This window comes from Scleropages formosus, chromosome 1, assembly GCF_900964775.1.
Source record: "Scleropages formosus chromosome 1, fSclFor1.1, whole genome shotgun sequence".
Lineage (NCBI taxonomy): Eukaryota > Metazoa > Chordata > Actinopteri > Osteoglossiformes > Osteoglossidae > Scleropages > Scleropages formosus.
In genome coordinates, this window is record NC_041806.1 from 29,069,454 (window position 1) to 29,141,542 (window position 72,089).

At 40.5% G+C, this 72,089-nt stretch overlaps 1 protein-coding gene across 2 annotated transcripts; it reads right to left on the bottom strand.

The window, feature by feature from the left end:
• Positions 1–13,426: 13,426 nt before the first annotated feature.
• si:dkey-87k14.1 (leucine-rich repeat transmembrane protein FLRT2) lies at positions 13,427–49,761 on the bottom strand. Of its 2 annotated transcripts, XM_018735051.2 has the most exons (3): positions 49,366–49,761; positions 18,314–18,610; positions 13,427–15,878 (listed from the first exon to the last, which is right to left on the bottom strand). In XM_018735051.2, the coding sequence occupies exon 3, from the start codon at positions 15,510–15,512 to the stop codon at positions 13,521–13,523; it is 1,992 nt and encodes a 663-aa protein (XP_018590567.2). In that variant the 5' UTR covers positions 15,513–15,878; positions 18,314–18,610; positions 49,366–49,761; the 3' UTR covers positions 13,427–13,520. The 2 variants fall into 2 exon arrangements, with proteins under 2 accessions (XP_018590567.2, XP_029114204.1); XM_029258371.1 differs by lacking the exon at positions 49,366–49,761 and having other exon boundaries at positions 18,314–18,884.
• Between the last annotated feature and the right edge of the window lie 22,328 nt (positions 49,762–72,089).

Consider the following 72,089-nt stretch of genomic DNA (forward strand, 5'->3'; position numbering starts at 1 on the left):
CAGCACATTGAAGCCACCATTCGGACCTGCAGATACATCCTGTATAACATCCGTAGGATCCGTCCTTATCTCACAACAGACTCCGCACAACTAATTGTCCAGGCCATGGTGACATCCTGTTTGGACTACTGCAACTCTCTCCTGTCTGGCCTTCCTGCTACTGCCATCAAACCTCTACAGCTGATACAGAACGCTATTGCATGTGTTGTGTTTGACTTGCCTAAGCGTTACTATGTATTTCCCCTCCTTGTCTCTCTGAATTAGCTTCCTATAACCGCCCAGATCAAATTCAAGACTGTGGTTATGGCCTACAAAAGCATCAGCATAACTGCTCCCAGATATCTAGAAGACCTGATCATCAGCTACACCCCAACCAGACCGCTATGCTCCTCCACATCTGCCTGCCTGGTCGTGCCACGCACAAAATGTTCAAAAACAAAAATACAAAATTTCTTGGTTCTGGCAGAGGTCTGGTGGAGCAACCTCCCTCTCTCACTCAGAACTGCTGAATCTCTGTCTACATTTAAAAAGGGTTTCTCTCACTTCCCCCAAGATCTCCTACATTCATGTAATGTGTAAATGAGATCATAATTGTTGAATAACGGATGAACTTTCACGCAGCTACTCCTGTAATGTTAACTTTTGTTCAAAAAAAAAAATGTGATTGGGAATTGTTGATTATTTGGATAAACCTTCATGCAACTCTCAACAAACTATCTGTGCTTTAGAATGACGTGTCTGCATCTAAGTCTCTCTCTCTCTGCTAATATAATTCACACATTGTATTTTCTTTGACATGTACATTGCTTTGGAGAAAAGTGTCTGCTAAATAAAAAAATGTAAATGTAAACTAAATGCAGTAATATTTTGAGACGAGGAATGATGATAAGATACCTAAATCTATGTGTAAAGATAAGGGCTTGTTGAAATTATTAATTTAGCTGACACTTTTCTCTAAAGTCAATTACATATTAGTTAACCTATACTCTTTTACCCATTTGAACAGTGGAGTAATTTTACCAAGGCAATTTAGGCTAAGTACCTTGCTCACAGGTAATACAGCCAGAGGGAAGATTTGAACCTGCAACCAGTGGGTCAAAAGGCAGCAGCTCAAACTACTGCGCAACCAGCCACACCTGTGCTACTCATACTACTTTTTCATTATTAAGAAATTTGCTATTAAGACTGCAGTGTTGGTGGGCAACAAAAGTATCAGTCCCATCAGAGATAAAAAAAAGTCCAGTTTTGCAATGTTCACTACTCCCTGTATGTTCGTTTTTAAAAGAACATTACAAATCTTTCTTTCGCTGCCTGTATACCAGGTTCCCAAATGTCTAAGACCACTTGCGTATTAAAGTTTTGAATGTCTGAAGGTTATGTCCTTATTCCTGAATAGACAAACTGCATTATTAATACAATATCACTGATGCTGTTTTCAGACACCCAGTTGAAACAACCATCTGTCATTATCATGCTTTCATGTGCATGTCTGCAACATCTGCATCATAACTTTACCCAGATCACACTGCCTTGAGTTTGGTAAATAACAATTTCTTTTCCGCTTTAGAACAATAATGAGTTGACTTTTTTTTTTTAAAAAAAAAAAATGTACAGTAGTTATGGGGGGGCACGGTGGCGCAGTGGGTTGGACCGGGTCCTGCTCTCCAGCGGGTCTGGGGCTCGAGTCCCGCTTGGGGTGCCTTGCGACGGACTGGCGTCCCGTCCTGGGTGTGTCCCCTCCCTCTCTGGCCTTATGCCCTGTGTTGCCGGGTTAGGCTCGGGTTCCCTGCGAACCCGTATGGGACAAGCGGGTCAGAAACTCTGTGTGTGTGTGTGTGTGTGTACAGTAGTTAAAACCAATTAAAAATAGGACATGAACATACAAAAACTGAACTCTTTATGAAAGTGTCAGTGGTCTGAAAAAGTACTGTGTAACAAATGAAGATAACAGTTTGGGTAAAAAATAAATAGATTAGAAATTTAAAAAAAAAGTTTTTTTATTTCTTTCTTCAGAAGAGGAGTCCAGTAAACATGCTCCAAGAGATAGGAGTCATTGTAACTGAGCAACAAGGTGTAGTTTTCTAACACCAGTCCTTAATTTTAAATTTGTACATCTGGTGCATTGTTCAAATTCCAGGTAATTACCATGTTATTTGCCACTTGAACTGAAAGCCTCTTCATGTTCTTGCTCTGATTAACTGTATATCTATTTTAAACCATGTAGCCTTCCCAGTTATTTGAAAGAAACTGGCTGTTTTCTGGATGGATACTTCCAAAAAAAACTTGGTATTCTGCCACTTTGCAGTGCAGCAGCTCTTGGGCCCAAAGAGGAATGCTTGCTTGTGACGTCAATTCACCAGAGACAAAAAAAAATCTACCTAGGCAATTGTTTTATGCATGATAAAGGAAAATCTATTATATCAAGTACTTGTTGGGAACAGACGGCTGTGATATTCTCAAAACTGCTTATGCCACTTAGAATGGTGTAATCAGAAATACTTGGAAGGACAACTCATATTTCATCTATCTTCCTGTTTCACTCAGAGCTGGGACTTATTAGGATTTATGGCAAATCATTGTTGGCACTACAGAAGCAGTATCCTGCTCAAAAGAGCCAACGATGTGAAAGTCAGACCCGTGATTAGCCGTCAGAACAACTAGCATTCTGAACTTGGCTGCTTCCTTGTCCTGAAGATGCTGTTAAAAATTTAATCCTGTAAACGATCTAGGAATCTGGCTTAAATTCCTTGACAGGTGGCATTTTAATAATTTAAATTGTGGATTCACATTGGGTTTTAGAGAGAACAACTTTGCAAGTTGTTGAGACAAGAAGACTATAGAACAAATAAACTATAAAAGTACATTTTCTTTTTTATCATTGTGGAAACTGACATCATTTATTTTTTTGTTTCTGTGTTGGGTCTACTTTGTAAGGCCTGGCTGCATCAAATGCAACTGAGGAAAAAACAACAAACTTTCATAATATCTCAGAAAATGCATATCAATTTTTTTTTTTTTTTAAAAAAACATTATTATTATCTCTTGTGAGGTAAAAAAAAGGTACACCCTGGACAGGGTGTCACTCAGGGTATAACACAGGGTAGCCACACACACACACACACACACACACACACACACACACACACACACACACACACACATTTGAAAAAGCATAGAAACATGAAAGAATCAGTAGTATTTTCTCAGTGTTATAAATCATAAAGTAGTTTATAGAATAAAACAATCAGTCGTATATTCAGTTACAATGAAACCATTGAAATGAGGTGTGTGACTATAATGGATTCTGCTTCCGATGAAATCACATTGGTGTACAGTATTAAGACACACTTGGGCTTGATTACCTGGTGCTGAATACTCCTCTTTTATAAAGGAGCTTAGCTATTGTAACTGTCTAAACTGATAGTTAAGAGGAACATCATCTGAATCAGCCTCTGATTCACAGGTGCAATATAGTTCACATGCAAAATCCATACAGAACTGTGCTATTATACATGTCTTCGCCTTTTCTCAGAACCTTCTGATCAACTGAAAAAATACTCATGCTTGTGCACTTTCTAAGGTGGAATTTTTCTAACTAGACTGAGTCACAATGCTGTTTAAATTTATTTCAAATTGTGTTTTATTATTGTTGTTGTTGTTGCTGCTGCTACTATTGTCTGTATGGGTTTTCTCTGGGTGTTCTGGTTTACTCACAGTAAATAGTACATAATACTTGATAATGATAATAAACACTTATGTTACTGGTTTCTGTATTTACTATACTGTACTTTTTAATCATTATTTTAGTGTACTCTTTCTACTTATAAACAAGGTTTGCTGTAAAACAGTATGCTGTGTTACGCCAGCAGCAGTGTCATAAATTTCGTGTTTATTCCGTCTCTTGACTGCATCAAAGCTATACTATCTAGGTTTGTATAAGAACACTGTATGATGTTCCCACAACAACGAAATTGCCTAATGATGCATTTCTCAGAATGTATCCCCATCGTTAAACAATGCATGTCCGTACACACACCACACCACTCACACTTCACAGCCCGCTATGGTTACGACTAATAGCTAACAAATAACACTGACATGGCCACCGATCATTGGCTATGATTGTTTAGCAGTATGTTACCATGACTCCCCTATTCAAGCCCCTTCTGCCCGCAGTGAGGTGCCCTATAGACACTACACCTACAGCGAGGAGCTGAGGAACCCAGTTTGAGAGCATGGAGCACAGAATAATAATCACTCACTTCCAGTAACTGCTTGTCTGTGCCCATCCTGAAATCACTGAGTGCTTGGACAGGTGAGGTACACTCTTGACAGGTCACCAGTTTATTGCAGAGTAGCTACACATGCACACACAAGCACACTATTGGCCATTCAGCACTGCCAATGAACCTGAACTGTATATTGACCGTGGTAGCAAACCCACTTAGATGCAGGGAGACCATGCGTACTTCAGACTAAGGTAAATGCCCAACATATGCCCAAACAGTCCACTGTAAGGCAGTAGAGCTATCCACAGCACCACCATGCCACTTTATTAATAATAATAATAATAATAATAATAATAATAAGAAGAAGAAGAAGAAGAAGAAGAAGAAGAAGAAGAAGAAGAAGAAGAAGAAGAATGACACTATGACCTAGCACAGGAAAAGCAAAGATAGAACTGAACAGAAATAGCTCACTCAAAAATAATAACAAACTCAACATCAAAATGTTGCGTCCCAAAAAAAAAAAAAGAAAAAAACCTTACTACACTTAGTTTTACATTTTCATTTTTTTTGTATGTTTTCCACTGTTCAGACATGTAAGCACTAAGGCTATATTTGTTCTACGATCTGATTTACAATACGTTTTTTAGGTGTATGTGCTTGTAAAAATAATATTCAGACGTGAATGGGCCCGCAGAGGTTACTGTGTCTATTTGTTTCAGACTGTGTTAAACAACAAATAGCTTCATTGTTGCAGAGTGCGCTCAAAGTACTAAACGGAGCGCTCAGACTTGGGATTTTTTTCTTGGTTGTTATTTTGCTGCAGCAGTGCTCTCTGGGAATGCACTGCATGGTAATCAGATGCTGTTGTCCTGATTCCAGATTATTGTGACAGGTGAGAGACTGAATGCCTTGGTTTTGAGAAGAGGAGGTGGTCTCCACTCTCTCCAGCAACAAGAGGACAGCCTAGTAGTGTAGCGGTTAAAAAGACTTCCATTGGACTCAAAGGTGGTAAGTTTGAATCTCAGGTGTAGCTGCAGTATCCTTGAGTGCAGTAGCAGCTCCAGTAAAGTTACATAGCTCTTATTAAAAAAAAAAAAAAAACTGACAGACTGTTAAGTTTTCAATGTTTTCACTTCTCTGACTTTTTTTGTAATTTGAAGGAGTGGACCTACAATCAGTGTGGACATGCTTGTATTTCTTCCTTGGGATTGGAGAAGCAGGTAGCTGGCGATCTAGCAACTTGGTACACATCTCAAATTACTTCTGAATTCAGAAAGACAAGGAAAGCTTCTGTACAATACAACTTTGCAATGATATAATCTTCCAGGGCGTTTTCAGCTGATATCCAGTTAATTTGTCCCTGCTTGAATTCCTGTACATGACTGTGTATTGCTCACTTGTTGCTGTTTATTCTTCATTCTTTGCCATGTCATGTATGTAACTGCAGACAAAGGTGAACTGAAGTTAAGAAGCTCCACTGGATTGGTGATGAGGAATTATGCAGGACCCTGCAGGTTAATATGGATTCAGGGTGTATACACAGAGGAAGCTTAGAAAAAAACATCTGAAGAGCTTCCATACAGCACAAGGATTAAAGAGAGAAGGCTGCTACTCGAAACTTGATGGTTTACACTTTGCATATAACATTAATTAATAGCTAGCAGGCATATTTTAGCGAATGCAAGAAAAAACCACTTCTACCACTATGCAGCGAAGTTCGTATTTTGAATCACCTATGAATTGCATTAATTAATTAATTAATTAATTAATTAAGGAGATTTTTATGTCTAAAGCAATTTGTTTACATGTTTTCCAAAGCACCATGTCAATAACATACAGGTCAGATAAGTGAATACTGTTAAGATAATATAGTATATAGCAGATCTGCATATAATTTGTAACATTTAAAAGCATACCGTACAGAGAGAATGAGATCCTGTATTGTTTGAGCCCATTTACACTCCCTGCCTATGAACTCCTGACATGCATGTGGACACTTCACATACATAGCCCAAGTTCATTCCTCTTTTTTCATGTGAACTTTTTTTCTGTGTTCTTTGCATTAAGATTTGCTCATTAGATCAATCATTTGTGTATATGTTTAGAAATGCAAAGGGAGAGCAATTACAATTAGTCATCCAATATCCAAACATTTTTTTCTGGAAACAGGGAAATTTTCAGTGAAGAAAATAATGGCACTGAAATGACTTGAGTCCAACATCTCAGGTAGATCTTACCAGGTGGCCTGGTCTGTAGCTCCTTGTCTTCCCCTTAGCCTCTGTCTACTGGTGTACCGCAGGGCTTGGAGCTGGGTCCATGCTTCCTCATCTGTACCTCTTCCTTTAGCTATGTTGTTGCCTGAAATGGATTCTACTACTACTGCTATGCTGATAATACCCAGCTCTTCCTCTTGTTTCCACTGGAGATAAAGGCATTTCCTCATATATCGCCACTTGGCTCTCAAGAAAAAATAAAGGAAAGACATAACTGCCATCACTCATTGGATGTCTGATTACTACCTGCAACTAAACCTCTCCAAAACAAAGATCTTTCAGTCCATCCACTTATTGATAACTGTCTGTCAAATGGGAAAACATTAATTTTTCTTGCTTCAACAGTTAAGATTCTGGGAGTTTAACAGTGCTTCTCTCAACACATCGAAGCCATAATCCAGTACTGCAGATACACAAATAGGTCCTGCATTAAATCCACAGGATCCATTCTTATCTCACAACAGACTCTGTGCAGCATCTAATGCAGCCCATACATGCAGCTACCCATTTAATGTATGCTAGTGTAAACAGTGGCATCAGACCAAGAATCACATGATTTAAGAATCATGTGTCTGCATCTATGGCTCTTCATCTGTAGGGGAATGCCATTTTATGCAAGATTGACATCAATGAAACACACTGCCAACATACTGTGTTTACTAGAATATAACTCGGCCCTGTGTATATCTCACGCCTCTAATTTTACTTTATGAAAAAAGATATTAAAAAGTTTTGCATATACCTCGCACACGAAAAAAAAAATTTAAACTGTAAAAAACATAATCAATGTTGTTACGGCAGTTTGAAGATATTTTGGAATTCGGTTAAAGAGAATCAGCATTTCAACAATCTTTGGCTTGCCTTTGTTGTTGATGTGCGATCTTTTGTTAAAAGCCCACCAATTATATGCATACTGGGTCTATCGTTGTCTGTTTCTCTTTCCCCTTTCTCATAAGTCATTTATGAAACATTGTTCATAACGTATCTCAAGACTTGTAAATTACCAGTAATATAGAGAAATGTTCAAGTTACAGCTCTAATTTTAAACTCAAAGTTACTGAATAGAAAAATATGATAATCGAACAGCAGAGCGTAAGTTTACAGTGACTTGAGTTTAATGTGCGATATTGACATAAACAGAAACTTGCATTACAAAACACCAAGAAAAAGCATTCTGAGGACCTAATTCTGGAAATTTTCCTGCATTGGAGGATGAGTTATTTGAATAGGTGTTAGTCATGAGGTTTGCATAAAAATGGTTGCTGCGTTTTGCACAAAATGTTACATTTCAAAGCACGTGAGTTAGCTACAAAACGAGGCATAAGTTGTACAGATCTAAAAGTGAGTTAAGGTTGAATCATGAGATTCATGGAGAGGAAAAGTCTTTCCCTTCGTCAAAGGACATCCCTTTGCCAAAGAATGCCGAAAGATTTTTGAGGATAAAGTGATGGATTTTCATCGCCATGTGATTCAATTTAGGAAGAGCATTAACTATGTTATTGCAAATAGCCAATGCCAATCAAACACCCCTAATTTTGACATGCCACACCAAATAATGTTAAGTTAATTTTTTCCTGAAAAACTTGAGTTTCAGAAAATTCCTGCATATATCTTATACCCTGAATTTTTAACTTGAATTTTGGGGGAAACGGTGCGAGATATGTTTGAGTAAATATGGTAGCTGATCTTATGCACAGATCACCATTTGAGAGGGTTAACTGACAAGTGTTAAAGGGAAGTTGTCACTACTGACAACATAATCAATATCCCAAAACAAGGCAGAGGGGATTGTGCAAGATGGACAATCAAGTATTATATAATACACACAGATAAGACTTAATGGTATTCTGATATTTCAAAGTATTGATTTTATATTCAGGGGGGTACAGTGGCGCAGTGGGTTGGACCGGGTCCTGTTCTCCAGCGGGTCTGGGGTTCGAGTCCCGCTTGGGGTGCCTTGCGATGGACTGGTGTCCCGTCCTGGGTGCGTCCCCTCCCTCTCTGGCCTTACGCCCTGTGTTGCTGGGTTAGGCCCCGGTTCCCCGCAACCCTGTATGGGACTAGTGGTTCAGAAAATGTGTGTGTGTGAGAGAGAGAGAGAGAGAGAGAGAGGGAGGGAGAGAGGGAGAGAGAGAGAGAGAGAGAGATTTTATATTCATATTCATGAAGCACAAGTTTACTGCATTCTAGGTAGTGTTTTAAGCATAAGCAGGATTTAATGCTGGAGTTTTTAGACTTCAGTGGCTATGGGGAGGTAGAAAGTTCAGGAATAATAAAAATAATAATAATAATAATAATAATAATAATAAATCATTGACTAATTGTTAGAAGAAAAAATGCAAAGGAGTGTTTTCATAAAACCGTAAATAGCTTGCAGTTGTTGACGAGGTTTAAATATTTTTGGAAGCATCACACCTAGCCATCATGACTACAATGTTTAAATATGAAATATGTCAGCCAGCGGGGAAAGTTCACTAGCTTGTGTGTCTCTGTGTTTAGACAGTTTTACTGTAGAAAAAAAATAAGCATAAATGAATTTAAAAAATGTATGGAAAAAATGCTATGGGTTGGCAGTTGCTCAAATCATGATGTACCTGTACATACCTTCAATACTGACATCGCTGAGCTACAAAGGAGCATTTTGTGAGGCACACTGGCTTAAATGATCCCTGTTTATGCAGCAATTCACAACCACTAAAGTGACAATGGTTCTTAGCAGAAATTTCCATAATTAGCATTTAACTTTCTAGCTTTGTCCACCGCAACAAGTCAGTGACATTCACAAATGGCTGTGGAAAACCAGTTTGACCTTATTTATGTCTGCGTGGCTTCTCGCTTAATGAGATGTCGGGTTGCAGCTAACCATAGGCAGACTCTAATACAGCCCAATTTAGGTGTCCATAATAGAACTCACCAGTGCTGTCTGTCCCCTGACAAGGATTTGTGAAAATGGAAAGGACCCATTGATTCCAGGATGTAATCTCATACACTGATGATTTAGTAAACAAGTCCCAGTGAAACCCAGCAGATCAGACCATAAGACCCTAAGGGCTGACAGAATAAATGTAGTTAAATCATTATCATGAGAACTAAATCTTCATATGGCTAGGGGGGGTCGAGCAGTTCGGCACTGCACTGATGTCCCTTTGAAGACATGCCCTTAAAACATAGTGGCGTCTTGGTTCCAAATCTAGGGAGAAAAAAAAAAAAAAGACAGAAATAATTAAAGCTGTAGGAGTAAAAGCATTCAAAAAATATATTTATCTATTTTATGTAACAAACTGGAAAGTTCATTTTTCTTTTTCAGGAAACAACACCAACTGGTGCAAGTGAAAGGCAGTGGCCATCAGTATCAAGGTTTTGGGACACTTTCTTTTAACAGTGGTTGTATGGACTCTAAGATGACAGCAGGCAAGGGAAGAAGCTTGGCAGTACAGACTCTTAAAATCAAATCCCATGTGTTCCAACTACATAATTGTTCTGTAATTCAGGCCAGACTGAATGAGACCAACAAGAATAATTACATTTGGACAATTTCAGTTATCTAACAATAAATGCCAAAACCACGGCACATTCAGAGAAAATAAATGCATTTATTTACTGGACAAGAGCATTGGGAAGAAAGAAAGAAGAAAAAAATTTGTAGACAGTTGTTTTAATATATGAATTTCATTCTTCCCCACACAAGTTACTTGGATTTAGCGACTTTTGCTTGTTTACTTTGTGTCCCCCGTGGTGTCCAGTGAGTGACGGTGGAAGCTTCTCTTTCCCCTGGAGCGCTCTTTGCACATTTGTTCCCTAATATCGGTTTATCTATTGTGCAAAGCCCCATGTAAATTACACATGCTGCTGTATTCCCCCCTGAGAGTCGAGTGTGGATAATGCAGGGTCACACTGAAATGGTTCACATATTCAAATGGCTCCAAGCAACACAGCTCATATAAACAGAAGTAATTCATTCGCTCACAATGAAGTTAAAAATGGATGTTGACCCTGCATGTTGTAAACATCTATTCTAAATCTGAATCGTCACAGCTTCGCAAAATTGAGTCAGTACAATCGTAACAATAAAACCACCTGAAAACATGTAATTCAAACACTGCTGCTATATAAAACAAATGCAATCATTTTAAAAATTGGTCAAATTCAAGGATGACAGATAGATAAATCTGGAAAAAAAAAGTTTTTGAGAGTGAAATATGATGGGGCATTTTGGGGTTAAACATAAAATAAGTAAAATTAAGCCATGGCTTTTTTTTTTCCAAAAGCTCCACTTTTGCCTTTACATTTTGTGCAAAAAAAGAAAAGAAAAAAAACCATTTAAGGTTTTAAAAATTTTACATTGTAAGTTAAATTCAAGGCACATACATAATACAATAACAATATTTTCTAAGAGAGTAAAAAGAAAACTTTGGTTCCTAAGGAGTATAATAGGTTCAGGTATTTTCTGAAAATGAAGAAATGAGAAGCTGTGTAACTGGTAAGAATACCAATGGTAAAAATAAAAGGTAGTAGTTTCTGTCATAATATGCAGAATATTACTACTTTTGTTATTGTTTAGAAAATGGCTAGATAAAATAAGAAACGGATGACTGCTTTTCTGTGCAGGTAAACTTAAAAAAACCCCAAATCAATATAAATCCACTAATTATGACATAATAATAATAATAATAATAATAATAATAATAATAATAATAATAACTGTATGGACTCTTACATAAAGACATTCAGACAGTATTAACAAAATCTAAAGCTAAAAGAAAACGTGACCAAGTCACACCACTTTCTCATGTTCATATGGATGTTTTTTCTTTGACTAATCCACTCAATCCACAAAATGGTTTACATTTTACCATTACTACCTTTTTTTGTTATTTTGATATACAGTAGTTGTGAATTACCATGTGCTTATCATACTGTATTTTGTTATACCAGTTAAAGCAAAAATTTTACTTACAAGTTTATAATAATAATAATAAAAATAATAATAATTGATACTAACACTATGTACTAGCATAACAAAATAAACATTCTGTCGATAAAAAAATTCTTACTTTTGACAAAACCATAAGGGGCAGAGGTTTTAGAAGACATTTCTCCTTTAACTCTTTCAGGCATTGCCTCAGCATATGCTGTTAATGGTAAAAAGAAAAGAACAGACCTGTTAACACAGAAATTTTGATCCTCCTGTGGTGGATTACAAAAAAGTTTATTCAGATTTTAACCTGATGGTACTCAGTAATATTTTGCTATGTATTAGTGCTGTTGTTACTGATGATCATAATTAAAACACCTTGATCCCCACAAAAATAGTGGTTTGCTTAGGTTACAGTGAATACATATACTGTGTTCTTCGAATGAAATCAGGGAAAATAAATATTCAGCCAGGCAGAGATTTTGCGCAAATATGTTCTTCAGCCACGGAAAATGGTCTCTTTCTTTCATTCGCACTGACTCCGACTGCCAAGTGGAAAACAGTATTAGTACTTTCTTCCTTTTTTGGAAAATAAAAAGCCTGGTGAAAGGGGTAGGAATGGGACTAGGATGTATTCTTGGGGGGGAAGTTTCCCAAGGCATATTAACTCTTTGCATTAATTACTCTTTTGAGTAATTGCACATTCAATAAATTAGTTAGGGATTATAAGATATTGATTGTTTTAGGAACCACACCTGGGGTATTATAGGTACCCTGCTTTCAGACTTAACTTATTATATTGCCCAACAAATATTTCTTTGCCTTCACAGATCAATAATATTTTCTTTAAGCAATACTCTGAAGCACATAGCCATACTTTAATAAAACACATATTCCAGGAAATTAAGAATGAGATAAATAAACACTTAACTACTTATCCAATTGTCATTAATGCCAAAACTCAAAGATGATGCCAAATATGCCATACCTGATAACAGGAGGTACAATATCAAGAATTACTTAATTATATATATCACAGGAAACTAAACAGTAATTCCTTGGTGCCTTTTCATTGTTAAAACAGCATTCCCCCTTATTTTTCCAGACATCAGGTGCATTTTATGAGTACTGTACTGTATTCTGCTTAATAATAATAATAATAATAATAATAATAATAATAATAATAATAATATATGCATACAGAAACAATAAGACATTTCATTACCAATCACTTAACTGGCACTCTAGTTTCAAAGTTTTTTAAAACAACAATACCCAGAAATTGCCTGTCCATTATCTGAAATTGTTAATGGCAAACCCCTCTGCTGCATGAATGAATATTAGTTAATGGGCACAGGGTGAAGGGGAGAGAATTTATGCTCTGCAGCACTGTGGTCATGCAGTTGTTTGCTGTCCAGGTTGAGAACACCTCCACCTAGTGGCAAGCACCTACATATGGGCTATGACCAAATACAGTACGGAGTCACCACTGGCTTCACTAAAGGCCATCATCACTAGACCACTCTCATAATGCGTTCAGTCCGAAAAGACTAAAAACATGTTGAAACTGAGATCATCTCTAGTGAAGGGATTTACAGAAGAATTAATTTCCTGAACGAATGGTTAAGAGCACCTTGAATCCATTTTAAAATAACACAATTTCTGTTTCCACTGTGGCCTAATCAGTACTGTTTATATCTTTTAACCACTCTGTTGCCTTAATGGCGGCACTGTGAACAAGCCTGTGTTTCCTAAAAAGGGGCACATTTTGCTTCTGCAGATACAAAGTATTCAAGTTTTGATGGTGCTCAGAACACCTTCTGTAAGAAGAGGGCCTTAATTGTACAAATTAATTTGTACAGCACTCCAGTAACATCACTGTGAGGAAAAAAAAAAAAAAAAAAAAAACAACAACAAAATATAAAACAATTTGGATTTTTTTTTTTTTACTAAGGAATAGAAAAGATAGCAGAATTCCACATTATTGTCCACAGTATAAATTACATTGTAGACAGGTCTTGAAAATGTATACATTTTTTTGTACAGATGTATTCATATTTAACTATGTTCTTATTACAAAGGTTCAAGATTGACTTTAAATCATCATGTGTGGCAGAAGTCTACATTAGGTACATTGCTCTTGCAGTATGGTGTGCTATTGTTACTGAGATGACAGTCTCGGAAACCAATGCCTCCGTTTGGAGTGTAAATTGGCTGTATTCTAAAATCCCCTTTGAGGAGCTGCTCGTTATTCAGAGAGACTATCTGGAAACTGGTCTCAGTCATTTCAAGGATCGAGTTGTCCTTCTTGGTCCCTGCCTCACAATAATCATCTTTTCTCCTCCCCCTGTTGTATTTCCACTTGGATGTGGAGGAGGACCTCCCTGCCTTGTGCATATGCCAGCAAAAGATACTCAGCAGCACAACCAGGACAAGGAGGACTGCACCACCTATTAAGCTGGCAAGCAAGAGTGGGGAGTTAGCATCCTGCTGTGTGGCTTGCTCTGGCCCCCCTGCCCGGCTCCCACCTCCTCCACCGCGAAACGTGGCTGACTTGGTGGTGACCTCAGAGCAAACGGCATCGTCCCCAGGACGATAGGCATTTAGGGCATCCAGCACATGGACACACACCCGATAGGTAGACTTGGGCTCCAAATTGGCCAGGTCAAGCTCCTGGCACTCTCCACCCACCGTTCGCTCCCGGGTGATGCCGCCAGCCAGGTTGTGGCCCAGTTTGACCCAGGAAATCCTGTAGGCTGCAACTGGGAAGGCAGATGCCCAGCTCACTTGGACAAAGGTGCCATTGACAAAGTTAAAGGCAATCTGGAGGGGATCTTGGTAAGGGGGAAGAGGAAGGTCAGTCCTAGGGATGTTTTCCATGGTGGGCGGGGTAAGGGTGGGGAATGTGGGCATGGTCGATGGCAGGTCAGGAAGAGGCAAGGTGGTGGTGACAGTGGTGGCAGACGGGGATGGATCATTGAGTGGCAATGTAGGACCAGGAACTGTGGTCCTGGGACACTGGATCGCGTCCAAGCTGAGTTCACGGATCACCATGCCACGCACCCTCTCAGGCCGATGGCACATAAACCCACGAACGTTGAGCGTTGCCGGCAGAGATCTGAGCCACGCAATGACCCATCGGACACTGCAGTCACAGACCCACAAGTTGTTCCGAACAGTGAGCTGTCTGAGGCTGACCAGGCCATCAAAGACCCCCTGTGTCAGCGACTGCAGCTGGTTGTTGGAAATATCCAGTCTCTCGAGCTGGCGGAGGTTGGAGAAGGCCGTCACAGGGATCTCATTCATCTGATTGTCCTGTAAGTAGAGTCGGACCAGAAAGTCTCCAGGGAGGAGAGGGGGAGGAGTGGTCAAGGAGTTGCGAGCCAAGGACAGCTCCCGGAGGTTGACCAAGTCCTGAAAGGTGCCTGGGGCCAAGCCCTCATCTGTCAGCAGGTTTCCATCTAAAAGGAGTCGCTCTAAGCGAGTAACGTTATGGAAAGCCTCCCCTGCAACCACGGCAATGCGGTTCTCATCCAGTCGTAGCTCACGGAGGCCTGCTGGGAGCCCAATGGGCACACTGCTCAAGTGGTTCTTGGTCAGGAAGAGCAGCTGCAGACTGACAGCCTCACGAAAGGCACCTTCCTCCACCCCCACGGTGGAGATGGAGTTGTCATCTAGGTGCAGCTCCTCAAGTCGGCTCAGCTGGGCCAGAGCAGCGCGTGAAATAGTCTGAATGTTGTTCTCCTGCAGGTGGAGCACACGTACGTTGCGCGGCAGGTTGAGGGGGAACTCATCCAACTGGTTGCCATATAGGAAGACAGTCTCCACGGAGGCCACATGATGTAGTTCCAGGGGGAACCCTGCATTGTTGATTTGGTTATTGTGGAGGTAAAGGATCTTGTAGCCCTCTTGTATTCCCAGAGGTACTGATGTTAGGCTGCGGTCATTGCAGTAAAGGAATATCTTGTCACACCGGCACTCCTGGGGGCAACCTGCCACCTGGTAGAACTGCAGGTGAAGGCTTAGCAAAATAGTTATCCATGACTTCAGAAAAGCAGCCCAGTCCTTATTCCATAATCCCACCTGTAACTCCATACTGTCAAGGCGGATGGAGCCTGGAGGCTGCCAACACAACCACGATGGAAATTGAAATTAAGCGCAAAAAAATAGGAAACAGAAATCCACCAGAAAGTTCTTTTTGAGACCTTATGTCGGCACTCACTTTTCTGACAGGCACGCTATTGTGAGGCACCTGGGGTCTCGTTAAGTAGCGTGGCCTCGTGGCCAGCCTTGTCCACGCTCGGGGAACAGACGGCTGGTGGAGTTCGTCGAGCGCAGCCCAGCGGGGTCCAATTTAGAGGCGTGCTGTCGGCTGCCTCCCTCCCACTCGCTCGCTCGTTACATGCAGGTGGTCCCACATTGGGGGAGACTCTCTGAGGCTTGACATTTGAATCCAGAGACCTATCGTGACAAAAATAAACAAGAGATTAGCACTTTCCTAGCCCACCTATTCTCAGGAAAATGGCTGGTACACACACACCCCCTCTGAAGGGTGGATAGAGTGTTTGGTGCTGAACTTCCTGACCGTCTGCATGGAGAGCAGGGCCATGGCTTCTTTTGCATATTGGGGGGGGGGGGGGGGGGAAATCTGGCATAAAAGGGACATTCATTCCACCCTCACAGTTTATAGAATGAACGTTTTGTTCAGTTTTCAAGGAGCATACGCTTGCACTGCATGTATGCTTTTCTGACAGCTATATATCCCACAAATTTTTGCAAAATTAGATTTAACCTGTCTATGAACAGCAAGTATATCTGAACCTGGAGTAATCAGATCACATTTGGACGGTGTTGTTTTATAATTTTTTTAAACTTTACAAAGATATAAAGTAACGGTAAAATATAATAATGCATATATTTCTTCCAGCAGAGTACGTGGAATAACAGTGACCACAAAAAAAAAGCCTTTGCATCCTGATACTTCATCTGCAACTTTGCATTTCACTGATGCTTTTCATCTGTGAAGATGAGATATATTGCTGTCATTCTGATTTTCCCAGGTGGTTAAGTCATGATACCAACACCAGGAGCTGACAGAAATTGAAATGAGATGCACCAACATAAAGGGAAGGAAAAAAAGAAAGTTTGGTAGAAAGCAATCATTCAGCATTAAAAAGGGAAATGTTTATGAGATCAGTGCTTCTCTTCGCTTCCTGTAAAAGAAGGCACTGAAGACACACTGATGGATCACGTGATGCAACATTGTGTTATGACTGAGTGGTCTCCTCTTCAGGCCACTGTACCGGTAAATACAACCTTTTCAAGGCAATAAAGCAGTGGGAAGCTGTTTCCTCTATGAGACATTTGTGGTATATAATAACACAATGCTCCAAAAATGGCCGGGAATATTACCCACTATGTGATATGTGTGAGAGACAGGGCAATTGAACAAGTAATAAAACAAAAAGGGAACCTCTTAGAGTGACAAACGCAGGCTGTCAACCAAAATGTGATTGGAAAATAATTTAGTTGGCCTACAAGTAATATATGATCGATAGAGGCTATATTAGCTGAAAATGTGTAGTGTGCACAAGGTCATGGGATTACAGTGAGCATGACATCCAGCATACCTGTTTTATTGCCAGCTGACAGGTTAAAAAGTGTTTTCTGTTATTCATTAGTAAGTGCACTGCTCAGTCTTTTATCTTATTATATTTTTATTCTTAATCTTAGAAATGCGTTAAGCAATTTCTTAAATCATAAATGCACCTTACAAGAAATTCCAGTGTCAACAAAGGGGAAATCAGTGTGGGTGCGTTTTAGAAGCATAATATCCGTAGAATAATTAAAACAATAACAGATTCATGTTAAAAGTGTTGGGACTAGCCATAATGAACGTGGACTACTCTGCTAAACTGAAAAGGTAAAATTACACTGAATGAAATTAAAATTGAGCTCAAAAAGAAATTTGTTACAGGCAAAATTCACTTGTTATATTACAGGATGAAGAAGAAATATATATATATATATATATATATGTTATTCACATATAAAACATACTAAGAATGACAACTGATAATTGTGAGAAATATTTTTAAAAAACTGAAATAACACGGCAAAGAGCTGGGAGAGGGGGTAGCTGCATATTCATATTCTCGCACAGTGCGCGCGCCCACCAGACAGCGCACGACGCCGGTAGGTCTTCCAGCACCACGGCCCCCCGTGCTGTGGGGGGTGGAGGGTCGTGGGGTAGGTAGACCCAGGTGCGGCCCCCACGCTTGGATCAGGCACAGCTTTCAGGAGCAGAAGCGCAATTAAAAGTTAAAGACGGTTGTTAGGAGGATGACGGGGAGCGGATCAGGTGGACTTCAAAGGCTGCGCGCTGAGAGCCGTTCATTTAAATGCTGCCTCACAAAGGTGGCTGGTGGGGCGGGGGGTCGGGGGGCGGATGGGGGGGCGGTAAGAGCCGGCTCCGGGCTCGAGGACGTCAGCCGCGCGCCGTTCCCAAGCTCCATTTTCCTTTCCCACACATGATCACAGCGGCTTGTGGCTCATTGATCCTTGTCGCAATGGAAATGCGTTTAACGAATAAATGGACAAACAAATAATTAAGGGGACGCAGCTTCATCACCACACGGCCTGCTGTGTTTAACCCCAATTATGAGTTTTTAGTCCGGTGAAGAGAGAGCAGACAGCAGTGCCCGGGAGAAAAGGGCTTCCTCTGAATATTAAATAGGGTTTAAAAGACTGAATGCTGAACTGTTCATGTGCGATATCACAGCGATTTTGTTTTGGTTGCATTATCAAAGTTCTAGTCACTTTTTTCACTGTGTGGACTCATGAGAAAAATTAAGATAAAAAAAGAAGTGCGGGAACCGGTGTCAGTCCCTCTTTACCTGCTTGTCAGCGGAGCCTTTGACCCTCTGTACAGCACACCCTCGGAACATAGTGGACGCGTCCCTCTTCCCCGCTGTCCTTCACGCGAGCGCGTGATGTGCCCACGGAGCCCACAGGTCCGGCCGGCTCCCAGGTGACGTGGACGCCTCGGTGCCGTGCTGCCCTGCGGTCGCCGGTCTCCCGGGCTGCATGCTTGCTCCGTCCGAGGGCGGCAGAGGCTCCTCAGGGCGCTCTCCTCCGCTGGCGCCCCCCTCTCGCGGCTCAGCCCCGGCGATGCGAGTTGCGCTGCTCCCTCCCTGGCACAGATTAATCACAGGATTACATGAGGCTGCGCAGCGCTGCAAGAGACTCGCGGCTCTCCTCCACACCGAGCGTCCCTCGAAACCGCGGCGAGTGCGCACACTTCCCCCGAGTGTGAGCTCCGCTGCCCGGCCATCGCGGCTTGGCACTGATTGTTTGCTGCTAATGCGGGACTCGCCTTCTCCACTTGAACCCCCTGGGAAATGTTTACAGTAATGAATTCTGTTGATAGCAATCTCTCTCAGCGCTCCCCCCACCCTCTCTCTCGCTCTCTCTCTCTCTCTCTCAGCGCTCCCTACGCCTTGCTCTCTCTCTCTCTCTCTCTCTCTCTCTCTCTCTCTCAGCGCACCCCCTGTCTACCCTTGCTCTCTCTCTCTCTCTCTCTCTCTCTCTCTCTCTCCCCCTCTCCTCCCCTCTCTAGCTTTCTCACTGTCCCTCCTACCGAACACTAGAATGAAAAATGCCTCTCTGCTGGAGAACAGAAACAGCTGTAAATGGCCCAGAGCCATTTTCTTCCTCCCTCTTCACCTAATCTGTTACTTCTCCAGAGTTCTCAAAGGTTTTCGTTATTTGTTTGTGTGTTATTTTGGTCATTGCACGTTGACAAACACTGCTCTATGGATTTCCTGGAAATTAACTAGCTTAGCTTACCGAGGCTTTCTCAGTCTTTGTAGAAATAGAGAGAAATTCATTTATTTCCGTTTGTGTGTGTGTCTATATATTTTATTTTTCTCTCTTATGTGATCTTCAGCACATCAGACCGTAAGGCTGGTTTTAATTTATATCTGGACCTAAGGTCGGTCACACCATATCCTCAAGTTTCAGGACAGCACAATCTGTGGCGAATCCCAAGGTTTGTGTTTGGCAGCCTCCGAAAGTCTGGTATGCACAGCATGCACCCAGTCAGTCAGTGGCTTCCCTATGTGCACACAAAGGCTGACCTGTGTTCCTTGTGCACAAAGTGCCTGTAGCGTTCTCGTAACCTGAACCATGTGATCACTGAGAGCATAGCAGCCCTGCATTTCTGCTAATAATCTTCATGTGGTTGGAAAGCATTGCTAAAAATCTTCTATTTATGGTTTGCAATCATGAGTTTTACCCCATGTTTGTGCCAGATGTTGTCAGCCGTGACTGTGGCTGTCCGGCTCTGGTATGTTATCTTGGTTCTCCCAGCAGATGTGACAGTGCGAACACTTGAGAGCTGAGAGGTGATGTTCTCTGCATGACCACCCCTGGTTCGGTTACACTTTCAAGGCCCGCTTACATCTTGAAAACTGTTTGCACTTCCATTACTGCTTCAGAAGAACACATTTTCAGAAGTACCCAGCAGATGCTGGCATGACAGCAAACAGGTAACTAGGTTTACATTTCAGTGCACTTAAATGTTTCTTACATATTTCTTCTGTAGTTTTTTTTTTTTTTTTAAAGAGGCTAATATGAACTTTAATTTTATGTTGCTTCTAATAAGGCTTTTTTTTACTAGTTTACTATTTTAGCGTACACAAAATAAACAATACTCTTACTGTAGAATATTTGATACCCATGCAATACTTTGGTTTGATACTCAATAAGTCAGGCAGCTCAGAACAAGAATCTGGATAATCTGGAAAACAATACAAAATGTTTTATTTCTTTTAATCTGTTCATGGAATATTTTATTGCTTTCAGCTGACCATGTCTATATAATATATAGATATTATATATAGATAATCTATATATATAGAATTCTAAATGTAACAATGACTCACTGTAAACATTACTGTAAGGATAGTTTTTCCAGTACTTGATCAGAGAAGGAAAGGATGAAGAACTAAATTAGAGGCAGTGACACAGAAGCCGCCCTGCCGGATGGTAGGGTGTGACAGTGTCCTTGGCTTTTCCCCATGCTGCCCTTTTCCATCACATTCCATGGGACTGCTGTCATTGCAGTATGTTTGGTACCTTCGGTGGCAACTTTGGTAATCCCCTCTGACTGTTTCAAGCCCACACCCAAATACTGATTCAGCACCATGTTCTGCATAGCTTGCAGATGAGAGACTTCGAGCACACACAGGCCCTTGGGTAAGTTCTCCAACATGAAGGAGAAGACAGGTTTGCCAGTGAACTCTTGCTGATCAGACTATACTATTTATTATATACGTTTATATTTGTCCACATTGCAATGGTACAGATGCACATTTAACAGCAAAAGCACTGAATACAAACAAATGATCCTAAAAGGACACTTAAGTTGTTAAAATCAGATGGATTGACTAGAAAATCAAGACACACACAACCCCTTGTCACAACCCCAATCACAATGCTTTATGAAAGCAGCCCGAATGATGAAACATGCTGAGACCACAGGGAGCTTTTGATATTAATAACTTGTGTGTGACCAGTCCTGGGGCTCCTTTCAGTGTAGTGAGGGGTGTCTTATAATCCGGGAGCCCATGTTTTAATTTCACAGAGCTCATGGGGCTACCAGTCGACTATTATTGTTTAAACTATTGTCAAACTATTATTTTAGATGCTCTAGTGACATAGTGGGGAAGGCAACGGGGTGTTGTAACAGGCAACACGCTGATTATGTCTCACTCAATGGATCAATCGATCACAGGTCGTTAGCCACAGAATGCACGGGAGACAACGGGGTCCTTTTAACTGCTGATGATCCATGCGTTGTACAAGGTGCACTGCCTCCGTATCATAGAAATAAATTGTACTCGTTCCAGGATGTAACCTTACCATAATTTTAAAAATAATTTTCGCTAGCTTTTTCTTCTTAGATAACATTAAATATGCTTCTGTGTTCTATTTTTGTGTGACATTCTCAATGTCTTTCGGGTTTAATTTTGTATGGTAAATGGTACAGCTGTCAAAATCCCTCCTTCCCCCACCCTCGTGTTCTCCTCAAATGCACACTTCTCTCAATCCACAAAATTAAATTTCTCCAAATTTGGCTGCTGGATATTAATTAAATAATGGCCCATATGAGGCCTGCCTTCCAAAGAACATATTTATTATGTTCAAACAGATTGGCTAGAAAATCAGCAGGGCATGTGTTCATATTAAAAGGGATTACGTTTAGTAGATAAACATCAACAGAGCTATAAACACAGTTGAGAAAAAGGACTTGGTGCATAAGATATTCTATAAAACAACTCTCCCAATTATGAAAAATGCAATAATTAGAAAAATTCAATGAAACATATACCACACTCAGTCACTTGCTTACTAGTGGTAATTTCTTGTCCTAGTCAGGGTCACAGTGGCCCTGTATTGCATTTTTTACTTGCGTACTTTTAATTATCTGCGCTAACATTGTTCAGCCAGTTTGTACTAAGTTATTAAAATTTTATTTATTAGAGCTGAACATTCCAGTGTAGGAATTCAAGATGCAGTAAGTACCTGCAACATTTCCTACATTTCTCTCAAATTGTTGAAGTCAGTAGCAGGGCTTCTTCTGCAAAAATGTATGAACACAGGACCAGGACATGGTCTGGAAAATAGGCAAACTAAAGGGTAAACGTGCAGAAGAGACTCAGACTTCAGAGTGTGATCTTTGCCACTGTCCTTCTCACTCTACGTCAGCAACTGGAAGCCATGGTGAATAGATGTTTGTTTACATTAACTATGGTAACTAGGCATACGTTAGGGAGGCAACCAACTGCAGGTGTTGGTGTGTTCCCTCTACCTTGCATGCCACACACCTGCACTACCAGAAACTTGCCAGGACCACTCTGCCAAACATGGTTTCATCCCACACCACACACACACACACATTTTCAGAACCGCTTGTCCCATACGGGGTTGCGGGGAACCGGAGCCAACCCGGTAACACAGGGCGTAAGGCCGGAGGGGGAGGGGACACACCCAGGACGGGACGCCAGTCCGTCGCAAGGCACCCCAAGCGGGACTCGAACCCCAGACCCACCGGAGAGCAGGACTGTGGTCCAACCCACTGCGCCACCGCACCCCCTCCATCCCACACCAATAAGAAAGAAATTCTGGTATGGCCAGCAAATCCCCCATCCCCCAGCTTCATGACCACTCACTCCATAGCTGAACATTTCTTCTGAGTGGCACTGTAATGCCGCTTCCTTGGTGACAGCTTTAATCTGATATATAAAATAGAGAGGCCTTCTTGGGCCACCCTTGTGGAGAAGACACCCCTTTCTACCCCGTCTGAGGCATCAGCCTGTAGCATTAAGGAAAGAGAGTATTCAGAACAGGCTAGGACAGGACCTGAGATCAGAAGACTTGACAACTGCTCTGGACCAGATCTAAGGACCCTTTTAGGGTGAGGTTCAAAAGGGGGCTATCTAGTCGGGATTTTTTTAAAAAGATTAATCATCTAGAATAATTAGTCCGAGAAAGGACCTTACCGGCTTTTGTGGTCTTGGGCAGAGTTGGCAAACTCCAAACAGAGTAGTGACAAACTTGTGTAAACCAAAAGGAGTTTTGAAAGCAGATATTTACTTCTACATTTGAGACAAGGGATTCTGCTAGCAACTTCTGTGTTAAGAAGTACCAATACCAAAGGGATCATCCATGTGGCCATGCTTTTGACTTGGTGACTGCTTTTATTCTTCTGTAATAAGTAAAGAAATGCACAGAGCTGTCTGATTTACACGCAAGTACATATAGGGCTACTCCATTCACTTTGTGATTCCTTTATTAATCTCCATGCATCCAATACCAGTAAAGTGGGATTGTAAGTGACACAACATTTTATCCAGGCTGAGGTGCTGTCCCTCACACAGTATCCTTTGCAAGTTTACAGCAGCACAGCTCTTTTTAAGACTTAATTTGGCAGCAATCGGGTTACAAAATATCGGGCTGCAGCACACTTTGTTGTTCAGCAATGCCCCATTATATCCCCTATGGTGGATCCTGGCTCCATTAAAACTATATCAGGAGTGTGTGATGCACAGGGATTCAGTCTGACAATGTCTATAGGCTAGGCTAACATCGTTGGAACCTGCTACCAGACCAGCCAGATGTCCCAGCACATGGTGCTGGAGCAGTCTCTGTGGGGCTGCTGCCACGTTACCCAGAAAACACGTGAGAAAAGATGCTTTTTCATATCTGCACCAATCACGTTTTTTTTTTTTTTTGCTTGCCCAGATATTCATGCTGATCCCTGGAGGCATCATTAACTTTGCATGCATCTCTCCCTGTATTCAGTTTACATGTGTGTCATGTCTCACTTCAAAGTCATCCTTTTTTTTCTCCTAATGTGTATCTATCCCTTCAGCTACGGTGAGGGGTGGAGGCTGGTAAATTCTCTTTGGATTCTACTATTGTGACTCTGTAGTTGCAGAATTCCTCATCTGAGAGCACTTCCTGAGACTTTTACAAAAGTGTGTGTATTTGCAGTGGCGGATTGTAACAAAGCTACTGAATTTCAGCACTTGGGCAGTGTCATTCATTCCCTCTTATCTATCCATTCAATATGAAGTTTTTTCTCCCCTTGAAATTGTTAGTTGCATTTAGTATGCTTAGTTTGCCAGTTTTGTTAATACAGATCACATGTAACATGTGTTGTGGTACAAGTTCCACAGCTAATTTTCATCTCAGGTCCCTGAGGAGAGAAAAAAAAAAAAATCAAAAATAAAAGTGACACTAACACAACATTTATTGCAATATAAATTGACCAGGAAGACATTGACCAGGAAGACAGATACAGACAATATTACAGTCTATGAATCTATGCTGAACCTATGCTACGTTATGGTTTGATCTCATTTTGTCAGCCATGCAACAAAGCACTTCATGCCAGGACACCGTATAATACAGTAGTACTTGGTACTGAGTTCACGATGTTATAAACTTGACTGAAAAGACTGAATGCCAAAATGTAGTTTTCCTTAACTGTAGAAAACAGTAATGCTGCATTTATTGTAATACTGGGATTATCAATGTCACAAATCACTTCAATACTTTTGTTATGGCCACACAATATTATGCATGTATAATATCCAAAAAAAAAAAACTGTAAAGCACACACTGTCTGAAATTGCTTGTTCCGAGCAGGCTCGCAGTGAACCGGAACCTATTCCAGCAACACGGGGTGCAAGGATGGAAGGGAAGGGAACACACCCCGGAGAGGACGTCACTCCGTTGCAAAGCACCCCAAACAGGGCTCAAAACCCAGACCTGCCAGAGAGCAGGACCTGGACAAGCCCGCTGCACCACTGTGCCCCCCACTGTAAAGCAAGTAAATTTATTCATATTTTATGTTCAGTCTGCTTAGCATGTTATCTTTCTTCCACTTTAATACATTTTACAACTGTAGCACACAGCACATAATATAGAAACAATCATTATATAGACTAAATGTTAAAAAATGAATCTATTTTAAAAACCCGTTCTGCAATGGAAATGCCTTTGCTTATTTTTCATTCAACCATTTAAGTCAAGTCAAGCTTTATTGTCATTCCACTACATGTGTGGACATACAGTGGGACGAAATGTCGTGTCTCGCAGGACCACGGTGCTGTGTAAAATAAGCATAAATATAAACATGCAACACTAGACCTAAGGACAGCTTTTAGACCTACATAACTAATTTACTAAGTCGACAGAAGCATAATTACATAATTGGATCAGTTATTAGATGTAATTAATTTGTATGGCTACGTGCTTACTCTTCACAGTGTGCCTAAGGGAGAGAGTGAGCGCGAGATGCTTCAGGGAGTAGCACTGCCCACCCTTGGTAAACACACTTCGGGCCAATGGACAGTCAATAAAGTTTGTTGCTGTACATTCTATGCATCATAATAAGGTGGCAGTAGTGCACAGGAATACATTAATTACTAGCCTGAAGCACTGGATTGCAGTGGGAGATGTGTGAGCATTTTCCCATCCAGTGTTTCCCATTGCTTTATGGACTCTGGAAGAGCTCTTTGACTATTTTATTATGTTAACCAAAAGATTTCCCTTTAATACAGAAAAATCAGAAACAACACCCACTGTACCTGGAAAATGTAACACAGAAAAGTTTTTTTCAGAGAAATAGACAAGTGTGTGTGTCTTATAAACTAAATAACAAGTACTAAGCCATTGATTTAAAGTTATTAAATCATTATTTATTTCATAGGAATTAGAAGAATCAAGGGAGTACCGGTAGTTAAGAACAAAAAAAAAGCTAATTAAAAACAACACCTTTTTGACACAGGAGGGAGATCTGGTAGTGTAGTGATTAAATCTGTTGCCTTTGGACCCAACAATTGCAGGTTTCAATCTCACCTTCAGCTGTAGTAGCCTTGAGCAAGGTGCTTACCTTGCAAATTACCTCTAGCAAAATTACTCAGCTGTACAAATGAGCAAATCATTGTATGTCTATTAACATTATAAGTTGCTTTGGAGAAAAGCATCAGCTGACTGAATAAATGTGAAAGGCATTTTCAGTAACCTAGCATGAATTCATACATGACAAAGCACAGAAGAATTAAGTTTCCATTAATTTTCCATCAATTTTCAATATTTTAGATTGTAGCACATTAATAAACAGAGGGGTTTCTAAGGCATCTTAATCTGAATAGAAGAAAAAACATGCATCTGATACAACTCCAGTATTTTTAAGGCAGAAATTTATATCACGCTGTTGTTGTTTCAGAGGTCTCTGAAGTCTCAAACTAAACACAGAGTACAGATTTTATATGAGAATGGAAAAAAAAAAAAAGGAATTCATTTTTACCACTGCATAAAGGCAAATGTGGACTCTCCTAAAGCAAGCAATAATGTAACTTTGCTGTGAACTGAAAACATTTATTGTGCTGTTCTGAAAGCCAGAATACCTTTTGAATTTGGCCAGCTATGTGCATTCACCAGATATTCTTAGCATTTTTAAAAATCTTTTGAATAAAATAAATTACTCAATAAATCACATCAGTTAATTTATGTATTTAAAAAGTAAAATCAAGATTGCATTTTGAAAGCATCTTTTGTTATTTGACTGTGATCCTCACTATGATACACAGTTTGGAAATAGAATCAATGGACAGATGTTGCATTTATATTTGCCAAAGAGAATCTGTCTATGCACTTCAGTTTGTGCACTGCAGTGATTGTATGAATGCTCTGTGCAAAATAGGGTATACAAACAGATGTATAAAGATTCATTGCACAATTCTAAAGGTATTTCTCCCAAAAAAAATGCTGAGCATTTAATTCAGTATTTACAAAAGAAAAACTGCATGACTTCCAACACATCCACTGCCATGTTTTGTACACTGAGCAAACTCTCTGAGGTTCCTGCATGTATTTGCTGTGAAATTTAAAGGACTGAGAAAATGGTTGTGAAAACTTTAGCGTATTTTTATTGTGCTGTGAACAGACATGCTTGCTATGCTACATTCAAGAAGACTATAAACAAAGTATAACAAGAATGTTATATTTTGAAAGGAAGGGGACAAGAAGCAAGAAACACCAGAAAGGGTTAGTAGTGGTAGTGTAGTGATGAGAGCTGCTGACTATGGACCCAAAGGTCTCAGGTTCACATCTTACTTTTACTTGCAGTACCCGTGAACAAAGTATTTATCCTACAAACTGCTTCAGTGAAGTTACCCAGCTGTATAAATGGGTAAATAATTGCAGGTATCTTAATGTTGTAACTTGCTTTCGAGAAAAAGAGTCAGCTAAATGAATAAATGTAAATGAATATACTAGAGAAGCAACATGTCTAAAGGCACTTTGTTTTCTTACCTTTCAAAGTTAACCAAGCTATTTTGATGATCTTTTTTCTGCATTTCTTACAACAAAATCACAAAAATATCTCAATATTATGGCTTACTGTTAATTATGCATGCAAGGACATAGTGAAAAAATATATGTGCTTTTCACCAAAATTGTCAAGACTTAATTAATCAAGGTGTTGCGGTTTTTCAGGTACCATGTTTATAATTCCAAATACGTCTACAGAAACAAGTAAGCATGTTATCAAAATGTGAAACAGTTATAGGAACTTTCCCAAGAAATTCAACTAACTATTCTAATACAGATGTCTGACAGCTGCTCTTGACCTTTACTGCTCCTAAATAATGACTTTTCATGATTAAATTTAGACATTGCCAAAATAAAGAATAGTTTAATTTATTCAGTAACAGTGCAAGGGAAATTGCATGGGCTTCAACACGTCGTTGTAGATCATTAAAGAAATGCAACCTACACAAAGTTCTCAGAACACCTTGATATAAGTAAACAGGAAAAAAAAAAGAAAAACAAGTTTTTTAAAAAAAACATTGGCATTCAGTCAGGCATCGGACTGTCTAATCAGCAGTTTTGTTAAAATGAGGTGATGTGTGTGTGGACACGTGCCTGTGTGTGTGTGTATGTGTGTGTGTGTGTGTGTGTGTGTCAGCAGAGAAGCACTGTCTGTACTGGGGCTCATACGGATGGATGTGCGCCCCTCACATGTTCTCATCTGATAAGTGTAGTGGCAGATAGTGCACCCAGAAAGGTCGGGGAGCTGCACACATGATGAGCTAGATCTCTGTCGCCTTTTGCCAGAAATTCCGAATCACCCCTGCCACCCCCCCAAAGGAGAAGGAAGTCACAGTCGATTGTGACTATTTCTGGATCCAGTTTGGGCCTCCTGAGCATTGTTGTGTCCATTAGCTAACAAGTAAACTCGTCGCCTCGGACAATAACTGCCGCACCCACTGGAGAAAAAAACTCAACAACTTCTGTCAAACCATGCAAATTATTGGTGACAGAGAGCTTTTCGCACTGACCTAACTCTGCGCATAAGGTTTTACTTATCTGATGCAAAAATGCTTGGTGTTGCCAAAGCATGCGCCTTTGCTGCAGTTACATGTATTCATTTACATTTATTCATTCAGCAGACACTTTTCGACAAAGCGACATACATCTCATAGAAAATACACACACACACACATTTTCAGAACCGCTTGTCCCATACGGGGTCGCGGGGAACCGGAACCTACCCGGCAACACAGGGCATAAGGCCAGAGGGGGAGGGGACACACCCAGGACGGGACACCAGTCCATCGCAAGGCACCCAAGCGGGACTCGAACCCCAGACCCACCGGAGAGTAGGACCCGGTCCAGCCCACTACGCCACCGCGCCCCGTAGAAAATACAATGTGTGCATTACATTAGCCAAAAGAGACATAGATGCAGATGCGTGATTCTTAAGTGCAGTTTGTTACTTTCCACCATATGAATCAATGTTCATCATACAAGTAGCTGTTTTTTTTTTTTTTGTTTGTTTTTTGGAGATACATATAAACCTTTACTTTACAGTTACCCAGCTGTGTGGGTGCAAGTCAATGCACAGCAATGCAAAACCCACAGAAGCACTCCTAATTAAAAGGGAGCGACTGCTCCCATCACTACACTGTCACTTGAGTGAATAATTGTTTATTCAGTTTTGGTCTACAGTGGTCAGTTTATCTAATGGAACTGTCAAGGAGTAAAAAGAAAATAAATAAATAAAAGAGCTGTAATTTAGGAGCCATTTCTGTGCTTCCTAATGGAGCGTGTAAGCAAGACTCCTCAGGAATGTTTGACACCTGCTGGGCAGACAAAGTTTGATGTGAAGGCCCCACCCAAACATGCCATTATCATCTCAGCTCCTGTTGCCAACATTACTATGTGTTTCTTGGTGACTGTCACTGTGGGAGATAACTAGGTCTCAGGACAGTGCGACAGTTCTTGTGCCACCTAATGCCACATTCTGGTTGATGGACAGATTCTGTGGTCAACCTGGTCATGTCAAGGGATCTTGCACCCTTGGCTCTAAAGCTCAATATACCTTTGACCAAAAGGAAATTTACAGTAATGTAAGGTAAAAAAAAAAAAAAAATTCTTTTAAATGTTTTTTCGTGGGGGTGCGGTGGCACAGTGGGTTGGACCAGGTCCTGCTCTCCGGTGGGTCTTGGGTTCGAGTCCCGCTTGGGGTGCCTTGCAACGGACTGGTGTCCCGTCCTGGGTGTGTCCCCTCCCCCTCCGGCCTTGCGCCCTGTGTTGCCGGGTAGGCTCCGGCTCCCCGCGACCCCGTATGGGACAAGCGGTTCAGAAAATGTGTGTGTGTGTGTTTTTTCTTTGGAAAGATAGGGAAAATGCAGTTGAATTCTGAAACAATGATAAAAAAGAGGCCATGGCCCTGTAAAGAATTTTTAAGATGATAATAGAACTATCAGAGCTAAAGGAAACTGCTTAGAGCTACAGCCACAACCTTTCTATGCACCCAAATGTTTTGATTTCAGAGGAGTCACTGTGTGGTGGTTGGTCCCAGGTCTGATAAACGCCCAGATGGCTGAACCCGAAGGCTGCTCCACGTCAATGGGGCTCTCGCCACTGAATTTTGGCCTTAACATGCTTGAAAGATCCATCAGCTACTCACAGCTGGCCAGTGGGAATCTGTCTCTTGTTTCAAGCAGTAACAGTCATGTAGTCATAACAATAGTGTATTTTTACAGAAAAAGGTTGTTGCTTTTCTTCGGTAAGTTTTACAACTGTTACAGTAATTTACAGAGGTCCGTATAATTTTTTCTTACAAAGTCTGTCTGTCTGAGTGTGTGTGAGAGAGTGAGTGAGCGAGAGTGTGAAAAGTCATAGAGAAACCTTTCCAGTGAAACTAGTTAAAGGGTAAATCAACCACTTGCAAGTTGGTCATGCTTAGGGTCAAGACAATTATTGTGGACTTTGTAGCCATCGATTTTCCGCTACTCTGGATGCTCAGTGGTTAAACAGCAAACCTTGCCTTTGCTCGCCATTTCCTCCTTAACAATTTGCTCTTTTTGGCTTGCTTTGCACGCAGCTTTACCAGCACCAGTGGATTATTTTAGTTGTCAAGGAATCGCCTTTAATTCCTTAATTCCCTGACAGTGATGAAAGTGTTATCTTCCTGTCCACCTTTACACGACAAGCCGAGAAGATTATCGTCTGTCCTGGGGCCTGGGATATTTTTCGGAACATCCAAAGCTTTGCCCAGCTCATTGCCGGCCACTCCTTTGGATAAAGATCTCTCAGATCCTCTTAGTGACACATGGAGACTACAATACATAGATAATTCCAGATTATATGAATCCACTAATAAGTGGATGAGTCGCACATCCTTCCAGATACTATGGCGCAAACTAATGCTGCGTTAGTAGAAATGACACCATTCAAGCTCCAGAAACCTGAAACAAATATATAAAAAAAGACTGCCTCTGAGACTGTCTCATGTGTTTCAGGCATTACTTACCCTTGCAACTTTTTCAAAAATGTACATGGTACTTTATTGTTATTACTCAGCCAGGCATTTTATTTACTTATGCAACTTTCATCTTAACAGTCTGTGTCCACCTATAAGATCCAATTAGTTGCGATATCTCTGTGTCCAGAGATCCAATATCCAATTATTTGCAATATATGCAAATATAAGAGCATCTACAACACAGTCACAAGAACAGCATACAGCATTATGCTAAAATAATATTACAATACTCCTTTCCCTTCATTATTATTTATTTTAATCATGTGAGCTACACGATCTGGAAGAACAGGTTTTGTAAATAACTTTTTCTATCATTCCATTTGACAGCACTGAAATCATAGCTGCACTGTTTACACATAACTGTGGCCTCTTTACCTGAACATGTTACATTTTAAACTCACATGACTGTAACATGTTCTAAGCTCCTGTTTGTTAAAGGTATATGCCCCATGAGCCACAAAGAGGGTACAGTGGGCATGGGGTGTGTGAATGATGATAATGTGAGCTGTATCAATGTGAGCAATTGGTTTCACCCTGATTAATCACAGGGGAGCAATGCCCTGCGTGGCACCATACTGAGTCTTAGCCCCCTCCACCTTACGGCAGATTAATCAACGCTTTGCTTTGCAAATGAATCACATGTGGATCGACCTACCAGCTGTAAGAAAAAAGGAAAATGACTTTTTTTTTCCCCGTTTGTGACATTTTGGTCTATTGTGCTCCTTAAAAGAGAGACCAAGGTCAGGGTGTGGAACTAGGTTCCAGAACACTGTAGTTCACGCATTTTAGTTTCCTGCTTCACGTTCTGGGCTCGTCACACAAGGTCCTAGACTGATGGCTGTGGCTTGGCAAAGCCGAAGTTGGAGCACCTGTTCTGTCGCAGTCATGAATCACGATTAGGACACTGGAGTCTCCTGGTGATTATTTATTAGCAGCTCTTCCATTGAATATCACTAGACTCTAAAATGCCATACCGTGGTCAAGGTGGCCATTCAAATGAAATTTTAAGGGTCTGACACTTCCATATAAGCAGTTAACAGGCTAACAGTAAGCTAAGTGTGAAGGATATTCAAGCAATAATAATCTAAAGAAAAACATATTTTCATATACAGTAACTAATTATTAAAAAGGAATTGAAGTTAAATTTTGCAATGGAGTAGTGTGGGATCACTGTGAAGCTGTATAACAATGTGCCCTTTTTCTTCTCGAGACCCTGTGGTCATTATTGTGATTAAAGTACGACTACAATTGCAAATGTACAGAAGCCACATAATAAACTGGTAATATATAAATTTCCTTGTGTCTAATTTACTTCTCTATGGCAGTGGCTCAGATTGCCTTGCTCTAAGGAGAATTCTGAACCCATCTACAATTTTATCTGTTTCTTATTATGCATTATATATTATACTTCCTGCAGATATGAACCACATTTTAGACAGAGATACACAGCAGAAAAGTCATAATTCTAGCACTTAATTAATATACTGACAAGACAACTTGCTGCCCTTAGGAGACATTCTTGAAAAATCATCTAGGCTAATCATTAACACACAAAATAGTAGTTTTTTGTTTGTATTCTAAAAAGATTGCAGAGATTGTGCCACAGATAATTTCAACTATCAATTGCTGTGATGCCAAAATTGGGTAAATGTACAACTTGCAGCATAACAACAACAACAATAATAATAATAATAATAATAATTCATGTAAAATACTGTTAGTCCATTTAAATGGGATTCATTTTATACTGAGTTTAGCTGTTTTGTTTCAAATTTGTCAGTGTTGCATTCACATGCATTTTTTATGATTACTAATATTTAAAAATATTTACAAGAAATAAAATAGAAAAGACACACAGCAAAAGATGACACATAAAAAGTTTCTAAATTCCTTATAATCTGTAACGTATCTATAACTAATCCAAAGTCATCATCAATTAATTTCAATGGTTTGAAATCCTATGACCTCAGCGTTTTATAAGCAACTGTCATTTAACAGAACTTTTGGACTTATACCTGAATAGGTCTTGTAAATTAATGCTTCCTATTACAATCTATTATTCCATAAAGATTAATTTGATTGGGTTCATTTCAGTTTATTTTTATAGAGAGAACATTTAATTTTTTTAACTTTCTTTTTTTGTTGAAAGTCTAATACGTTAAGTATGAGTAATAATGAAGTCTGAATTTCAGCAGAACGAAGCATGTGTCATGTCTGGCATGGTTTATTATTGTTTTTTTTTTTTCCCCCTGTTCAGTAAGATAGACAATGTGATTTGTGTAAACTTCTAAAAGAATGATTAAACAACATTAATAGATTTAAAAAAAAATAACCAAATAAAAACTTTCATACAGTAACAAATAGTGAAGTTCAGAACAAAAAAGTAAAAAAGTATTTAGAAACACTACAACATACACATCCCTCACTCCCTCTTCTTGGCAGGCCTTGAGATCAATATGCACATTCTTGGTATTATCTCCTTTCAAAAGCAAGGTCTATGACTTACAGCTTTGTAGAAAAATAACATGTACATAATTGTCCATATTTGTATTTGCTTCCCACAGATCTGTGTCAAGGCAACCCATGCAGATTATTCTCATGTTATTGAAATTAACTGCCTGTTCTCTGAGAATTCAATGAAATGGTTTCATTGGTAAGCGGTATGCCACTTCAATTTCAGTATGTGTTGCGGTGTCTTTGCTGGAGGCAAACAGTGCTCATTTGAAAGAAGAGAAATTCCCTGAGCATTCACAAGGTAACGCCATTGCTGTTCAACAACCCCACCGGTTAACACTGAAACAAAATATTCCACATAGGTTAATTTGGTACTAATTCACAGTCGATATGTATTTATGTGAGACTTTGATCTTGATTGTTTTATTTGGGTAAAATCATGTTATACCAAGTTTAAGACTTTAAAAATAAGCAGCTGAAATATGTGAAATAGTACATAGTAGTGTCCAGTTTGGTGAAAGTACAGACTGTATGATGAAAAGGTACCCAAAGTCCAATGAGTCTCATCACATTCTAAATACAGGTTTAATACATGTTGCGGTCTGAGGACATGCCCGAGAAATTCTGCACTGGCATGTGTACCACTAAGCCAATGGGTTAGCAAGTAGAACTTGTTTTTTATCAATGGATCCATTATGCTCTCCACAGGTATGCAAGGATCTCACATACACAGACTGCGTACATATCCTGCAGGCTTCAAAAGACTGTTCCATGTCCATTCTCTTCCCTCAAAGTACACATGACATACATCTCTATAAGTGACATTCAAAGAAAAGCTTTTTTTTGGGTCTTTTTAGTGATAGGTAATGTGAGAACTTTCCATAATTACAGGTCTGTTTGCATGACAATAAAAATGGAAAAGAATTGTCTTATATACTGCCAAAAAGCTATTTTTCCCATGGAAAAATATCTGAAATATCTTTACCCCTAGGACTTTGTGTACAGGAAGGCAGTTTAAAAAAAAAAAAAAAAAAAAAAAATTAATTGCAGACTCTCACCTAGAAAGATCACACACCTCGTTTCTCTCTTACTGTGACTAAACATTTCCTTTTGTAAAGTCAACTACCACAATGATTTGCACTCACAGCCTGACCATCTCTGCTTGATGACAATGTGCTTTTAAAATAACTTATGACATCTCACCATTTGAAAGTTAATTAAAATGTGTGATTTCTGTCCCTCAGGCCATATGTGGTTTCTTTGTTTTTAGCCCTCAATGCAAAATTCTTTTCTTCAGTTATTTATTTTAATTGTCATTGGCTGAGAGATTATATACCTCCTCATGTTTTAATCATGAGGTGATAAACAGGTGATGCTTTGCTTAGCAGAAAACTGTGTAAAAATGAATGAGGTGCCCAAAATAATGATTAAAAGCACCATGACAACTGAAGACTCTCTCTCCTGTCTGGCCTTCCTGCTACTGCCATCAAACCACTACAGCTGACACAGAACACGCTGCCCGAGTTGTGTTTGACTTGCCGAAGAATTCCAATGTATTTCCTCTACTCGTTTCTTTGCACTGGCTTCTTATAGCTGCCCAGCTCAAATTGAAGACCCCGGTTATGGCCTACAAAAGCATCAATAGAACTGCTCCCAGATATCTACAAGACTTGATCATTTGCTACACCCCAACCAGACTCCTTCACTCTTCCACATCTGCCCGCTTGGAGGTCCCACACAAAAGGTAAAGCACAGAGGTCCTTGGTCTGGCTCCATTGTGGTGGAACGACCTCACCCTCTCACTCAGAACTGTTGAATCTGTCCACATTTAAAAAGGGTCTAAAGACTCACCTCTTCTAGGCTCACTTTGGCCATGATCTCTTAAGTTCATGTAAGGTGTAGATGTTCATGCACTATAACTTTAAGATAATGCCCGGATAAGCTTTCAAGCAGCTACCCCTGTAATGTAATATAAATGTTTACATGTATCTCTCTCTCTCTATATATATATATATATATATATATATATACACACATCTTCAGAACCGCTTGTCCCATACAGGGTCACGGGGAACCGGAGCCTACCCGGTAACACAGGGCGTAAGGCCGGAGAGGGAGGGGACACACCCAGGACGGGACGTCGCAAGGCACCCCAAGCGGGACTCGAACCCCAGACCCACTGGAGAGTAGGACCGTGGTCCAACCCACTGCGCCACCGCACCCCTTTATATATATATATATATATATATATATATATATATATATATATATATATATATATATATATATATATATATATATATATATATATATATATATATATATATATATATATATCACTAGGAAGGTGGTCAGAAATCATGGATAACTGGATAAAGTTTTATGCAGCTACATGTGTGATGAACTTTGGTTCATATGGTGAGGAAAAAAAAAAACAGTTCTTAAAGATCACACATCTGCATCTAAGTTTCTCTCTCTGCTAATGTACTGTACATATTGTATTTCTATGAGATCTCTGTTACTTTGGAGAAAAGCATCTGCTAAATGAATACATGTAAATGTAATGTCAATGTAAGACTTTCATTTCAGAAGATTTTCACTTTTAATGTAAACTATACAAAGGGGGGTGCGGTGGCGCAGTGGGTTGGACCGCAGTCCTGCTCTCCGGTGGGTCTGGGGTTCGAGTCCCGCTTGGGGTGCCTTGCGACGGACTGGCGTCCCGTCCTGGGTGTGTCCCCTCCCCCTCTGGCCTTACGCCCTGTGTTGCCGGGTAGGCTCCGGTTCCCCGTGACCCTGTATGGGACAAGCGGTTCTGAAAATGTGTGTGTGTGTGTGTGTAAAATATACAAAAACTATTACTAATTATTACTTACAAAAATGATCTATCCTATGACTTCATTCTAAACAGACTTGGAATTACAGTATTTACCCAGCTAAAGACCTTCACATGAGAGGATTTTCACCACAGCTTAAAAAAATGTACAATTTATAATGTATTATTATTATTATTACTTGATATCTAGTTTATGACTTCATTCAGTTTGATTTACAATCACAGTTAAGTTATTCTTAAGGGAAGATTACGAGCAAGTATACTGTGCATGGGTGCTACAAGTAGGAACATGGATTTCAAAAAGGAACCTCAGTGCTACCTGCTGCAAAGTAAACTTATATAAGGTATAAAGCTAAGTAAAAGCTAAATGTTTGCCCTGTGTGACTGGGATAAATAAATCTGACATTTGAATCACAGAAGTTTTGATTTTATTTATAGAGGTTATTAAAATCTTCATGTTTGGGACTCTGTGCCATATAGCAAATATGTTTGAGATGATAAATATCAAAATGTGTTACGTGGCATTTAAAGGCCAGCAATTCTGCAAGAACTAAGATATCCCAATAACACTAATATGCTAATGTTGTCTAAATGTCTCTTTAGACAAATAGTATTGAAATAATTCATAACTAATCAACAAACTACATGTGTTTTCTTTGAACTATGATATATGCACAAAAAGATAAACAGATTCTTTTATATGGTGATTTGTATTATTTATAAAGTATTTTAGTCTTATTTATAGTCATATCAATTGAAAAGCTTTACTAAAAATTTAAATATAGTGGTTGCAATTGTAATCTAACGTAATAACATTTGGAACATTCAAATGTTATGACTCCAGAGTAATTTGTCTGCATCCAGATTGTATTTTTTCTCTCAGATGCACATTGCTTTTAAGAAGAGCATCTGTTAAATGAATAAATGTAAATGTAAATAATTGTATATTACATAAAGAAATAAACTTTAAAGAACACTATGTTACTTTGCAAAGCATATGGGCACTATACTGTTACAAGCACTGTGTAGCATTACTAACAAATGTTTTAAATGTTTGACACTGGATGATCTTCATGTGATACCAGGATTTATGCTTTATTTACACTAGTGTAAGGGTAAAGGTATGTTATTAAAGCTGTTTATGTGACTGTGGTAGGCAGGGTCATGTGCATCAGACAGACAGAGCATGGGGGGGGGGGGGGGGTATTACCATTTATTTAAAACTTCCCCAGCAGTCATATAACTCAATAGCCCAAGAGCACATCCCTGCCACAGAGAATCCAATTTGCAGACTCTCCCCATGTTGAGTCTGTGTCGCCTCATCAGTTTTGTTTCTCAATATAACATAAGTAAGTTTCACCCACCTTGACCCCATCCTTAACCCTGCTCCTAAAAATAATACAATCATTTCAGTAACTGAATAGCTACAGGTTCATAGTTTATTTCCACAAGAATTCAAAGGACCGGGCTTCAAATCCAGCCTCCTACTTCTACCTCGACTTCTGCTACTAATACTACTACTACTACTACTAATAATAATAATAATAATAATTTTTAAGTTGCTTTAAAGTTAAATTAATGTACGTGTTCTGTAATTTACTTAAATGTTTCCTTCAGTGTTTACTCCATGTTTATATTGTAGCTGTTGCGATGAATGCCTGAGCTACACCAATTTAAAAAAAATGAAAAATAAAAATAAAAAAGACTAGGGATGGGAGTTGTGTTGTGGTGTCAGTAATTAGAAATATGAGGTTTACTGCATACATAGCAGGTTGAATACTCCATTGCATATTTCTCAGGAATGTGCAAAGCAAATTTATGGGAGCTGAACGATTGTATAATAGGAAAAAATGTGGCTGTGCTGAATTTGGTTGTATGGACCAAGGGTACAGATTTCCAAAAGTAATTACAGCGATTTTTCATTCAACGGGATCCCGTTATGTGAGAGGAAAGTGTACCATACAGTGTCACTGCGCACACACACACACACACACACACACATTGTCTGAAACTGCTTGTCCCATACAGGGTCGCGGCGAGTCAAAGAACAACTATGTGTAATTTATGGATTCCATCTTTAAAATGGATCTTTTCTGAGGAGTACAGCTAAATATAAAAACTCTGTATCAATTTTTCTTCTTTGTTATTATTATTATTATTATTATTATTATTATTATTATTATTATTATACCAAGTATTCCATGGGCGTCCTGTCCTGGGTGTGTCCCCTTCCCCCTCCGGCCTTACGCCCTGTGTTGCCGGGTAGGCTCCGGTTCCCCGTGACCCCGTAAGGGACAAGCGGTTCTGAAAATGTGTGTGTGTGTGTGTGTGTGTGTGTGTGTATTCCATGGGTGAAGGCTGGCAATATATCTACTATATATATATATATTTTTTTTCCATTTTATCAAGAAATATTTGATGACAGCACTTAGGCAGAAATGTGAGGAAGGTTTTTAAATCGCACACCCAACCGCTTCTGATGAAATGTATTTTAAAGATCACATTTTTTAGTTGCAATTTGAACTAGGTAACAGTGCTTGGTCCTTAGAAGTACCAAATACAAGGCCAAAAAATAAAGGTTACTTTTGGTGCTAATTTTTTGAGAGACCTTATGAGCAGTACTGAAAACAGTTCATGACAAGAAAAATTTACAAAAATGTTCTATACCAATATGTGTAAAAGACATAATTTTAATAAAAGTAAGGCAAAATCGGCTGAATTTTTTCTTTTTTTGCATTTTAAAACAAAGTTACCTTGTTAACTTGCTAACATGGGCTATCAGTTGGACAAAGGGCCATAAAACAAGATCTTAACTAACTAACTGACTGAGTGAAGGAAGTAAGTTAATCTTTCTTAGTTAATTAACAATTTGGAAGTGTAACATTAGATCTGTGGAATTTTTAAGTTAATTAATTAATTGAGCTAGAATTGCTGACTTGATCACCACTTGCTACCTGTGGAGTCGGTACAGAAAACCTTCTGACTCCGACTCCAACTCCACTAACCCAGTAATTGCTTCTGACCCCAACTTTGACTCCACAACTCCGGCTCCACAGCACTGCCCAAAAGTTGCACATTATTTTGGGAGTCAAATTATCCTGTGAATATAGGCCTAAACCTATATTACACCTTTAATTTTTGGAGGTCGACTTATACGCCAGATCAACTTATACGCTGGCATATACTATACATTTATTCGTAGTTGATACATTTTTACCGACTCCAGTAACCCAATAATTGTTTCTGACTCCGACTCCACGACTCCGACTCCACAGCACTGCTTGCCACGTGTGACAAAGCGGCAATGAAAATGTGACAAATTAGATTTTTAAGTCGGAAAACAATACAGAACAAAGATCTTCAGCTGCGTTATGCCATCATGCAGTAGTGAGTGTTTCACAAAGATTAGGGAAACAAAAAGAGAAAGAAGTACATTCTTCTAAGGGAAAAATACACAGGAGACATTTATACTGGCATTGCTATCCTGTCATAAAAACCCAGAAGGGTGCAATTACCCCTTATGATGCAAAAGATCTATTGCATTTCCAAATTACTGTTAATGTTTGGTCCGACTTGGTTCTGTGAATAAATGTTTTCTTCAATAACACTGATGAAAATGCAATATGGAACTGACATGTGGACTGAGTTCAGATATTCTGCCAAATTTTCTTCTATTGGTTAGTGGAAAAATTGCCAGGTTTATCAACATGTGTGGCTGGACTGGAATTTTTTCCTCCAGTTGCCAGAAAGAGTTTCACCCTTTGCACATCAAAGAAGTTCAGGCTTTTTTCCCCAGTGAGCAAAAATACAAAATTGGTAACCGAGACCTCACAAGCGGTTAGGGAGTGAGTTAGCGAGTAATTTGAATAATTACATTAACACACAGAAATTACTGAAAAACATTATTTGTGCACACATTTTAGTATACATTACGTACTTACAGTGCATGCCTACTGTTTAAAATGACTTTGTGATCATTCATCTTTCCCACAAAAACCGCAACTGAAAGCACCTGTTTACACTGCTGTTCCTCGGTGTATCCAAACACATCACACAGTGCCATGCCATGCCACTTCACGCCATCTGTAAGAAGCTACCACGTGATGTAAGCTTTTTACAGAAAACTTTACACGCATATCAGAAATGATACATTTTGACACACTGGTGTATAAACACGTATACCACTAAGAGGCACTCCCCTCAAACTTCACAACGTAATGGTGAAGCAAAACTCCAAGCATGGTCAGGCCTAATGTAACAACAGACTCTTTAAACCTTCTCCACTGTGAGCTAGAGGTTCACGTCTTCTTTTCCAGCTGTATTTCTGACCAAAGATTTGATTAATTAGATGATATTTGGAACTCCCTTGATTTCTTGATTTTTCTGATTTCAGTTTTTTTATTAATTCACTCCTGTGCCAACTTAACAAAAAATACTCAGTGTAACTAATAAGTTCTGTCAATGTTTTGCTAATGTGCATCAGTACTGGCACATTTTACATTTTCCACTGTAGGTACAGAAAGCCTCATCAAATTATTATTTGGTTATGTGGAAAAGAAGACATTCTTCTTCTTCTTCTTCTTCTTCTTCTTCTTCTTCTCCTTCTCCTTCTTCTTCTTCTTCTTATTATTATTATTATTATTACATCACTTCTGAAAAAAAAAATCTGCCAAATTAGTAAATGTAAATGTAATAATAATAGTAGTAGTAGTTGTTGTTGTTGTAGTTGGTTTAGTAGGTACAATGTGTTGATTGTCATATAATTGTTCCAAGAGCTGAAAACATTTGCAATGTGATTAGCAGCTGGTGAGCTGGGATTTTATTGACACGAAAGCTGGCGGAAAACCTAAATTAGCACTTTTCATAAGTATAATTTAACTGACACTCAACTCCCTGTACCAGATGCAAGAAAATGTGTTTAGAGCTTCATTTTCAGAGTCATTGAATATCTATACAATGTTAGGAACTCTCCTGGAAGTAGCAGACAATAGTTCAAAATGTAAATAATTACAATTATTTCCATACTTGTTGAAAGTCCAGCTTTGTCACCAGAGAAACGTACACAGTTTTTCTGAACCATAAAATGGCCTGGTAAACAACCCTCTCTTTTCCACTATTTTCTCAGGGCCTGGCATCTGCTCTTTGCTATTATATGGTCCTTTTTGGACTGTTATTTAGATACAGGGAGAGCAGAAGTGAAGCAAAGGGTTCCGGACGCCTCTTTGCACACTGACAGCTGTCCAGGAGGTAAAGGGATTCTTGCCAGGCCTTGCCAAGCCAGTACGCCTGAAGAGAGACACTCCAACAGTCATCACATAGCTCTTAACCATAATGTATTTTCAGACCAGGAGAAGGATTTAAGTACTAACAGATGGAAAATAAATGCTCACTTTAAAAAAGTATGTATAAAGATTGCCAGTAATTCATTAGATTATAGTATAGTATTTTTCTTATGAGTGTTTGAGTGTATAAGTGTTTCTGTGTAATTTACCAGTAATTTTATGTACACACACACACACACACACACACACACACACACACACACACACACACGCAGAGTGACTGCTAGCGTACAAGTATGGTTAGAGTTCGGCACTGGGTGAATATAGAGATTCCTTCAAGCAATTTATGAACAAGGCCACACTTCTTCCATATACAAACCTATGATTAAGGTAAATACAAAGCACAAGAAACTGAAACTGAAATATCAGATTTGGTGCTTAAGTAAACTAAAGGTTCGACAGTAGAACAGAAACAGGATGTAATAAAACAGACAAAACAAAGAAATTTGTGTATTTTTCTCTCAAACCTTCTCAGTAGAAACTTCGGTCACGTGTTTTATTCTTAATTATTTAAGTGTGCTTCAAATGCAAAAAGTAACTGCGGGTTTTTAACAACTGATAATTGAATTTGTCCATGTGTATAAAATGATTTTCCAGACAGTTTTCATGTAAAAATATAACTGTGAGAAAAGAATGAGACGTCACACATTTCACTCTTTGCCTGTACGCTCTTGTAAGGATGAAGACAGACACATGATTTTTCTCTCTGTAGGCATTTTAAACCTATTATTGTATGTGGGAGAAATGGTATATAGCTCTATGAGAACATACTGTCACATTTTTTCCATAATGTATGTGAATTTGCTTCCCTATTTAAATTACAGTTTATGGCAGCTTTTCTGTTGCCATGTAACACTGACAGCCTTTTCTTTCATGAAACCAACCCTTTCTCAGACTAGAAAGCCAACCCTGAAGTTCTTGACATAAATATGGCACTGCTGAAGCAGAATCATATTCACAGTAATGCACGCCTATTTTCAAAGAACCATCAAACCATCAGAAAGACAGATGAAATTCACATAAATTTGTTCTTCAGTGAACACAAGGCTGCTGTTCATTTTTTTCTCCTCTCTATTTGACAAATACTGTCACAAGAACAGTACTAGGATTAAACACCCATTTGATCAGGTTTGCTGGAGATAGAGCAATTAATTTCTCCAAAATTCCAGAAAATGCTGGATGTGTTTGACTCTGTCATGACATTTCATGACAATACATAGACACAGGAATCTGTTGCTCACTCAGAGGCTAATTTCTCTTAGTGTACATTACTTGTATACAAATGGAAAGTGCTTGACCCCCAAAGTCATAATTTACCTTCAAACCTTACAGCCTTTCTAATGGCCGCTTTCCCCTAAAAGTGCTGGCTTTAAGAAATACCAATATTTTATGTCACATCGACTCTGCCTTGTCTGCTTTGGCAGGAGCGAAAAAGCTGCATTACTGAAACAAGTCTACTTTCCTTCACGATAAAGAAGTACTATTTATTTCTCTACGTCTCAGTGCATTTGAGCATTGCAGTCTTTAAAAGGCACACTTTGATTGGCATTGGCTTGAAGAATGATTGGCAGAATGCCTCTGTAATGCCTGGAAGCTGGAAACTGGAGAGGGGGGGGGTCTTTTACAAATTCCTGGCTCAATTGGACATCTAACTAAGGACCAAACATTACTAACTTAATTACTGATGTAATGGAAGATGTTTATATATCATATGTCATAACATCAAATACAATATACTGTATGTGTGTGAAGAGGGGGCGCAGTGGTGCAGGGGCACAGTGGGTTGGACCGGGTCCTGCTCTCCGGTGGGTCTGGGGTTCGAGTCCCACTTAGGGTGCCTTGCGACAGACTGGCATCTCGTCCTGGGTGTGTCCCCTCCCTCTCCAGCCTTATGCCCTCTGCTGCTGGGTTAGGCTCTGGCTCTCCGCAACCCTGTATGGGACAAGCGGTTCAGATGGTGTGTGTGCAACTTCTATTACTGTATTCAAATTCTGTTGGTTTTGGAAGAAATCTCATACTTCCAATGTGATATGTTTGTGCTAACATATTTCATCCCACACTGACCTCCACTTTCATCCATACAGATAAATGTCATGCACACTACCAATACTCTTTTCTCATGCAAACCTATAAAATACCAAATAGTTATCATAACTGGTTAATTCCCCAATGATTCAGACTCAATTGTGTCCAGATTTGTTGGACAGTGTAACGTCATCAGGACTTATCATGTGCACATCTCCACTATCTTTACTCTGAATTGACAGCAAAATATACACAAGAAGTATGGGTTGTCGGGACAATGGCAGCTTGCATATCTTTGATGTTGTTTTGGAAGAGTGGCAATAGCAGTTTGACTAGTCACTGCCTATGGAGAAGGGATTTTTTGCTATGTTGACTGTAACTGACCCATGTTGCAGTGTGCCAACACAAACTGACTCGCTTCTTGGAATCTTTCAATTTGCTGTAATAAATCAGGAAAGGAAGTAATTGTAGACTGATCTGCTGAGGGTCTGAAATTGAAGCTTCTCTCATGCTGGGATGTGGGGGCACCCTCAAAGAGAGGCTACTCCCACTGGGGGATGCCAGGGCCATTCGATCCTACCTCGGCCCAGCTGAACAAATCGGAGGGGTGTTGTTCGCGGCTGCTGGCCTCCCTGCATGAGTGAACTTGAGAGAAAGGGAGGTAGAGATGTGAAGCACAATCACATATGTATAAGTCTGTTGCATGTGTGCGAAAACAAGTTTCCCCTCAGGCATTACCAACTGGCTGTACATCACGTCTTTTCGATTAAAACAATGCCATGGCAGAAATAGCTACCGCAAATGTCACAGTCAAACAAATCTGACTGTAACACCAGGTGGCATTTGTAAAATGTATTAAACCACACTGGTGTATTGAAGCAAAAATTAAACTGGCTATAAATGTATTTTGCCAAAATATAACCAGATGAAAGTCACTGGAGTTTTTGTGGACCATGTCCCAATTCTTAGAACACAGACAAAATCTGCTGTGTGTCAAACTGCAGTAATGGAGACAGAATCAAAAAATAGTTCTAAAAATTTTCCTTGAAGGTGCTGTGCGCTCATGCACATGCTCATAAAAAAAAAATTAGAGAAAAAAAGAATTGTAAAGATCAGCAAGTAGCAGTGGTTAGCACTACTTCTTTTGACTGTAAAAACTGCTACTTGAGCAAATTACGGCCCATCCTCAGAAAAATGACTATTCCACAGCGATGCAGTGCCTGTTGCTCTGAAAATATGTTGTTCCCAACGCTTATTTCTTGTATACTATACATATAGTATACACATATACACATATACATATACACATCTAGATAGGCCTACACATAACGATTTATTGCAAGAAAATGTACACGTAAAAACATAAATATATACATGCATATTTCCCTAATAAAAACAATACAAGTCAAATAAAATTAAAACAAAACACACACACAAACAATGGACAACAAACAGCATGAAACACGTGAAAAAAAGTCTGCTCTGCAAACTTTTAAGACAGGCCTCCAGTGAGACTGGGTCATGTGCTAAGCTTGCTCTGGTCGGCTGAAATATAATGCAAGCTGTGATAAATCTACACGCATGGCTCTTCTGAAAGAACGTTTTCCAAATGCTTGTCCACACACACGAATGTACCTATGAGTATGTATATGTATTTATGTATTTTTAAAATGGTTTTCAATGCCAGTTTTGTGTGCTTTACTTTTTTCCCTCCATTTCTTCCATTATTATATTTTAGAGCAAATAAAAAAATATATATTTTTCAACTACTGTCCATTGTTCCAGAAATCTGTTATTCCAGCGTCCGTTGTTGAACTGTATTAACCCTGAATTGTTCACGTAAGAATAAATAAGTAAATGTTTACAGACTAAATATATTTATAAATATGAATACATAGATACAGCAAATATTATATATACATTTTAATTGGCTAGATGTGCAAGTGGATAAACAACTTTAAGAAGCTAAACATTGTAAAAAGCATCAGCTAAATGATTAAATATAATGTAAATGTAAGTTTAAAAAATCCACACAGTCCACATATTTATGTAAAATAGTCACATATGAAACTACTCTTCTATATAGTTTTGATATTAAAGTAAAGGCTATATGACTTTATTTTTTAATGTCAAAAATGCCATTCATTTTTACAACCTGATTCATCATTATGCACATTGTTATTGGAGCTATACATTTGTTCCCAAACTTTTCAAGTAATAGAAAATTTCTTGTTTTTCTTTTTATCCATGGCAATAAACTAAATTAGTGCAGAGTTTGAATAAATCATTACAATTTAGCTGTCAACAAAAAAAAAACAAAGCAACTTAAAAGCAGGCCCTCATACTGTTTTCCCTTATTCCCTTATCACTTGCTTGTCCCCAGTCTCAACAGATCCTCTTCTGTCAAATAGTCTGCCAAGGATGCCTTGCTTGATGAAAGTTCCCACACGGCAGACAAAGAGGACTTGGGCCTCCCTAGCAGCGTCATCTTCTAGAAGCCTTTTCCACTCAGTACAAACAGGATGGTAGCAGGGAGGTACACCAGCCTAGCTGGGCAACTGCCAGAACTGGCATCCCATCCCACAAGGCACAAGGTTAGGGAGATCCGCTAACTAAACAGCTCGGTTTCAGCCAGGTAATCAACTGAGCGTGGCATTGCAGTTTGACCTCTGTAAAGGCCAGAGCTCCTATCACTCCCCAATAATAGGTGCACATACAGCTCAGAATACAAGCGTGCTTGAGCCTGAAACACTACTCAAGGTATATTTTGTGAGCATGTCACATTACATTATATTTTAACAGCTGAATGAAGAGACTGGAATTCCCCGTTCTGAGGAAAGAAAGAAATCATTTCAGTGTGAAACTTCTCTTTGCGTACTTACTGTATTTGTGAGAAGCAAGCATGACTCAGAATTAGGTAAGGCCTTAAAGATGAAGGGAAAATATTCAGCCCAGGAATGCAATTCAAGTTAAATGAGTTGACTGGGACTTAAACAGAAAATCGAGAGACAACACATGCCATCCCTTGCTGAGCTGGAACCTTGGCATGAGTTCTCAGCTGCCCTATTTAAAAGCCCAGAACAAATAACAATTGGCGTCCAGATTTTATGTGGCCCCATAAAATTGCAATCAAAATGAATTCAGTCACATGTTCTCTGCCTTTGGACTCATTTTCCAGCCAAGGAGAAAACAAAAGCACAACACATTCATTAATAGAAGCAAATGTTGGAACACTTTCTGAACACATTCCCTTTGATAATGTAAAACACCAGGCTTCATTAATGATAAGCAGAGCTTGTCCTTCTTTAAATCACTACGGATGCTTTACATCAAATAAGACAATAAAGATTTCAGACAATTAAAATGAGCATACAAGGTATGTAGGTGAAATAAAAAAAAATGTGCAAATTCATATATACTGCATATATACTGTAAGTATTTCTCATTCATGGGTCTTATTTATTCACTGAGCAATCAGCTTGTAATGGCTATCTAAAATAAATAAATAGGAAGCAAAAATTACATAACATACTAAGGTTAATGTGATAATGGAAACTGATTTCAGATTTGATCTGATGAACTGGTCTTTCATACAGTGGAAAGAATGAACAGCATGATCCAACTGCACAATTTAGAAACTCTACCTGAATGTTAAATTACAAATAAAGCACACTTACATCCAATAGCAACATGTAAGAGCAGTTACTTAATTCTGGAAAAGAAATACATTTTCCCCGAGCTTATTCCACCTTAAACATAATGTAATTCAAACTGCAATGTTTTAAGATTTGTTTGCTGAGTGGTCATTTAAGGAAAAGCAATACTTTATGCACCTTTCATTAATCATATTTATTTTCTTATATTTCTTTGTTTTTTCAGTCTGTGGACTACCCACATTAACTGTTTGTTCCTGTAGTTTCCTAAGTTTACAAGAAATGTGAAGTATACAGGTCTTAGCTGATACTTTCTGAGAAGGACCTTTTAAATAATCTTAACAAATCCAACAGCTACCCACGCATAATTCAAACATACTTGCATAATGTTAACTAGACTGTGATCAGTGAAATTAAAAAAAAAAAAAAAAAAAAAAAAACACAAGTACATTAAAAAACTCAACCCTGATGTCATAGCTATCCATCACTTTTTGCAATAAAATGTCATCAATACAGACTACAGCTTTGGCTGGTTTTTCATTTAGTTAAAATGTGTTCTTCCTACATATTTCATCTTTGTCTCCAGGGCAAGTCCTACTTTAGACAAGTTCTAATTCATTGAAGCATCTCGGTTCTGGTGCAAGACACAGAGGAAATGTTTGAGACGCTTCGTTTTCATACCCTGGCAGAGTGTTGCAATATGAAACAAAAACTTCACAGAAACCTGGCAGTCCTACACATGTGCTGTATTGTTAGAACTAGGATCCATAAAAGGGTATATTCAGTAGGGGATACATAATACGAAATGGTACAGTTTGAGATTAAGGCAAAATTCAGAGATGAACTTCTTCATAGAGCCAACAGCTGCTTCGTTTCATTTTTTATTTTTTTTTAAGTATTTTTTGAGTGTGTATAGCACGCACACAAAGATATAAATTATTTTATGGAAGAGGGGATTAAGAAAGGTACGTGCCTACCAAATGCTGAACAAAAAGTTTTGGCCTTAGGCTCATAGATGATAATGGTGCATTTGAACATGTTTATTGAGTGTGTAAATGGAACAGAGATACAGGCAAGCCTTCGAACCACATGCAGGTTACATTTCTACATGAAATCACAATGAATTCCTTGCAGCTTTCCAAAAACACACAAACGAAATTCAGAAAACAAACGATACAGATAGAAAAAGCCCAGAGTGTACCCTTCTCTCAGTACTTCTATCTAAACTCTAAACTGATAAAACAAGTGCTGTAAGCTCACATGGCAAAATACACTTAACAATAAAGCCCATCGCAGTGAAACAAAAGCTGTGTCTGAGCTGATCATTGAAACTCTCTCTCTTGTGGCCTTAGTCCTATTTTAATTCAGAATGATCATTTTCAGATGCAACTCCATGTGAATCCAGCTGGGAAAAATTGAGAAAGAAATACAGATAGTATCTCTGCACTCAATCTGTTTATTCATTTAATTCAGTAGGTTTCTTTTTTTAAAAAATTTTAACTTTTTTAATAATTTAAAAATAAATATATATTTTTATTTTTTTACTCTACTTAGAAAAATAAACAGTGCACTTCTATTTCTAAGTAGCTGCGCTCCATCTAGTCTTCCATTCTACGCGTTGCAGTTAATTTTACTGCGCGTGTTCCCATTAATTTAATGTTCACAGTGGAACAGTCAAGTCCACGCCACTGGAATTTCGTATACTTCTACAAACAATGTATAACAACTGAAAGTGCAACTTCATAACTGCACCGTTTCCTATTTACTTTTTGTAGTTCTGGAACACAGATCAAAAGTAAAGAAACAGACGACACTAAGTCTAAGATGCAGGGGAAAAAAAAAAAAAATCTCAATAATTCATAAAATCATATGGAACTGGGGAAGGATTGGAATGCAAATTGAAGTTTAAAAAGAAAGAAGCGTGCTCGCCAACTTTCCGCCGCGGTTCCGCACCTCGCCGAGGAGGAAGGAGCGAGTCGGACGGCGCGGACGGCAGCTCGCGTTCGGCTTTCTCGTAGTGTCTGCATGCTTATCCACTTGCTTCATTACGCTTACGCTCATTATATATTTACTCTACCCCATTGACTTTAGAAAGAATCCATGCTTTGAAAATGAATACATGAAATAAATCCGATTAATTACGCAGTTAAGAGCGGCCGAGTTGAGAAGTGTCCGGTTTGTTTTCACCTTAAACCTTTCCTCAGAACAAGCAGCCTGGGTTAGCGGTGCCTACCTGGACGGGCTCTCTCTCTCTCTCTCTCGCTCTCTATCTGTCCCTGTCCGTCCCCGGACCCCGGCGTCGATACTCAAGGCGAATTCCTCCCGTTTCTTCACAAAAAAAAAAGAAAAAAGAAGAAAAAAAAAAAAACAAGAGTCCGAGCACCAAGGGGCTGAAAAAGTGCGAAGAGCGAAGGGTGAGCGCTCTGCGAAAGCGCAGCGCTGCTTGGCGACAGAGACGCCGCGTCCAGCAGCAGTGGCGGCAGCAGTACATGAACACCTCTCAGTTTCTCTCTCTCCGTAACCCTTTCACTGCCAGCAGCAACGCTTCCCTTTTTTTCCTTCTCCACGCTTTCAGGGTCACGTATGGTAAGGTGGAGTCAGCCAGTGAGCAGGCTGGAGGAGCACCGAGGAAGAGGAACCGGACAGGTGGGCTGAACCGGTGAAGCAGCCCGTTGACCAGGACGGACATGATCCAGAGCTGAAGAGCTGCTCAGTCAGTGGGACACTAAAAGTTGGGGCAGCTTGGGACACCTGGCAGTACATACTGTGGTGGTTAGTACTACTGCCTTTGGTCCCACAGGTTGGATCCCTGCCCCTGGCTGTAATACCATTGAACAAAGTACACACACATTTTCAGAACCGCTTGTCCCATACGGGGTCGCGGGGAACCGGAGCCTACCCGGCAACACAGGGTGTAAGGCCGGAGGGGGAGGGGGACGGGACGCCAGTCCGTCGCAAGGTACGCCAAGCAGGACTCGAACCCCAGACCCACTGGACAGCAGGGCTGTGGTCCAACCCACTGCGCCACCGCACCCCCTTGAACAAAGTACTTACTTTAAATTGTTCCAGTAAAATTACCCAGCTGTCTAAATAATTGTAGTCTTAACGCTGTAAGTTGCTTTGGAGAAAATTGTCAGCTGAATGACTGTAAAAACTTACAGCTCTGTTCAGGCAGCCTGGGTACTGCTTGTATGGGACAAGCTGAACAGAAAAGTAAAAGCAAAGCACTCCACAAGTATCCTAAATTTGTACGAATTGCTGCAGAAGTGCTGGGGACAGATGTTGAGCTGGACACACATTTCATTGCCGACCTAATGTGAAGAAGGATTTGTTTCCAGGAAGTGTCCTCAAACTTTTGATTGACTTTAGCTGTACTCAGTGAAGATCTGCAGAAATACTCGGGCGGGGGGCGTGTTTGCTCATGAGGCTTTTACTGCATATCCAAAAGGTGAAGGCACAATAAGCATTCAGTGTTGCAGGGACGTTAGCCTGTGGATTGTTTGTCCCTTTAGCTGATATCCACAGACAAAAAAAAAAAAAAAATGTCACTAATACTACTCAACAGAATGCAGTTTGGGCTGTTCAAGAATAGGTTCAATCCTGCTGAGTCTGTCTGTAGAGTGTAAAATTTCCTCTGGGCTCTCTGGTTTCCTCTCACCGTCCAAAGACATTCGGTTCAGGTGAAATTTACGCTCTGAAGTACCCATCGTGTGTGTGTGTGTGTGTGTGTGTGTGTGTGTGTGTGTGTGTCTATGCTGCGATGGACTGGTGTCCTGCCCAAGGTGTATGTCCTCCTTGTCTGGCACCCTCTGACTTCAGGCTTCAGACCCCCCCGACCCTGAGCAGGACAAACGAGTGTGTAATAATCTTCAATGTGACTAAATATTAAAAGAGCACATTATACTTGCTTCACACAAGTGACCTATCACTCATTAGCTGAATAGTGCAACTGTCTAGCTGTTCTTGAGATTCCTTTTCCACAGTCATTTTGAATTTCAAATGTACAGCATGTGGAGTTATTGACCCAACTGAGAACCACACACACACACACACACACACACACACACGCTATAAACGCAAACACATTTTAAAGTAGCATTGACATTTCACAGTAACTTTATTTCGAAATACTTAAATTTACTTCAGGGGTGTGGTGGTGCGGCAGGTTTGGCCCATGCCCACTGTGTGGCGGGTCTGAGGCTCAAGCGCTGCCTGAGCTGCCTTGTGTCAGACTGGCATGTGCCAGGTAGGCGCTGACTCACCGCAACCCTGCTTGGGACAAGTGGCTGTAGACATTGGTGAATTTACACTGCATTTTATTTACACCTCTTACTTTAATAGAGTTGATGGAATTTGCATGTCTCACTTTAATGGCAGAAGATCAGTAGTCTTCCTGGGGTTGTGCAATAAGTCTGTTGAAAGCAGCTGAAATAGTACCCAGCTTTGTTTCTGGAATGTCCACAGGTAGGGTGGGATTCTTGTTCAATGTGATGCTTTTTTTAACTGAAAAAAGGGTGTTACATTTGGGGTGTGCTCTTCCTAACCTAGTACACTGTGTTTCTGGGGTAGGCACCAGACCGTCATGATCTTGCCTTTGAATAAGTGCTTATGCATAGTGGGAATGACATATTGCAAGGTAATGAGTCATCCATCCATATTGTAAAGTTTAATTACTGTGATAACACTACAAACATTCTGCCCATATGAAAGGGACCAAGTTAAACAACATCTGCATTGCAATGGGCTTTTGGTGTTAGTTGTAATGCTGCAGGTATGAGACTAAAATACTGAAGAAAGTGTTACAAAGAAAATTTACACTAACACTTTTGTCTTATAGCAACAATGCATAGCAAAGCAGATGTGATCATATTATACACATAATCCTTTTATTTTCACTTTTCACTTTTCCTGTGTTTATATTCATAGACAAACTCTAAATGCAGATCCCCGGGTTGCCTGGGGACAACTGACAGCATAACAGTTAAAACTGCTGCCTTTGGATCTGAAAGTTTAAAGTTTGAATCACATTTACTGTTGTAGTACCCTTGAGCAAGGTACTTTCCGTAAATTCTTTCAGTAAAATTGTCCAGTTCTATAAAGGGGTAATATTTATAGCTAACTGAAAGGTTGCAAGCTGCTTTGCAGAAAGGGGTCTGCTAAATGAATAAATGTAGATTTGAAGCCTATCTTTGGGTAAGGAATGTGTGTGATTAGGCTGGTTCAGGCTATCAAAAATAGTGACTCACTTCTGTAATTTTTTTGCCAGGACAAAGTGCATCCTTACAAATAAACATATCCAAAATCATGCTTTCAGTACACTTCTCAAAAGTACATGATATTTTTCTCTTTTCTCTGTCCTATATCAGTGATCACAGTTAGGCAGAAATGTGTCACCTGTGGGTCAGTTGTTCTCTCATAAGGGTTTTACTCCTTGTCCAGTTAGAAAGTCCTGAAAAATTATGTTACACCCAGGCATTTCAGAAATCTTCTGCTCTGAATTGTACCATATCCCATATTAACAGGGTATCTATAAAGGTTTTCCATCCAAAAATGGAATACTATGCTGTCTCTGGTGGAGAAAGTACAGACAAATTTTTTGTATGTAAGTTTCCATGGACTTTGATGTTATAGGTGCCTTGTTTTTTGCCTTCTTTATCCATGTTCCTCAGAGGTCACTTGTAAAATGACCCTAAGACAAGGGCTGTGAGCACTCCTAAATTCAATGTTTTGTGCAACTCGTTTTAAATTCTCTTTCACTGTCTTGATTTTGAAGGTGACATTTATAGTGATTTTCCACAGTTCTAAGTGTGGCTCATTAATAAAAGTCATCAGTAGACCACAAGTTTCATTATCAAGTATGCATTGTCATGGTCGCGCCTGAGGGAAGCGGCGGACCCAAGTGCAGAGCGGTAATCGTGGTGGTGTCTTCGGGGAAATCCAAGAGAGGAGGTCAGAGGACGGGCAAAGGGTCTTCGAGGTGTGAACGTCGTAACAGGGAGGATCCAAAAGGCGAGGTCAGTGTACAGGCAAGAGGTCGATGATCAGAAAGAGGCAGTAGATCAGGGAAACAAGGGACGGGTTCGGGGAAGGCGTTCGGGAACAGGAAATAGTTGGAGAAGGTCGCTAACGAGGGGGCAGATCAAGGTTCCGCATCAGCTGGTTGTCTGACGCAGCCTTTTATGCTGTAGTCTGCGTTGCGTCCCAGGTGTTCCGTGTTGGCCCGGAGGTGTGGGCGTGGCATGCATACTGTATATAATTACTCGCATGGCATTAGGTGTGGTCATAAAATCACAAACTGAAAAAGTAGCATTGATGCAAAAAAGAAAAAAAATCATAACAGCTGAAATTAATTAGTATACAGTTTCAAGAAAAGATTGTGAACCCTTTAACACTTACATTAGCATTTCACAATATCATGTCATTCATAATAATAAATAAAGTCTTATTTAACAAACAACACATGCAGCATTGTAAATTGCCATATATTTAATGAAAAAATGTTGAAACAATCAAATTAATTATGGAAAAAAATATGTCAATGTTATATTTAGTAATTAGTGAAAGCTCCTTCATGGGCAGTAGACCCAACTGAATGCTTTCTTTAACTGTTGTCCAGACCTGTGCATCAGTTTGGAAGTATTTTGGTCCATTTCTCTACACAAGTCTGTTTCAATTCATACATATTTTTGGGATGTTTTGCTTGAATGGCCTGCTTAGGGTCATACTCCCTGTATTTCAATGGGAATGAAGTTTGGACTCTTTCTAAAAAAAATGCTTCCATTTTTAATATTGAATTTCTTCTGATTGAGCCTGTGTTTCATACCATTGCCATGATACATGACCAAACTTGTTTTGAGTTTTAGGTGACAGACACTGATATTTTCCTGTTGAATTCCCAAACACAATTTGGAATTGATTGGCTTCTCAAAGACTGCAAGCCATCCAGGCTTTGAAGTAGCAAAGCAACCCCGCAACATTATACTCCCTCCAGCATGCTGCACAGTTGGGATAATTTTGCTATTGGCATGCAGTGTTTTGTTTTCTCCAAATATGACACTATGTACATTTTCCAAAAAATCTGAACTTTTACGTCACCTGTCCACAAAACATTGTTCCAGTAGTACTGTGGAACGTCCGTCTGGTCTTTATCAAACCTGAGACAGGTGGCACATTTTTTATTCTTTGGTAACCAGTTGTTTCCTCTGTGGTAACGTCCTGTGAACACTAGTCTTGTTCATGAACACTCCTCTCACTTGTTGTTTTCTTATGGTTGACTCATGAACAGAGATGCTATTAGATGCGAGAGATACCTGCAGATCCTTAGCTGTCACACCAGATTTCTTTGTCTCTTTGATGATTGTGCAATGTGTTGTTAGACTGATATTTTGTAGGACACCCACTCCCAGCAATCATAGCAATGGTGCTGAATTTACCCCATTTGTGAACTCTCTGCTTCACTAAAGACTGATGGACTCCCTAGTAGTTTTGTAATCCTCTCCAGTTTTATGAGCTTCATCAACTCTTCTCCTGAGGTCCTCTGAAATCACTTTTGATCAATCCATATCGCACTTCAACAGAATTCTGAACAATAGAAGCAGACAATTGTGAAGAGCAGGTAGACTTTTTTTAATTTTATTTTTTTCGCCTACGCAGGTCAAACATATACCTGGATTGATTGGAATATCTGACTGCATTTACCCTCTTTTCAGGACACCATTATGCTAGAGGATCACATACTTTTTCTATTAGTCACCTTAATGGCTTAAACAATTTCTTCAGTTAAGATACTTTAATGTAAAAAGTTACATGTTTGTCAAACAAGACTGTCTGGCTGTGTTAATTTGTTATTATGACTTGGATTAGATTTAATTTCTCTCACTCACATTCTTTAAACACTTGCCAAGGACAGTGTTGTGATGGTCCAAAGCCCATACTGAAAGCACAGGGTGCAGGGCTAAGTAGGGCACCCTTGTGTAAGATGCCACTTGATTGCAGAATGTTTCATTTTATTAGTATTTAAGTTGTCAAGTATAGTTTTTTATTTTTTTAAAAAAAAGAAAAACAAATTCCCTTTGTTATTTCAAAAATATAGAATTTGCAATGAAGATATTATCTTTTTAACATCTGTGTGTTCGGAGTATACATGCATACTTGTATTTTCTACTATATATATACACACACACACACACACATACATATACATTTAATGAACACCGCCTGTCCGAACCACTCACCCCATATGGGACACGGGAGTCTAACCCGGCACACAGAGCGTAAGGCCAGAGGGGGAGAGGACACACCCAGGACAGGGCGCTACTCTGTCGCAAGGCACCCCCAGTGGGACTCGAACCCCAAACCCACCAAAGAGCAGGACCAGGACCAACCCACTGCTCCACCGCATCCCCTTTAATGAACACCACTGGGTGAAAACAACATAGAGGCAGACAAGTTTCCTTTATGACAATTATGGACATTTGAAAGATCACCTTCAGCAGAGTTCATCAAATCTCATTTGCATTCTCGTAATTGGAACCTTTTTCCTGTTCCAAGAATGCAGGCAGTAGAAGACATTCAAGGAAATGTAAAGTAAAAGCAGAGGGTTGCCGTGGTGACAAGTGGTAAACAGAGCCAGTGGCTTTGCCTTTTTCCAAAATGCACTCATTTGTAGTTGACACTGAGCTTGAGGTTAATACCTTTAATGACAGATGATACCATAAAATACACTTAAGACATAAAAGTGACATGATTTCGGCTGTTAACAGCATTGCTAGTGCTTCCGATCTTACTTTCAGGCGGAAAAAAATGTCGCCCGTGCAATTAAATTGGTGTCTCACACATTAATACAAGAATAAATACATTAATTATCTGCCTGAAATGAGCAGTTGCATTTGCGTTATAATGGTGCTTAGAATCGGTGTTGTTAAAAGAAGTAATACTTAAGACATTTTGCAGAAAATAATGTTGCCTGTCAAGGCTAAATTTCCATACTATAAAAAAACCTTGAAATAAGTAAAAAATGTACTTCTACTTCCAGGACACCAAGTCTAGCATTACAAAATACAATGACTGAACAGACCTAAATTCATATTTCACTCTTATGTCTACCTTGAACATATTTTACCTTTAGAAAGCCATTTATTGTGACTACAGAGCTACTGCTTTAACTCCTTTAATTTTTCAACAATAAAAATAAAATTTTCTGTGGAGAAATGTTATCTCTTCATAATATAACAATCCCTAAATGAGAAGCACATGAAAAATAAAGAAAAAATAAGGACTGACCTCTGTGTTCTGAATGCAGTGGAAGACCATGTGGCTTGGAATAAGTGGATAATTACATCATTTAGAAGTAGTGTGGAAACATTTTACAAGAAAAAGTACGTGAAAGGCTTTACTGCTGGCGGAAGCGACAATGAAATGCAACACCTGGAGCACGGGGAGGTTGTGTGGGTGTGTAGGAGCTATAAACCACATAGACATTAGTAAATATCTAAAGCTTTTACTCGTATAAACCATTTATTTAATTAGTCTTTTTTTTTCAGTCCATTTTATCAGATATCTCCTCACCTTCTCACTACCTACTAATCATTGCTTGCTATAATTCCTTCATTCTTACAGTTCACTTTCTGATTTCAAAGTGTTTGGTGTAGCTGCAATGCTATTCAGTTTATGAGGTTGAAAAAAATTCGGTCAAAAAAATCTATAACCATTTATTATTGTACCTATTGTGGAGATTCTTAATTTTTATTTAACAAATCTGTTAACTTTGTTAAAATAAATCTTGGCATCTTTGCAGCACCTACTGAAATCATTTTGTCTCAGCCAGAAACTGTCAAAGGTACAAATATGATTCAAGTAAACTATTCTGTAGTTGTAACACAATGACAAGTTCAAAACTTATTATTTTTAATAACTTTTTTTTGGGGGGGGGGGCAGGGTGTCAATTGATTGCAATCCCATTGAACCATTCAGAGCTGAAATAGTAAAGAAGTCAAATGTAAAAATACTGTATCTGATTCCTACTGTTAATTCATGTCTTCATTGTGTGCAACAGAACTTTTCCTTTTTCCTTGTTTTATTTTTAAAGTCTTTTAGCTGAGAACATCAATGTCTAATGCAGAAATAACAGCTCTGAACTGCAGTACATTAACATGATAATGACACCTATTCTCTGGGTTAGGAAAAGTGTTCAAAGACTTACACAGTTGCTATAAAATTAGGAAAAAAAAAAAAAAAAATTTATTGCTGTCGTAACAGCTGAAGAACTCTCACTTCATTTTCAGTTGTGCTTCATAATGGTGTATTCCAGGAAGTGGACATGGGTTTTCAATTATTTAGAAATTGTCCCATTTCAGCACTATTTACCAGCTTGCTGAGGAGGTTTTTGACTTATTCTGCAAAACACAATTGGACCTGAATATTGAAAGAATTAAATGCATTCATAAGCTCTGTGAAACAGTGAGTTTGACTAGACCAACTCAAAACTGTCCAGTAGACATACTGCCTGTTCCCAGACGCCAGCACCACTCAGATGTATCTGATAGTTGTTTGATTCACTAAAATATTAATAGGTGCAACCAGACCCAAGGAGATGGTATTAAATGTCCAAATGGATGTAATGACACTTGTTTTGTCTTTTTAAATGCCAAGTGACAACAGGGTGGTGTTGTGTGACATCTGATTGTTACATAAGCTGTGCTAAGTACATATAGTATTATGGGATTTAAAATTGTCTAACAAATATATACAATAGCTATTGGATACATACACACATTGTCTGATACCGCTTGTCCCAAGCGGGGTCACGGCGAGCCGGAGCCTAACCCGGCAACACAGGGCGCACGGCTGGAGGGGGAGGGGACACACCCAGGACGGGATGCCAGTCCATCGCAAGGCAGCCCAAGCATGACTCGAACCCCAGATCCACCAGATCCTTCAACCCTTACCCAACCGTAAAATTGCACGGAACCCAGCTGGTTTAGTTTGATTCCTCATATAATCTGATGAGGGGAAATGTCATTCTCGGTAATGACTCTACCCTTAAATGCATTAGTTTTTATGCATCAGTTGTGAAAGCAATAAAGCATGCTTCTGAAGAAAAACAAGCTAGTACATTGTCACAGGTTTACCAAGACATTTTCTTTTTATTAGTTTTTTTGTCTTCTACATATGGTATCTGTCTGAAAGACTTTGTTTGTTTGTTTGATGTAAGGGGAGCACATTTAAAATTCACTGCTGAAAACCTGCAATACCTCTATGCAAGTATTCATATTCTTTTTTTTTCTGAAAGACCAAAATAATCAAATGTGGAAAAAATACTACATTTAAAATATAACAAATATCAAATACACAGTATATCAGAAGAGGCAGTTATATCCATCAAAATGAATTTACAGTATATACTTACATATACTCTAGTTTGTTTACTATCATAGGACTCTGTTGGCCCTGTGTCATAAAAACTAGTGGTAAAAGTTAAAGAATGGAAATTAAAAAAAATTAAAGGTACGTTCCAAAATAACTATACATTGTTCTCTTTAAGATTTGCACTGATACAGACATGAAAATTTTTCTAGGTCGGTACTAATGGTGAAAATATTTTGTTATTGCATATGTAACAAAAATATATTTTTTACATACCATTTTCTAAAAGTCCGTTTCAGGCTCCAAAGATTTTCTATACATATTTGTGTTGCTGCCATGGCTGCTCAGGTTCCTTGTGCACTGCTTTGATAGAGAAGAGGTGACTTGGCTGTCAGTCATGGCCCTTGCTGCACACCTGTTCCTTAGCATGTTTTAGGGTTTTTAAAATCTAATTCTCCGTACTTGTTCCCATTAAGGTGAATACTTCTTGAATAAGCTGAAACAGTTAGATTGTTGTTTTCGGGTAGCTTCAAACTTATTTAATCATTTATATGCATACAGCAAAGAAACAAGGTTCAGCTTTCATGTCTTGACATGAATATTTCATTTATTAAATGTTTTCAGAAGTGCAAGATGTCTCAGATATTACTAACACCATTATGCTGTTGCAGCTGTATTGTTATTATATATAACAAATAATTTATCAAAGGTTTACTATTATGGTATTGAGGTATGGTATGGAATTATTATATTAGCTTAGTAACAGTCAAATTTTACATATACAGTCCAGAAATAGTGTGTGTGTGTGTAAATTTAGAGTGGTTATGAAATGAAAGGGTATGAATCCACTTTCCATTACAGACTTGTTTTTATTGAGATGCATGTTTTATTTATTTATTCATTCATTTATTTTAAATTTATTGACTTGTGGCCTGTTCTAAGGAAGAGGTCACCACATGCACATGACAGACACCGGACTGTGTTTTTTTTTTTTTTTTTTAAACAAAACAGGTTTATTTGAAAGCGAATAGAACCAGTACAGACCCCTTTCTGGTAAAAAGAACAACAAAAAACCAAAGAAAACTGAAGTCTGCATCTCTAAGCAGCTCTCTCTATGCCCTTCCCAAAACATAGCCTTTTCTGAAGTCCAGTGGGCCACTGTCTTTGTATTACCTCCTTATTCCCCTTAAGTAGGTGCAGCTGTCCCTCATTATTCACTTACAGCAGAGAGTCATTCCATCTTGGAGCTCCCATCTCCAGCCCTGCATTGGGCCACCCATCAGCTCACAGATAATACAAACTGTGTTGTAGTTATTGTCTCTGAAGACAAATGTTCACAAAGCGTTTGAATGTCAGCATTTACTTCGTAAATCATGGAAACACACACGGCAACATGTGGCAGAGTTCAAAACAGCTGTTACCCAAAGTGTATGGGCATCGTTCACATAAACTGCAAAATTATTTAATGCGTCAAAGGGAACAGACTCAAAAACGGTGACAGCTTATTGCAAATGCTGACAAACTGCATTGGCAAAGTGGAACAATGGTCACTAGTTGAAGCTCACCAACTAGGCTGACAGACCCTCTACAGAATAGTTTCTGAAAGCCACAAACGTTCAGCTTTGAAAATTATTATAGCACTACGTCAGTACCTCTACAAAAACTGTACATTGTGAGCTTTAAAAAGTTGGAATTTCTGGCAGGGCTGCTATTTGGAAACAACTTGTATTCAAGGTCAATGAACAAAGAACTTTAACCTGGTGTCAGGAGACCAATATCTAAACCTCTGAACACTAGGAAAAAAGTAATATGGTATGATCAGTTGTATTATACCCTTCTCCTACATCTGGACAGGTTTAAGTTTGGAGAAAGCCAAAGGATGGTTTTAATTCACAATATTTGTTGCCTGCGGTGGCGCAGTGGCGCAGTGGGTTGGTCTGGGGTTCGAGTCCTGCTTGGGGTGCCTTGCGATGGCCTGGCGTCCTGTCCTGGGTGTGTCCCCTTCCCCCTCTGGCCTTACGCTCTGTGTTGCCGGGTAGGCTCCGGTTCCCCGTGACCCCGTATGGGACAAGCGGTTCTGAAAATGTGTGTGTGTGTGTGTGTGTGTGTGTGTATTTGTTGCCCACTGTTAAACATGGTGAGGGTTCCATAGTTGTATGGCTAGCAATCATGGGAATAATTTGATGCAACGATTGTCCTGTATGATTGTATAACCACCAAGGAATATAAGACCATTTTCCAGGATGAGGTTCACCCTATGGTGCAAACACGGTTCCCTCATGATGTTCCAATATTGCAGGATGATAATGGTTTTATGAACTCAAATACCCAAGATAGCTTCCTTAGTCACCAAATCGAAATATGATTAAACTTTTCAAAACATCATAGATATTGTATCATGTTTCACATTTAGGGGGGGTGCGGTGGCGCAGTGGGTTGGACCACGGTCCTGCTCTCCGGTGGGTCTGGGGTTCGGGTCCCGCTTGGGGTGCCTTGCGACGGACTGGCGTCCCGTCCTGAGTGTGTCCCCTCCCCCTCCGGCCCTACGCGCTGTGTTTCCGGGTAGGCTCCGGTTCTCTGCAACCCCGTATGGGACAAGCGGTTCTGACAATGTGTGTGTTTCACATTTACTCACATTACTAGCTGATGCTTTTTTTTTCCCAAAACATCTTAAAGTGTTAAGCTATTTACAGTTATTACCCATTTATACAGCTGGGTAATTTTAAGCAAAGTACCTTCCTCAAGGGAACTACAGCTGGAGCTGGGACTCAAACCTATAACCTTTGAGTCTAAGGGCAGCACTTCTAACTGCTATGCTATCAGCTGCCCCAGTACCAAAATCCAAGGTCTGAATCCAATTAATGTAAGCTGCCAATAAACTGATACTTAAAAATAGTTGGATACTTGGGTGTGCATTCATCTTGTCACTTTTAAATTCTTATACTGAATATAAATTAAGGACTGCTATCACAAACAATAAAGACATTGAATTTTTGGACTTATAACAATTTTAAATGGAAGTTCAATGGATTACAGCATGGTGGCACAGTTTGTAGTGCTGCTGTCTTATGACGCTTGGGTGGTGCGAAAGAATGTGCGTTTACTCCTTATTCAGTGTATATGGAATTTGCATGCTTGCCCTGTGTCTGCGTGAGTTTCCTCCTACAGTTGAAAGACCTATTGTTCAGGTAGGTTAGCGACACTAAAATCACCCGTAGTGTGTGAGTGTGTCATGTCCACATCCTCACAACAAGCAGATGCACCTGTAGCGGATCAGGGAGACAGAGCATAAAAGGGCGTAACTAGATTGCCCAGATTGCAGAACCTTGTTGAGCAAACCGTACATCCATGCCTGTGTTCTCCAGTGATCTCCCTTGTGTTCCTGTTCCCTGCCCCGTGCCCTCTTCTCTACAATTTCCTGGTGTCCTGAACTTTGGCTTTGTTTCCTGTACTACGGCTTCAGATTCTCCCCCTGCTTTGACATTAGCTTATTGGTGACCCCCGCCTGTTGTTTGACAATTCTTTCTGCCTGTCCCTTGGCGGTTCATCAGTGAAATAAATGGTGCACCCGCAGTTGGGTCCGTTGCTTTCTTGCAAACATGACAGAAGGTTCTGCCTCACCTTCAGACCCAGTGGTGCTGGATGGTTTACAGCAGGTGCTCTAAGCCCAGGGTGCGCTGCTCGGCTCCCATCAGCAGCCTTTGACTATATTTGCTGAGGCGTTTCATGGACTGGTCCATGTTCTGCAGGAGAAGGGAGTGGTAGATCTGCTTGAGACCGAGACCACAGAGGGAACCACAGCTGCACCAGCTCCACCTGTGCTGCCCGTTCCAGCTCAAAACCCTCATCTTGCCACCCCAGAGCACTATGACATCACTCCTGCTCGATGTCAGGGTTTCCTCATGCAATGTAAGCTCATCTTTGCCAGCCTGCCTCACATGTACCAGACCTCCGAAAGCAAGATCAACTATCTCCTTGCTTTGCTGATGAGTCCAGCACTTGAGTGGGTTATTGGCCGACTCTCGAATTCCGGACCTTGGCAGAACAGAGTGGCTGGAATGAAACATCCCTCCTGGCGAGTTTCCAGCATGGGCTGAGTCGCCGGATCCAAGCCGAGCTCCAGTACTGAGGGAAGACTGGACCATTGATCAGTTCATTACAACAGCAGTGGCTATCGATAATCTGGCCTGTGACCAAGAACCCAGAACCTGGCTGCCCTCACCTGCTCCCCATGTTGCTGGAGAGGCGCTGGAACCCCTGCAGATCAAGTACGGGCATCTGACCCCAGAAGTGAGGCAGCGCCGTTCCCGAGACTGCCTGTGCTTGTACTGTGGCGTCCCAGGTCACTTTCGAGCAGCCTGGTCAGCCTATCCTGGAAACAACTCACTGTTCCGATTTTCCTATCCTGTGGGGAAGACAGGCTCTGCGTGCGGGTACTGGTGAACTTGGGCACTGCAGGGTGCTTTATGGATATCGGCTTTGCAGAAGCCCAGCGTGTGCCCCGGCAGGTGTGTGATGTTATGTTGAAAGTCAGTGTACTGGATGGACAACCCCTAGGGACAGGGGTAGTGGAGGTCTGAACGGACCCATTATGCCTAAGAGTAGGGGCTTGCCATCAGGAGAAGCTTGGGTTCATTTTAATTAAATCACCAGGTGTTCCTCTAATCCTGGGTTTCCCCTGGCTGTCCCAGCACAACCCGGTGTTTTGCTAGAGTAAGGGTGAGCTTGTCGCTTGGGGGCTTCAGTGCAGTAAAACGTTTCTGTCCGTACCATGCAGGGCCACCTCGCTGGAGTGCTCAGAGAACCCCCAGCAGGTGATTGTCCCTGTAGAATATCATTATCTCCCGGAGGTCTTTACAATGAGCAGGCAGCGGTGCTGCCCCACACAGACCCTGGGATTGCATCATAGACCTCCTCCCAGGTACTACTCCTCCCCGAGGCTGGGTCTTTCCCCTCTCACTACCAGAGCAGGACGCTATGCAGTGCTACATGGCCCATGCTTTAGAGGCAGACATCATTGGACTGTCAACCTCTCCGGCCTCTGCTGGGTTCTTTTTTATTAGGAAGAAAGATTGGGTCCTCCGTCCGTGTACAGACTATTGGGGTCTCAATAATATCATGGTGAAATATCCCCATCCCTTACCCCTGATCACTGCGGTGCTTGCGCAAGCGCATGGAGCGTGGATATTTACGAAGTTGGATCTCCGCAGTGTGTACAATCTGGTTCGGATCCGGGAGGGGGATGAATGGAAGACAGCCTTCAGCACCACCCTGGGCCACTATGAGTACCTTGTGATGACATTTGGCCTAGGTAACGCACCCAGTGTGTTCCAGACTTTCATTAACCATGTATTGGGAGACCTGGTCAACAACGAAGTTCTTCTGTACCTGGATATCATTCTAATCTATTCCAGGTCCAAGAGTCAACACATTGCACAGGTAAGAGAAGTTCTATAATGCCTGCTACGCCATAGCCTGTTCGTGAAAGCAGAGAAATGTTTGTTCCACCAAGAACAGATAACGTTTCTTGGCTTCATCCTGAGCAAGGAGGGGGTGGCCATGGATCCAGGAAAAGTTCGAGCAGTGACAGAGTGGCCCCATCTGAGGACAGTGAGGGCCTTGCAGAGATTCCTGGGGTTTGCTATCTTCTTCAGGTGGTTCATCAAGGGCTACAATTCTGTGGCCGCACCAGTCACCACACTCACAGCAGGTAAGAGTACCTGCCTCACCTGGACTGAACCTGCACAGAACTCCTTCGACACCCTGAAGGAGCAATTCACCTCGGCACCCATTCTCTGCCACCCAGATCCAGCACTGTCATAGTCGAGGTGGACGCATCAGTGATGCGGGTAGGCACGGTGCTGTCCCAAAGACAAGAGAACCCACCAAAGCTCCACCCGTGTGCGTACTTCTAGCTGAATCTATCCAAAGTAGAAGAGAACTACGACATAGGCAACAGGGAGCTCCTAGCCATCAAACTAGCGCTTGAAGAGTGGCAGCACTGGGTGGAAGGGGCCGTGCACCCCTTCTTGGTTCTAACCAACCGCAAGATCTTGGAATACCTTCAGACAGTCTGACATATCACCCCTAGACAAGCCCGTCGGGCCTTTTTTTTTCCACAAGATTCCACTTCACAATGACATATAGACCAGGCAGTAAAAACACTACGGCCGACGCTCTGTCCCGGGTACACGAGGGCTGCCTGCCCTTGGATACCCCAGAACTCATCTTTCCCAGGCACTGTGTGGTCACTCCTGTGCAATGGCATTTTCTCCAGGACCTGCAGAAAGCTCGAGAAACTGAACCCGGACCCCCCAAGAGACCAGCTGGGAAGCAGTACATACCAACGAGCATGCGACCAATGCTCCTGAAGCAGGCCCATGACACCCCAGCAGCAGGACACCCGAGCCTTAGTCGGACACTCTCCTTCGTCCAGAAGCAGTTTTGGTGGCCCTCCATCCGAGAAGACGTTTGGGACTACTTCAGTGCATATGTCACCTGCCTGCAAGCAAAGACCCTGACCCAGAAACCAGCAGGACTCCTCGAACCCTTGCCTGTGCCAGCCTATCCATGGTCTCATGTAGCAATAGACTTCCGCGTGGATCTTCCCCCATCAGACGGTAAGACCACAGTACTCACAGTAATCAACAGGTTTTCCAAAGCATGCTGTCTTGTCCTTCTCCCCAAACTCAGTCCTCAGTGTATCAGCCTGTTCAAGGTTCTCTGCCACGTTACCCTGGTTTCTTACAGGCTCCAGTTGCCCCCATAGTTGCAGGTAAACCCAACCTGCCATGTGTCCCTCCTGAAGCCCTGTGCCATCTCCCTACACCAACAGCCCGTGGACGCTGCTCTGAATTGCAGTATCTGGTTGATTGGGAGAGATATTGTCCGGAGGAGCAACGCTGGGTGCCAGCGCGTGATGTATTGGATCCTGTCCTTGTTTCTGATTTCCATAGGCACCACCCAGACCGGCCGGCGCCTTGAACCCAGGGACGACCCCCCAGGGTCCGTAGAATGGCCAGTGCTGCTTGTACGGGGGGGCAGTGGTTACTGTCACACCCACGTCCTCACAACAAGGAGATGCATCTATGGTGGATCAGGGAGACGGAGCACTTCTCCTGTGTTCCTGTTCCCTACCCCTGTGCCCTCTTCTCAGTGATTTCCAGGTGTCCCAGACTTTGGCTTCATTTCCTGTACTTCGGATTTGGATTCTCCCCCTGCTTAGATGTTAGCTCATTGGTGACCCCTGCCCATTTGACACTTCTTTCTGCTTGTCCTTGTCGGTTCATCAAGAAAATAAATGGTGCACCTGTACTTGGGTCTGTCACCTCTTTATGAACATGACAGAGAGAAAGTGTATTCCACTGGTAAGCGGATGAGTGATTCATTCTAAGTAGTGTATCTAGCAGTGTAAGTTACCTTGAGTGAATAAGGTTTGTGGGCTGATAACACAACATAGAGTTCACTGGAAGTTGCTTTTCAATTAAGTATAATTTAGTTAAGTATATTTGTTTATCCGTCATTGTCGACAAGGACCATCTAGTCAGACTGGGGTAGGGGCGCGTTGTGTGTGTGCAGATGGCTGATAAGACCGATTTGCACATGAAATGTTCTCTGACACTGCAGACATGTGATTGTGCCATTTTGCGAGCACCTCGAGATTTCCGTTCCTGTTGTTTTTACATGGCTAAAGTTGTTTTATTAGCTTCGTACAACACAGTGCCTTTTTAGTTAAGTATATACATGTATACACACACACACACACATTTTCTGAACCGCTTGTCCCATACGGGGTTGCGGGGAGCGGGAGCCTACCCGGCAACACAGGGCGTAGGGCCGGAGGGGGAGGGGACACACCCAGGACGGGACGCCAGTCCGTCGCAAGGCACCCCAAGCGGGAGTTGAACCCCAGGCCCACTGGAGAGCAGGACCCGGTCCAACCCACTGTGCCACCACGCCCCCCCATAGTTAAGTATACTGTAATTACATTATACTCAATTTCCAATTAAGTGTAATGTAAATGAATACTTCACAGCTATAACCTGGCAACAGTGTTGCATCAAAAATAAAACATTAGCTTTCACAGTTTTGGATACACAGCTCTTAGGTGCCCTTGATGTCCTGCTGTCTGTCAAAGATGCTCCAGTATAATTGGCTTGCTAACCTCACTGATTGGAAGGTAAAAGTTTTCAAGCTGACACAAAACCAGGTACAAATCCTAAAAATTCCCCTATAGAAATTATTGCAGTCTCATACTTCCAAACACTGAAATAGTTATTTTTAAGTAATGCATTGATTTATTTTATTATCAGCCTTGGATCATATGCGTGTCTTTATGGTCAGTGTTTGCATTTTAAGGAGGTAGTGCCTTTGATAAAGAAAAAAAGTCCTTTTTTAATCTTTCATCATCACTGAACTGTAATTTCCCTAATTGCTTGGTGGCAAGTGAGGCACCAAACCAATAGAAACCTAGAATTAATATCTTTTGATAGTGGTGAAAGCTGAAAGTTTTGCCCCAGGCTTTTACCTCCTCAGAAGTCACGTGTATGATCCACTGCATAAGTCTCCAAATGCTTTTCTGTCCAAAGAATAGTACGCTATGTTTATCTAGGAAAATACATTTTAACTGTGTTTTTGGGATGCCATGTGTTTGCCAGTGTTATAGTTATAATACCTAATTTCTGTTTATAGTGCCATGTATGCAAATAAACATCAAATGATCATAGTTAAACATATAGTCTGCACCTACTGGTTAGTTGAATAGTGACAGCCTTTTTTTAAAATTTTTCAGTAATATCAACAGGTAATTAGCTATTTTAAAAGGCATCCCTTTACTCAAAGTCACGATTTACATTTATTCATTTTCAGATGCTTTTCTCCAAAGTGATGCACATCTAATAGAAAATACAATGTGTTCAGTACATTTGCAGGAAGAGAGACAAAGATGCAGACATGTGATTCTTAAGTGCAGTTGGTTTCTTACTTTCACCATTGCAATCAATGTTCATCATACGAGTACCAGCATAAAACTTTATCTGGATATCCACGATTCCAAATCATCTTCTATATGTATATTATATATATATATATATATATATATATATATATATATATATATGTAGCTGCGTAAAGGTTTATCCCGGGATGATCTTAAAGTTAAAGTGCATGAACATTTATACCTTACATGAACTTAAGAAATCATGGGCCAAGTGAGTCTAGAAGAGGTGAGTTTTAAGACATTCTTAATGTGGACAGATTTAACAGCTAATGACATTTGGAGGTCTGCTTACATTTTTATTGTTATGCAATGAGGGCTTACAAAATTACCTGCTGATGAACAGCAGAACTCTGACCAGGTCTAACACCAAAACAAGAGTTCTAAAGGTAGCTTCAATTATAAATATTCGTCTTTTACATAGCTATTAAAAGTACGTAATTACAGCTATCATTCTACATCTATCATGCACTTTCATAAATGCTTCTTTACAAGAACAAAGTAAATTTAAAAATAGTAACATCTTCATTTAATCATTCCAAAATATTATTTTAAAATAATATATTTTCACTTCTCTTTGGGGTAACTTTTACAGACAAACTGGATACTGCCTTTGTAATATGATAGCCTTCTGACTGATATCCCTTTTTCATGGAAAGGCTAACATAAGAAAAGTACATTCTGTAACTGTCTTCACAATGTAACGAGAAACTAATCCATTCAACTTGTAGTTTATCATGAAATATAGTTTCTTTGAAAAAGTGTCATAAATCAGTCCTCCATGTTGAACTGAATTAAATAATGCACATGTAAAAGGCAATTTAGCAACAATCATTTTCAGGTTATTCAAGCGATTAAGGAATAGCATATTCACTTGGCAGCTTATTAACATTCCAGGCCGACATCCTCATAGTACATGCACATGCAGTACATGCTCTTATACTCCTGAGTACAATACATAACCTTACTTGTGCCTGCAGATACTTGGCAGGATGAAAAAAGAACAAAAGCCTGTGAAAATGTATGGTAAAGACATATTCTCATGTATAGTGATTGTATCCATTATAATGCACTTGCAAAGCTATATTTTGATAATATTGTAATGACCCGCATTACTGTGTTTTAGCGGGAAATGTGTTAATTATTTATTGGTTAGTGTTCGGTGACATACGGGGAATATAAGGGGGTGATCGTGTCTGCCGGGGGAGAGAAAGAGGAGAGAGCCTGGGGACGATAAGCAGGCTGGGAAGGCTGGCTAGATGCGCAGGCCCTGGAGGAAACGGGGTCCTCGGACTGAGAGCATTATTTCCCTGTGTGTCAGTGTTCGAATAAAACGTTCGGAATGAACACTCCCTCTGCATCCTTCTTCGCCCCATCCAAACCTACGGCACTGCGTGGCACATTGGTGTCAGAAGTGGGATGGGCCAGGACCATGAAAGGCTGGATTCAGTTGTCTGGGAGCAGTTGAACACCGAAGAGGAGGAAAGGGAAAACGGCGTGAGAACTGAAGCCAGCGGGATGAAAGAACAGTGTCCGGCATGTGCCATGTGCGAGTGAGAGAGCGGTGCTGGGACCGAGACTGGGCAGACAAGGGACGAGGATGGCCGCCTTGACCCCCAAGTGCACCGACATGGCAGGCTACTGCGATTGTCCCCTCCCCAACCACCAGTGCTGAGCATCCGAGACCTGCACTCCCGACAGGAGGCACGGAGGGACGACGCTGGACACTGGGACATTTGTGGGGCAGGCAGCAGCGGGGATGCTGCTATTCTTTTTGATGGGGGCTATGTAATGACCCGTGTTACTGTGTTTTAGTGGGAAATGTGTTAATTCTTTATTGGTTAGCATTCGGTGACATACGAGGAATACAAGGGGGTGATCGCGTCTGCCGGGGGGAGAGAAAGAGGAGAGAGCCTGGGGCACTAAGCCGGCAATGGGTTCCTGGAAATGGGGTCCTGAGACTTTGAGCATAATTTTCCTGTGCGTCGGTGTTTGAATTAAATGTCCGGAATGAACGATGCCTCTGTGTCCTTCTTCGCCCCATCCACACCCAGGGCGCTGCACAATATTTTCACTTTCATGCAGTTCTTGTTCTTGTTGTTGTTCTTCTTTATTATTATTATTTTTATTCAGGCAAAAATATGTTTAATTTTGAAACACATAAGATGGGAGACTATCAGTGAGGTATTATTACGCTAACTGACTGAGGAAGATGGATCAGCAGCTGCTAATTTTAGCTTTCATCTGCTGGAGGTTGTTCACATGGTAGCATTTTGCCTTTCAACCTTTTGTCAATGCTGTATTTTCCTTCATGAATCAGTTTTCATCTGAGTCTTACATCTTTTAATTAATTAAACTACCTTTTCCTGCATTTATGTTCAGAGATGAACTCATCTGGCAGTGCACCCAGAACAGAGTTTCAGTAAACTGATGATTATTCATGTAAATTTTAATTTTATATAAAAATAAAAAATTTCCCCACTCGCCCCCCTTTTTTTGCGGGTGGTCTTACTCCTTCAAGCTCGGGTCCTCTACCAGAGGCCTGGGAGCTTGAGGGTTCTGCGCAGTATCTTAGCTGTTCCTAGGACCGCGCTCTTCTGGACAGAGATCTCGGATGTTGTTCCTGGGATCTGCTGGAGCCACTCTCCCAGCTTAGGGGTCACAGCCCCAAGTGTTCCGATTACCACGGGGACCACTGTTGCCTTCACCTTCCACATCTTTTCTAGCTCCTCTCTCAGTCCTTGGTATTTCTCAAGCTTCTCATGTTCTTTCTTTCTGATGTTGCCATCGCTTGGGATGGCGACATCTATTACTACGGCTTTCTTCCTCCGTTTGTCCACCACTACTATGTCCGGTTGGTTAGCCATTACCAGTTTGTCAGTCTGGATCTGGAAGTCCCACAGGATCTTAGCTCGGTCATTCTCGACCACCCTTGGGGGTGTATCCCACTTTGATCCTGGGACTTCCAGCTCATACTCGGCACAGATGTTCCTGTACACTATGCCAGCCACTTGGTTATGGCGTTCCATGTATGCCTTGCCCGCTAGCATCTTACACCCTGCTGTTATGTGCTGGATTGTCTCAGGGGCATCTTTGCACAGCCTGCACCTGGGGTCCTGCCTGGTGCGGTAGACCCCGGGCTCTATTGATCTTGTACTTAGAGCTTGTTCCTGTGCTGCTATGATTAGTGCCTCTGTGCTGTCTTTCAGTCCAGCTTTGTCCAGCCACTGGTATGATTTTTCGATATCAGCCTCTTCTTCAATCTGCCGGTGGTACATACCGTGTAGGGGTTTGTCCTTCCATGATGGTTCCTGTTCTTCCTCGTCCTCCTTCTCGGGTTTCTGCTGCCTGAGGAATTCACTAAGTATCTCATCAGTCGGGGCCATCTTCCTGATGTAGTCAAGGATCTTTGTTGTTTCATCCTGGATAGTGGCTCTGACGCTCACTAGTCCTCGGCCTCCTTCTTTCTGCTTAGCGTACAGCCTCAGGGTGCTGGATTTGGGGTGAAATCCTCCATGCATTGTCAGGAGCTTCCTTGTCTTGATGTCAGTGGCTTCTATCTCCTCTTTTGGCCAACTTATTATGCCAGCGGGGTATCTGATGACCGGCAGGGCGTAGGTGTTGATAGCCCGGACCTTGTTCTTCTCATTCAGCTGACTTCTCAGGACTTGCCTTACTCTCTGCAGGTATTTGGCGGTTGCTGCTTTCCTTGCGGCCTCTTCATGATTCCCATGCACCTGCGGGATTCCAAAGTACTTGTAGCTGTCCTCAACATCTGCTATGTTGCCTTCTGGTAGTACAATTCCCTCAGTTCTGACTACCTTCCCTCTCTTTGTTACCATCCGGCTACACTTATCCAGTCCAAATGACATTCCGATGTCATTGCTATAGATCCTGGTGGTGTGGATCAGGGAATCGATGTCTCGTTCACTCTTGGCATACATATATATATATATATATAAGTATTCCTCTTAAAGAAATGTGAAACAATTCAATTTTATGTTCAATGTATATCTGGAATGTACGTTAATATGTGTGTTATATACATATATTGCTAATTAACAGAAAGGCTAAGTTGTCTTCAGATTCATTGTTGAGTTTGACACCTACATATGTGTAGTTCTTAAAATTGTCTTCCATTTAATCTAACTTACTTTACTAGAAAACAGAAAATTATATACCATTGCTTTGTTAACGGCAATACTTTTGTTCATTTTCTGACATCAGGCTGAGTCTGTAACTCCAAGAAAAGCACTTAAACTGAAAAGCTTCAGTCAAAATCCAGCTGTATAAATGGATAAACTGTAACTTTTTGTTGCATAATGAGGTCTGAACGATTTTGTGATATTATTATACCCCTTGTCAAATAAGACTTGTTCTTCCTGCTTCAGTTCAAAATAAGTACAACATATCAAGGGTGAAAGTAACTGGAGAACTGTGTAAAATGCCAAGGCTTGTTACTCTAATCATTTTACATTGCCCTGTAGACAAGGTCCTTTGAAAACTTTCAGCATTCCATACATATCTGATGCAAAAATTATAATCATCTGCTACTTTTCCATGATACCTTAATAAATGTAGAAATTATGTATGCTAGT

Excerpts from the sequence above, each read along its gene's own strand:
- si:dkey-87k14.1 (XM_018735051.2), bottom strand. The coding sequence starts at position 15,512 with ATGGAGTTACAGGTGGGATTATGGAATAAGGACTGGGCTGCTTTTCTG.